The 72,089-nt window shown below is 29.3% G+C and overlaps 2 protein-coding genes across 5 annotated transcripts in view; one reads left to right on the forward strand and one right to left on the reverse strand.

Annotated features, from left to right (window-relative positions):
* The window catches only part of Snx1 (sorting nexin 1), a 5,018-nt gene extending 1,465 nt beyond the window's left edge, over positions 1-3,553 (reverse strand). The window contains exons 1-6 of the mRNA XM_029299048.2: positions 3,404-3,553; positions 2,658-2,906; positions 2,334-2,580; positions 2,092-2,256; positions 1,873-1,994; positions 150-449 (exon numbers count right to left, since the gene is read on the reverse strand). Coding sequence (XP_029154881.1) covers positions 150-449; positions 1,873-1,994; positions 2,092-2,256; positions 2,334-2,580; positions 2,658-2,906; positions 3,404-3,505 — 1,185 coding nt within the window. The 5' untranslated portion in view covers positions 3,506-3,553. The remainder of the gene's footprint in view (positions 1-149; positions 450-1,872; positions 1,995-2,091; positions 2,257-2,333; positions 2,581-2,657; positions 2,907-3,403) is intronic.
* Positions 3,554-5,322: 1,769 nt separating this feature from the next.
* Positions 5,323-38,599, forward strand: LOC114927970 (phospholipid phosphatase 3). Of its 4 annotated transcripts, none has more exons than XM_029299051.2 (6): positions 5,323-5,518; positions 20,869-21,037; positions 32,493-32,647; positions 34,019-34,248; positions 34,907-35,030; positions 35,515-38,599. In XM_029299051.2, the coding sequence occupies exons 1-6, from the start codon at positions 5,513-5,515 to the stop codon at positions 35,902-35,904; spliced, it is 1,074 nt and encodes a 357-aa protein (XP_029154884.1). In that variant the 5' UTR covers positions 5,323-5,512; the 3' UTR covers positions 35,905-38,599. The 4 variants fall into 4 exon arrangements, with proteins under 4 accessions (XP_029154884.1, XP_085344132.1, XP_029154883.1 ...); XM_085488006.1 differs by lacking the exon at positions 5,323-5,518 and adding an exon at positions 15,313-15,643; XM_029299050.2 differs by lacking the exon at positions 5,323-5,518 and adding an exon at positions 18,071-19,627.
* The last annotated feature ends 33,490 nt before the right edge of the window (positions 38,600-72,089 follow it).

Consider the following 72,089-nt stretch of genomic DNA (forward strand, 5'->3'; position numbering starts at 1 on the left):
GGAATATATTTTAAATAAATAATTATTGTATCGCTGAATATTGCTGACAAATTTGTTTACAAACTTTTAACTTAGCTCAATTAATTTAAAATGAGTTTCAGCAATTTCCTATGGAACACCCTGTACAATAATAGATAGTAAACACCAACTTTAATTGCACCAATCAGTGCCACATAATCCCTCAACATTTCTCCAAATTGATAGAGATCGCTGTTGCTCTGCGTCTTCCTGATGACCTCGACCTTTTCTAGAGTTTCGGCCAACTGTGCCAACGCTCTGCCGAGAGACGCTCCAGGTTCACCATGACCGAGGACGGCGACCGATTTTGCCGTAGCACCAGTGCAATTTGCTAATTCTCTTCTTTGACTCGTTAAGCAGTCGACCGCGGAGTGCAACGCGCGCAACTGAATATCTAGGGAATCTATTTGAGATGTTTTCTCCTCGAACCACTGCAAAGAAATCGATTTTTCTTTACTCAGTTTTTTTTTCAAACAGTTTTGGAATATATTTTTAATAATGAATAATTACTGTATCGCGTTGAATATTGCTGACACATTTTTTTAAATTTTATATTTTGCAATATGTAATTTATTACAATATAATTATTATAAATGTGTGCAAATTAGACTAAAATGCAAGGTTGGGTAGTGACTAGTTAATTAGTTAAAAGATAAATAAAAAAAGTTAATAACTTTTAACTCAGTTCAGTTAATTTAATTTTAACTAATTATTTATAGATTATAAACTTGAAATTAACTTTTTTTCCTAAGATAAATTTTTTTTATCTTTGAATGCAATTATTTTTTCTATAAAATCTTAAATATTTGGACAATTAAATTTTTAATAACGATTAAATTTTAATAAGAGCATTATTTTATGATGTATATCATTCTTACAATTATTCTGAAATAAATAAAGGTTTTATATTTAATTTTTATTTTTTTCATAATTGTAATTACAAAGAAAAAAATGTATTCCAATACAGGGTGTCCCATTTTAATGTCCCACCCCAAATAAGTTTTTTATTTTTGATTGTAGAAAAAAATGTTTTAAACAAAAGTTGTATGGTTTCGAGGACATAAGGTGGTGCCATTAGTTTGACCTTGAATAGTTGCTTGAGGGTCATGTGAAGGTCACCTTTAATTTCTTAAATGGAACCACCTACTTTTCATTACATATTCTTGTAGCTGACATCTTTCCAAAGCTGACAGCTTTCCAAAATACTATAATGAAACATTTTTATCTCAAGTACTTTTTAAGTTATAAGACGAGATCTCCTCACCTCAAGGTGACCTTTACGTGACCTTCAAGCAACTATTCAAGGTCAAACTAATGGCACCACCTTATGTCCTCCTCGAAATCATAAAATTTTTGTCTGAAACATTTTTTTCTACAATCAAAAATAAAAAACTTATTTGGGGTGGGACATTAAAACGGGACACCCTGTATAAAAAACGAAATTGTTATTATTTCGTTGTTATTTTGTATAAATTTATAATAAATTAACAAATAAAATATTAAATTAAGAAATTTTTTAACTATATTTGAATTTAATAAATATTCAATAAATTAAATTAAAAATTAACTTTTGATGTAACTTAATCTTAACTCAACTTTTACTTTTTTGTTCATACTACTTTTAACATAACTAAATTAATTTTATAAGGCATTAACTTTTAACTAAACTTGTTAGTTCAAAAAAATAATTACCCAACTTTGCTAAAACGCTATTGAAACAATATATGAATGGATGAGTTGATTTGAAATGAACGTACCTTACTCTCCTAATGCAAGCAACAAAAAGTCATTTCACGATACTTTGTAGGAAATACATGCAAGAAGAAATATGTGTTTGTATTGAACAAATCTCACCGTATCACTTTCATCCATTTTGTACGTTATCTTGTTAACAGTTTCTCCAACTTTATTGAAAAGTCGCATCACTCCTTTGCCACTCAATGCAGATGTATTGGTAGCCTTAGGCAATTCTATATCTATAAAAAAAATCAAATCACATTTCAATATCAAAATATTCTTTTATAAAAGAAACATGATTTCTCAAGATGTTAAGAAATATTTTTATTAACTTACTAGCTTCTAAAAATTCTCTGAAATCAGGATCAATACTCAGAACAGGATGTGTGGCTGTTCTGTTCAAGTATCTCTCGAGAGCTGCTCTACGTCGTTCAAGAAATTCAGTAGAACTCGAATTTTGCTCTTGACTCTTGTCTCCAGACATTTTAATTTTCGTCGTTCCTATCAATGTATATAATATATATGTAGTTCTTTATAATTTTCTTATAATTGTGTGCAAAATTAAATTATGATCCTACCAATGACACTTTTTTCTGGGGCTGGTGGAATTATTCTGCCATTCCTAAGATACTTTTCTGTCAATTTGTCATGGAGACCTAGAAAATCACTGAAACGTCTAATTACACTAAAGTTTCTCTTCTTAAAGATGAGCATATTCGTCCTCGTTTCAACTTTGTACGCAACATAGGCGCCCATTCCATCACCTATCTTCTGAGGAGAAGTGACGGTAATTTTCAAGAAAACTTCAGACGTGTCTGCTGGAACCTATATATTAAAAAATAATATAAATATTTAAATCATTTAATAGCAATTTGAAGTACAATTGTACAAATAAAATTTACCTCTTCTAAGGACCGAGAATGGATTATACTTGTAGACAGTGTGTCTGCATTATCATTGATAGGAACATCATGAAGATCACCGATATCTGTATTCATCGGTCCTAGTGGAGGACTCAGGGGACCCGGAGCCGGACTGGACATAGAGGAGAATGAATTCTCTTCTGCATCTCGCAAGGACAGCTTCGGCAGCTCCGCTTGAATCTTGGACACTCCATTGTAAGGCGAAGCATCCTCCAATTGACTCTGGTCCTGCAAATACATAGATATTATATGATAATATTGAGTTGTCATATTATATAAATAGATTTATAATAATTTATATAATATAAAATTTATACAATATTATGTAAATATATATTATTAATTTATATAATATTATATAAATATACATATTATACAAAATTTATATAATATAATAAATAAATTTTATAATGAAATAAATTGTCACAAAATTTTCCATTACAATCTTCATGTGTGTTAAAATGTCAAATGAAAGATGGGTCAGCAAAATAATCTATTCTCGTTCGCAGAGGGAAATATTAATAAAGTGTCGATATTTTTCATTTTTCGATGACGTTATTTATAATATATACAGGATACAAAAAAATATCTTATCACGTCTACTTCGTGGAATAAATACTCGGATCGTTCTTTCACTCTCGGGAGACACGAATTTCTCGATGATTCTCGTATGTTCCTCGTAATTTCGATTCTCCACGTCTTCGATCCGTTCTTCAGCAAAATACCTGAACGGCGGACGCGAAGATATCCTCGTCGTCGTCCTCCAGGTCGTCCAATTTGGTCTCGTTGGTATCGAATAGCGGCGGTGATTCCATCATATCGGCCATCTTAGCGGTTCTGTCAAGCGCATTTAGGATCTCTCCCTCTCCTCTCCGCGGGATTCTCGCCCAGGGATCGGCCCCTCTGGACTCTGAACCAGACGATATGTTTACGTCAATCATTCCTATCGGGGCGATATCGGCTCGATTTTAATACGGCGGGTTTTATTCTTACATTCTCAATTCTAAGAAAATCGGGAAAATTTTATTCTTTTACTTCCCAGGTAGCAAGTATATACGTGTCATTTTTTGACGTCGAATATGACGTCACTATGAGCTCAGTTCATTTAAAATGTATTATTAATTTTAAACTTAAATTATATTTTTTCAACTTAAACTTATTAATTTTTTAAAAATTAAAAAATTTTTTTTATTTCTGAAAATACTATATTATTTTTTTATATAAAATAATTACTGTTATTTTGACATTTAATGACGTCAGTTGCTGTACTTATTAAGTTGCGTGCGCGTGTTATCTTATTTTTATTTATTTATAAAGTTAGTATATATATATATATATATATATATATATATATATGTATATATTAATTATTTAAAATGTATTAATTTTTAACTTCAACTATAGTTTATTTTTTACTTTAATTATTAACTTTTTTCCTAAGTTAAATTTTTTATCTCTGAATTCCATTATATTATTTTTAAATTAAAGTATTATTAATTTTTATGTTCATTTGTCATCAATTATAACTTTAACTAAACTTAGCTATCTTAAACAATTATTATATAATTTACCCAATCCTGAAAATGTGTTAATTTTTAACTTAAATTATAGTTATTTTTTAAAACTTAAATTTATTAATTTTTTTTCTAAGTTAAAAATCTTTTTCATCTCTGAAAATATCATTATTTTTTTCTAAAATGACATTATTTTGATATTTAATAACGTGAGTTATGCATGTTTTCTAGTTATACAAAATTGAGTACAGTATCAATAATTTATCAGCAATTAGGAAGCATAAAATATAATTGGATCATGACTTTAATTGGTCTATATGCTTAAAATTCTATATAAGGAGAAACACGGCAGAAAATGAGAAATTACTGAAATGTTTTTTATTAAGAAAAACAACAACACGATTAATTTACAAAAGGACACCGATAATTTAAGTAAAATATATGACAAAATAATAAAGATAGTCTCTCTTTGTACGTTGAATGTACTTGACGTGTTGTCTATTTAATTGACACCTATTCTTTTATAACTTCTTTGAATTTAACTATTGTTTTTTTTACAAGTACGTATATATATATCTCATTTAACTTTGAATATTATCAGCGAAATGATTTATGTCACTGAATATTATTGTATGTTATGTGTAGTTATATCACTTGAGAAGGACTAAAATTATAGTCGAAACGTTATTAGTGATTTAAAGTAATAAAGAGGAATTGCCAGTTTGGTCGACAAAAAGGTGTTGGAATTTATTTATAATAATTAATGTTAAATAAAAAGTTAAAAAATTAATAACTTTTAATTTAGCTCTATTTAAAATGTTTAATTCCTTAATTTAAAACATTTTTAATATAAAATCGATTCGTGCTTTGTTTCTGAAAATAATTTAATAAATGAAAAAAAAAAATTAAAGGAAAATATGAAAGAAAGGAAAAAAGACTAAAAATATTTAAAAAAAGAAGGAATCTGTTTTACCGACCGTGCTAATCACTAAGTTTGCGAAAGCAAGAAAGGAGGGCGCGTTATTCGCTAACTTTCTCTTCGCAAATAACATCCCCTGCCTCTCCCCTTCATTTCCCCTAAGAGGCCGCGTGCCAATGGTTGAATCACTGCGACTGTGACGTTTCACGAAGCGTTCGGCTGCTCGGGGTGCGTCAGTGTGCGTCAGACGTCAGTTGTGTTGCATCGTGAGCGATGGATCGCTGTATCTTCGTGTAACTTCGTGCGCGCCAAAAGTGAAAAGGAAGAAATCCGCCGACGCATTTTCCTCCGGCACTCAAGTATATTTACCTCTACCATTCGCATATTGCATCTCGAGAAAAATGCAGGTTGGTGCATATTTTCTCTTTTTATTATATACAAATTCTGTACACAAGTTTATAGGTTTAATACATAATATATATAATATATTTATATCGACGAATAGAACCAAACGCGATGTTATTGCGAAAAATTAAGAAACTTATTAGGAATTCGTATATCTTATGGTTGGGATCTCAAAATTCCCCTTTATAGGTTTAAATTGCGCGCGAAAAGCGATCCGAAAAGCATTTTCGAAGTTTTGAATTTTTTCTTGTTTTCGCGGATGAACGCAATTAAAACTGGCGCGCGTATATTTATAGTCCTCGTCTCATGAATATGCAACAGACGTGAGAAGGTGCTTTGGAATTTCCCGTATTTCTCGTTAGTGTCCCATTTGCGCTTCGCGCGGTTACGATTACGCGAAGGAATTTTTGCTCGAAAAATGTACAATAAAAATTGAATTTCGTGAAATTATCTGAAAAAGCTTCACAAGAAACTTAAAATATGTGTTTAAAAAATAGTTTTAACTCTATTAAACAATAATGAAATTCAAATAAAATTATATTTTATCGTACACCTATAATAGCTTTAATTCTATTAAAAAGTAATTAAATTCAAATATTATATTTTATCGTACACCTCCTATATTTTATTATATTTTATTATGTTATAATAATTATATTTTACAATATTAAATGGCTAATTTTCAACTTTTTGAAATTTGTTCTGAAATTTTTTCTTCTACATATCTTTCTTTTAAAAATTAATTAGATTATTCTTACTTTTGATACATTTAAAAGATTTTGAAAAATGATTCATAATTTCAACATTCATAGTTTCACAATCTTAATTTCTACGAACACATTTTTTATCGATTTCTTTTAAATGATTTTATTACATAAAGGACTGTGTGTGTGTGTGTGATTACTTCTGTTTCAGTTGAATTAATAGAAAAAATAAACATTAATATATTATCTTATAAATATTTTTTTACGAATAAAAATAAGGAAAAAAGCAATACTTTTGTTAATCAAAGTTATTTGCAGAGATTTCAACTTGTTTTCACTTTTTTAAATATTTTTACATCGATCGACTAATGTTCCAAAAATATTTATTTGAATATTTTTTCAGACGATTATTAATTATTTGTCTTGCAATAATTAATTAGTATATAATTGTTTTGCAAAAATATTAATTAGTGACTACGTTATCTGATATAGTTAGATTAATAATTAGTCACTGAAAAAAAAATTATTAAATTAATAAATATTTATTTCAATGCTATGCCTAATAAATCATTTATTTAAAACAAATATTTATTATTGACATAAATATTTATCTGTTTTGAAAAGAATTTTCTTATATCAAATAAATATTTTTTACATCAAATCAACATTATTGGTTTCAAATATATGATTTATTAGGCAGTATTGAAATAAATATTTATGCGAATTCAATAAATTTTTTTTCAGTGTTAACAACAAATAAGAACTAAACGCGAATGAAGTGCGTCAGTTTCAAGGGAAAAAATAGTTTTCATTGAAACTGATTATTCGGTATTTTATACATTAGTTTCAATGAAAGACTAATCAATTTCAACGAAAATTATTTCTTCCTCTTAAAACTAATGCGCTATTATTTGACTCTTATTTGCCATTTAAATTTAAAATATGCGTTTTTTATTTAATTTTGAATAGATTTTAACAAATCTGTAATTTGAAAGAAATTTTACCAATTTTTTGTATCTTAAAAATTGGAAAATTTTGATGGATGATGAAATTTCCCAGAGTTCGTTGACATCCGTCGATGTGTTCAGACGTGTTTCGTCTGAAAGAATTTTTTCCTTTTGGCCCATTGTGGACCCAATTAGAACTTATGGCTGGAAAGGAAAAACCAAGGTTTATATAGGCCCCTAAACCGTAAAGAAGAAGAAGAAGGAATTTCCCGACAACTTTTATTTAAAAAATGGAGCTTGAGTAAACAACTCAACGTATTAAAAACTCTTTTATTAAATAATGATAAAATTAATGAAGTCGCCAGTGATGAATAAAACCATACGAATTTATTGAAATTTCGACCTAACTGGCCAGTACAATTTAATTAGAAACACTATGTTTCGACCCTTAGGTACGAGTCCTTTTCAAGTGTAACTGCACAATAAAAATATACAATGATTAAGATATGAAACAATAATTTACAAAGTTGTTAACGAAGAAATTTAAAATAATATAAAAATAATGTAATGTACCTTTCAAGATGTTGATTCGACAGCAGTAAAATTACTAATGTTAAACCGGAGAGACAAGTAAATCAATTTAAGTTAAACGTTACAAACACACTAATATCAAAGTTCGACAATACAACGAAATAAATAAATAAATAAATAGACAATCATATACTGTGGATCAACTTATCATAAATCGGATTTAGATTTTTTGTGTCCTCTTGCAAATTAATGTTATTCTTATATTTTTTAATAAAAAAACATCTCCGCTAATTCTCTCTTTCTTCTATGTTTTTCGCAATGCAAAATCCTAGGTTCCATCCACTTCAAATCATGGTCATATTTTTTTCGATGTTTGCTAATTACGTTAAAATTGCTATGATGTTGTTTAATATTTCTACAATGTTCGTTTACGCGTGTAGCTAATTGTTTTTTTGTTTGCCCTGTATATGTTGCATTGCAATTGTTACATTCTATCAGATACACAACGTCAGTTTTTTTCATATGATTGATCTTATCTTTTCCTCTCTTGATTAATCTATTTAATTTTTTCGGGATAGTATAAACAATGTCGAGGCCATATTTTTTTAACGCAATACTCAGATTTTCGCTCAAGTTTTTTATATAAGGTATCGGTAACAATGATCTCGTATTAAACTTTTTACATCCATTGTCATTAACCATCAAATATTCTCTACGGTGTTTTAGAGTTTTCATTCTCTTCGCAATATGTAGTTCAATGAAAGGTTTCGGGAAGCGATTGTTGACCAAAATATCCGTAATAATTCTGATGTTATCAGTGTGAAAGCATTCATTTGAGAGTAATAAAGCTCTGTCGACTAAACTTCTAATCGTGTTGATTTTATACTGAAGGGGATGGTTAGAAAGGAAATTTAGATATCTGCCAGAAAAAGTGGGTTTTCTATACCAATATCTTTTATTAAAAATGTTCGATACAATAGAAATAACTATTATTTACTAATATTCAAATAATTTGAGATGTTTTATTGGCTCTCACACATCATATTTATAAAGAATTATATTATTAATATGACTCACAAAGACTTCTAAATTTTAAATAGGCACAACAAGAGTCACGCGAATCTTATTGTTAGTACGTCAATTTCAATGAAACTTAATTTTTCATCGAAACTCAATAGTGTTCTCAAGGCACAAATCAATTTCATGAAAAAATTAATTTCATTGATATGCACTAATATTCACATTTGGCTCTTGCGTTTATTTAAATTTAATAATTATATTATTCTTTTAGTCTTTTGAATAATATTCTTTTATTCTTTTGATCTTTTTTATGTTGCAAATGAAAATAAAATTATAATTGTTCTTGCGTTTATTTAATAATTATATTATTTTTTTTTTATTTTTTTATGTTGCAATAAACAGAAAAATTATAATTGCTATTTGTTAGTGGATTTAGAATCAAAATAAAATTACTATTAGTGTATTAAATAAATAAATTATAAAAATTATTATGTTATAATATAGAATAGTATAAATAGAATTATTTGATTCGCAAGATTGAATTAAATTGGATAGCTCATTTTATAGACAATAAACGAATTCAATCAGTGACTATTATATGCACAATTGTATACTTGGTATGTACAATATATTATGATAATATGATGGTACTTATGTCGATGTATATAGTTTTACTAAATAATTCAGATACATAGACAAGTAATTTTCTTAAGAAAAAGTGACTTTAAATATTAAATAATATAATAATAATTATAATATTATAAGATTTAACCAGTTTGACGGTCGGTCTTCTACTATCAAATTCGCAAAAAGTCACAATATAAAATAATAGTCTGTGTAAATATAGAGAAATGCTAATGATCTTTAAAATATGTACAAAAATAATGTTGAAAAATATCTAACAAGAATTAAATTAACGGTAGTCTGTCAATAGTATTAATATAAGTGTCATGTAAACATTCTGTATCCGGCTGCAAATTTTTAAACTATGTACCTGTCTATTTATTATTTCAGAAATAAGTCGTTTATTAAAATTAGATTCTCTATCAAGGACTTTAACATTGTTGAATGAAAGTCATGATCGAGAGAGCTTAGTAAGAGTTATAGATTCTTGTTTTTAGAATCTAATTTTAATAAATAAAAATGATAAATACATATACTATAAAACAATAGTATAAATATACTTAAATATACTTAAATTTTTTGCAGACGGATACAGAATGCTTACATGATACTTATATTAATATTATTGATAGACTATTATTAATTTAATTCTTAGATATTTTTCAACATCATTTTTGTATATATTAAAAGTCATTTTTACATCGAATTACGTCATTTTGACGTTTAATGACGTCAGTTTGCTACTATTTTATATTACGATTTTTGTTGCGAATTTGATAGTTTAAGACCGACCGTCAACCTGGTTACATCTTGGGACAGCGAGCGAAATATTATCTGCTGTAAGTTTTCTTATATTTGTTAACGCTAGCGGATATTTTCATTTATATATTTTTATAATTGTTTGTCTATTGTCATATACATCCTTTTGATTTCTGTGCTCTTTGATATATTATATAAAAAAAGAACGGAAACGTACGATTTCTTTATAAAATGAAATGAAGCTCTTTATAGCCTATTTTTAATTACTGTTTGATTAATTTACGAGAACTGTTATAGTGTATTTTGATTTTAAAATACAGAGCTATTTTTTATATTTTATCTTAAAATATACATTCTTACATATCTCTTACATTAAAAATACATACATATATATGTTACCATTAATAGAAGCAAATAAAAATATTGTTTACCAGTATTATTTTCTGATATGACATAGTCTCCTAATTTATTTAATATAATTATTTCATTTCTTTTATTTAATATTAATTTTTTAATAAATTATTAATGTTTATTTTTTTCAATTTTTTTGAACTATATAATAAATATTAAATCTCTTCACAACAATTGTCTGTTGAAGAAACGAACACATTGACGAATAATTTTATAACATAATTTCACACATAAAAAATCTCGAAGTAAAATAAAAAAGACAAACATTCAAATTTTTCTTTTGTAAAGAATAGATCGAAATTAATTACTTGATAAGTATTGTATACACATATTCCCAATTACTTTAGATTATTCCATATTAAATCTCTAACATACAAAAATAAAAGTGATACAAATTAATAATAAATTAATAAAATATATATAATAAATATCAATAATATATAAATATTATAATTTAAATCTACTATATAATCTTATATATACAATACAATAAATATATAATACAATAAATAATGTATATATATATATATATATATATATATATATATTATATATTATAATAAATATTTATATAATATAATACATAATATATTATTAGATAATATTAGAAAACTAGAATAATATAATTATTAAATTTAAATAGGCAATGCGTCAATATTGATGAAATTAATTTTTCCATGAAATTAATTTGTGTCTTGAGAACGCTATTGAGTTTCAATGAAATATTAATTTTCGTTGAAATTGACATACTAACGTCTGCATTGACTCTTGCGCCTATTTATTCAGAAGCTCAAGTCATATTAATATTGTAATTGTTTGTGAGCCAAAATAATATCTCAAATTGTTTAAATATTATATTAAATACTAATTATTTCTATTTTATTGAACATTATTTTAAATAAAAGTTTTTAGAGTTGTTTACTCAAACTCAATTTTTTAAATAAAAATTGTTGGAAAATGTTTTCATATCTGTCAAAGGATTTTCCAATTTTTAGGATAAAAAAATTTGTAAAATTAATAAATAATAAATTTCACTAACTTGTTGAAATTTAAATATAACTTTCACATTGAGAGCCCGAAATTTTGGTTAATAAATTAATGCATCGATTTCGATGTAATAGATTACATAAAATAGGAATTAATTTCTCTTTTTATTCGCGATATAAAAGAAGATCCCTTCCTTTACTTCCCGAAAAGGTCGAAAGGTTCAGGAGTGCATCTGCGTGGCATGGCACATTTTTGTAACCGACCAAATCGACCTCGTTTACCCTGGGGTCCAGAGAAATTCAATGGGGAAGGAGAGGAAGAAGGGGAGGGGTGAATCAGAGAGGGTGCGGAGGGCCTGATAGAGAGAGTCTTACTTAGTGCAACTAAATTGTGACACAGAAAGAGAGAGAAAGAGAGGGGGACGTTCCGCGACGACGTTAGTAGTGATGTTGACGATATGGTGGTGACGATATGGTGGGGTGGGGAAGCAGGGTGGGTAGAGAGAACATTTAATTTGAGCTTGCGAGGAAGTAGTTGATTGTAGGAGATGTGGAGGTATAGGCTCTCTCTCTATCTCGTCGGACGAGCAGTAGCAGGCCGGCTGTTGGTTGGTGTCGTTGGACCCTTCTCTTATAGGAATAGGGATTTTTCTCGCGAACACCCGGTATAAGCTCGCGATTTTCGCAGAGACTTTGTAGCAGATTCGTCCACCCGGCGATGTGTCTTATACCGATTTTAGCCGGTTGCATAATCGCGAGTTCTTCCAATAAATTGCGTGTCCAAATGTCCAGCAGCCACGTGAGAAGTTAAGTTTCCCGGGCTAAGTTCAGTCGATCATCACTGCCAAAACTCGAGACTGAAGTAGTTTGGATACTCCACAGGTATTTGCGTGTTCGATATCGATCCAAGGATCGAGAATTATTGATATACATTTATGTTTAAACTTTCTGTCAGTGCGTAATTTGATTCCTTTTCATTAGTGTTTGGGTATTTGGATACCAATCGTGGATTTTGCACTGCGACAATTTCTTTATAAGTAAATGCTGATCGAACATTCTTTCTCGTTATGTTTTAGAAGACTTTTTCGAGACAATTCTTCGATATAAAGACTCTATTCGAAAAAGTTCTGAAACATTATTATACATTTTTAACATTTGTTTGGAAATTATTTTGGGTTAGTTGTTACCCGTTCATTGACAGAAGGGTTAATACGTTTATTCACTTAATTTAAACTTGACAGATTTCACAAGATGTAAATCTTGAAATTTTTTAAGTAAAAAATTATTTTCTCGATTTATTCTTTTGTTGTTATCTTATATTTTATTTTGTAAACAACCACTTTCGAGAAATTAAAAGTTACAAACTTTTGTCACAAGCTTGTTGTAATGTTTATAGTTTATTAGTATTCTAGAATATATTTTTAATTTACTTCTTCGATTTTATCACATTTGGAATTACAAAGTTGGAAAGAATAGTAAAACAGTACATCATTTTTATATTTATTAATAAAATTATACCCAGGTAGAAATCTGCCTCGATTTGATCAAGATTAAATACAGAGCCTAGGTAAAAAAATCCAGTTTGAAATATCTGTCCAAGTCCAGAATACACCCTAGAAATTTACCTTTATTTTAACGAGGAAAAAAATAATCGGAAAAATCTGCATGGGTTCCAGATTGCCACTGACATATTTTTTCCAAATTAGAATAAATATGAAACTATGGTATATATGGGACCAGGATTGAATAATCTAGCTTATAGAAATAATTATAATACAAATCAAGCAAATATTTCAAAAAATTATAGATCCTAGTTAGACTCTAAATAATTTTTTACAAATTCTGGGCGTAATTTTGAGCCCACCCGGATTATACGATAGGGCCTGTGTAGATTTAAGTGTCCCAAACTTTGCACAGGTTCTAGTTAGATTTTTTAGCTGGATTCCAGAAATATTTTTAAAAGAATATATGGAGCCCTGATTATTTCCAGACAAAATTTCTACCTGGATAAGATAAATATTATAATCGTAAATATGCAAATATTGTATAATTTATATATCACACATATTTCTGGATATATATGTAATTTATTGAAATTCTTTATTTTTATTTTTAATTTAAAATTTTTAATTATTTTTATATTTAATTTTATTCAAAAAATTTTAATTATTCTTATTTCTATTATTTTATATAGACAACACAAGCGCGCGCTTATAATTTCTAATAACTTTACAAAAAATAAAACTATACATACTTATTTTTATGTGTCTGCACTTATTGCAAACAATAGAAAAGTAAAAAGTTATAATTAAAAAAATTAATAATTATTAATTTTTACCAACATATTTTTAAAACATTTAATAATCTCATATCATAAAATTTTATTTTTTTTAAATCAATCAAAATTAATATTGGACGCTAATGGTGAAAATAAACTTGGCAAAATTGATTTCGACGTAACTAGCAATTTTATTCAATACTTTTACTGTGAAAGTATTGAATAAAATTGCTAGTTACGTCAAAATCAATTTTGCCAAGTTTATTTTTTTAAATTACTTGTACCAAGTGTGATTTTTTTAGTAGTTTTTTTACTTACAGATGATTAACAGACTCATTAAACTATTTTTTTTCGAATCAGAATGTGTATAAATTTATGTAAGAAAAAATCTACATCTATCATTAAAAATGAGAAGTTTAATTTTCAATTTAAAATTGCCAACCATTGTGAAGCATATTAATTAATTATACATTCGTAATCATCACCAAGCGCTTGTAAGTAAAAAAGATTTAAAAAAATTTAGAAGCATTATGCAACGATAGTTATATTCATAATTAGATCGTTGCAATATCAGCTGACACTTTAATTGTCGTAACATCAAAAATACAAATTAAAAAAAAAAAAAAAAATTTGCAAGCATGTTAATCATTCTATTCTCATTTTGTGATTATCAATTTTAAATTGTCATTATTTATATTTTAATCTTATATTTTTGTGATACAATCTTCTATTGAAATAAAAAAAAATCTTTAATTTATACATTACAATTTTCTCAGAAAAAATGCTGAAGATATTTCTGTTTTTTTTTAATTATTAGACAACACAAGTATGGCTTTTTTAGAAAGGAGTATATATAATTAAATTTCATGCTAATGAATATAATACAATACAAATGTCGGGATTTTTCAGAAGTTTTAATTATCAACTATAATTAAAATCATATCTGTCTGCTGTGAATGTGATATCTTCCTTTCTTCTTTTTATTTTACATCAGTGCATCATGCAATGCACGATACTTTTCTTACTGGTATCTTAATGGACATTAATCGTACACAAGACGAGAGTGTTTTATCTTTTAATTACTTTCAGCGTCAAATTAAAAATAATTATAGATTCTCGAAAGAATAAGAAGTACATATAAAATAATTTTAAAAATAGTACTAACTTTTATATAAAAAATATAATTATATATCATAATATTAATTATATAATTAATGTTTTATAATTATTAATAATTTATTATATAATTAATATTTTAAATTTATATTGTTAATAATATAATTTTGCAACTATTATATATGCATATATTACATGTAAAATTTGTGCCATGTTGAATAGATTTTCCCGACGTGGACAATTAATTCTATTTTTATCAGTAATCATCGATGTGTAAAATACCACAAAATACCGAAAATACCAAAAACCTAAATCGATAATGTTGTTTGTACTGTGATAGACAATTTTTATTTGTCAATAGATAGGAAGTTTGTTATCTATCGTATCTTGGATCGTATGGCTTTATAAAGATGCTCATTCCCTAACATCCTCCATCACGTTACTTATTATTTCGTTGTGCTGTCGTTTTTGTGCGAATAAAGTTTATCTCTCGGGGACATTATATAATCTATCAATAAGCATACATATGTCATTTGAAAGCTACTTGGAACTTGCCAATTTGTATACTCTTCAATCAAATTGTGAGAACCGTCTTCCGCTGAGATTTGACCGAAATTAATTGTGCTATTGTACAGCAATATCGTGTCGAAAACGATTTAACTACGCTACGTTTGAAGTCCTTCCTTTGCCGCCATCATTATACGCAGGAGGGAATCTATATGGAACGTTTCGTACAAATAATTCGTAACCAGTTAAGTGCAGAACCATTTCGTTTGTAACACAATTCCCAGGGTTGGGTAATAACTGGTTAAAGAGTTAAAAAAAATTAAAAAGTTAATAACTTTTAATTTAGCTTAGTTAATTTAAAAAGTATTCATTTTTAACTTTAAGTAATTATTTTTGACTTTAAGAAGTTATTTTTGACCTTAAATTTATTAACCTTTTTCCCAAGTTAAATTTTTTAAAGCTCTGAATACCATTGTTGTTTTTTTTTTCATAAATTATAAACGTATTATTTTTAAATTAAAGTAAGTATTATTAATTTTTATGTTCATTTGTTATCAATTGTAATTATAAAGAAAATATATTTCTATATAAAAATCAAAATTTCTTTGTTATTATAAATTTTAACAGAATAAAATTAACAAACAAAATTCTAATTTAATATAAATAATGTTTTTAAAAATTAACTCAAGAGACACTCGTGGTTTTTTCTTTAAATTAAATTCTGTCCTAGTAGAAGTTCGCTTGTTGCTCATTATTTGGGGAATTTTAACAATCTCAGCTTCTTGATAAAAATCATTTATATGTAATTTGCTCAAAAGTTTCTATCGATAATCATTTCATTAAAGAATGTAATAAATAAATAATAAATAACAATTAGTAAATAATAAATAGTATATACATAAATCAATAATAAATAATAAATATAAAATAAATAATAATTATATAATAAAAAATAAAATTATATAAAAATTATATAATAAAAAATAATAAATATTATAATAAAAAACAATAAATATATATAATAAAAAGTGATAGGCATGAGTTTCTCGAGTTAACGCAAGTGATCGAGGAAAATGAGGCGCAGAAAGTCACGTATACACAAGATAATTTCTCGTTCGTTTTATATACGAACCCTCCAGCCTTCTCCTCCCCCTTGATGTTGTTCTCGTTGAAGCCCCCGCGACCGCTTTTCTCCCTAATTATTTCATAGTGGATGACCGAGTTGGACGCGCGTCCCCTCCGCGAAACGCGGATATTGTCGCGTTTTAGAACGCAAGTGTGTCGTTTAATCGATGCCCTCCCCCGCAATCTACGACGCTGTCCGATTAATCGCCGGATTTTCCGCCAGGGGCGCGCTTGATTGTTGTCGTCTCTATTTGATATGGGCGAAAGATTCTGTGGATTTACACGATAAAATTTATACAACACATATTACAGGATATACATTTTTTTTGTAGAATATATACAGAAGAAAGAATTTGCTTTATTTTGATTTTTTTAATATTATTTTTTATGAGTATTTTATTTGAAATCCTAGAAAATAAAACTTGATTATCGGATTTGACTCAGATTTTTAAATATACATATTGAACTTGATATCATCTCTGATTTCAGTAACGTTGGAATAAAATTGAAAAGAGATATTTAAATAAATCTATCTCAAGTAGCAAAATGAGGTCATTAGACGTCAAAATGACGTCCTTCGACGCTTAATTGCTATCTAGGATATTTTTTTAAAAAACAAAATTTTACAGACAGATTTGTTAAACATAGATTTGAAAAATTTCGAACAAATGTTTAAATTACAAAATCTGACTCTTATATCATTTTTCAAGATTTGAAATTTTGAAAAAATATCGATGAAACTTATCTCATATAAGAGAAAAAATTTTCGAGATATTCTGTATTTTAAGCGAGATTGTACAACTTTTTGCTCTAATTAAAAATTAGCGCGTATTATTTTTTCGGTTTTATTCATCAAATGTCGTTTTGCCTGTTTTAAGATGTTAAGAAAAAAGAAAGGATTCCGATGATTTAGAGCTGCATCCGCATTCGAGATAGGCCGTGAAAGAATCAAGCCGCGGATCCAACAGGTGGTCGAAATAATTTCTCGCGACACACACTAGCGGGAAAAAATTCAAAGGACAATAAAAATGTTCTTTGTTTTTTAAGCCGATAATGACACATATGATCAGCGTTCGCTGTTATCTAAATAAAATTATATAGATGATCATCTAGATAAAACTTTGGCGCCATCTTACCTTTATATAAATAATAAAAATATGTATTATTTATATTTGTCTTTACTAAATCTAGAATAATTTTCAGATGATTTTAGTTTAGAATCATAGCACATAAAGTACTTAAGGGGTTATACTTACCTTTAAGGTCGAAAAAACATGTATTTTTAGGAATTTTTTTTAAACTAAAAGATTTTGTAAAATATAAATCGTTATAACCCCTTAAATAGTAGAATTTAAGTAGTAATATAGAAATTTATAAATAAAAATATGAATACATATATTTTTACATCTTTTTTATAATTAAAATTTTTTTGTAACTGTGTTTACATAAGCAGTCTTAAAAATTATTATCTAGAATCTAGAAAATTATCTAGATGAATCGCCTTTTATTTTTTCTTTTATCTAAATATATTTAAAACAAAATATGAATTTACATATATATATTTTATAAATTAAACTTCGGCTCGTATACAATTAAAATATGTGATATAATAAAAGGCCAACTTAACGAGCTTATATGCTATTAATTGATCACAGATATCGAATTGTTTTTTAAAAAAGTACACATTGTGATTATGTTAAGTAAAAAGAAATAATTTTTTTAAAAAAAGTGTTATGTTCGTGACAAAAAATGTCGTTACATAATATAACAGCATCTGACGCTCTAACTCATGCCAACAAACATGAATTTTGTACTGCGTTCGTCATATAATCTCATAAATGTTGTATTTATAATAAGGTCGATATGACTAAATTAATTTTTTGACACATTATTAGGATATTGTAAAGACTGTCGTACAGTCGAAACATTTATCTTAACTTTTGTATATTATGACGTAAATTAATAAATGAATTTACATATTTTTATCTCATTTTTATCCAGTTAATTTTTAAATCATCTAAGCACAACATTTCATATGAGCGCGGCGATGTAATGTGAGTGCGTGTTCCATTTCGAAAATATATTACATTTGTCATTTCTCAGTATTTCTCGAGAATTAAAAGCCTAAGAGTCATATACGTAATTACGTCATTTACGTAAATTTGCTAAAGCTAAATGCTAAACAGTTCAATAAAGATAGCGTCTGTCAATGTTCAAACGTGACTAAACGTGACGTTTCTACATCTCTTCGCAATATAAGCGACATTGACGGTTATATAGAACTGATACAAATCTCACGTCTTTCCCATTTTGCAATCTCAAAAATTGCTGATATTTTGTCTCTAGACTTTTAATTAATATTTTCGAAAAATTTGAAATTTTTTTAGATAATTACACTATTTTATAAAAGAAAACATTTTTTCATTATTTTTAATTAGACAAATTTCTTATAGATTTTTGGATGCTGAAAACGATGCTGCAAACCAATTTTGAGCACATCAGGTTTCCGAAATAATTGAAGTTTAATATGCAAAGAATAGTTTTTTGCAATATTTAAGATTTTTTCATAAAAAAATTAACGTTATCTGGAAAGTCTAATTAAATATCATAAATGTATTGTTCATATTATAAAACACATTTTTTTATTTTAGTAGCTTACTTTACACATTAAACCTCAATTATTTTAGAAATCTGACATGTTTGTGAAATTTGATTTGCGACATCATATTTGGCGGCACTCAATAATTTATCTAAGAAACACTTTGTCTGGTTTAATATAATTTTTGGCTGTAAACTAGTGTCATTTTTATGCGATAGAAAATTTTTTGATATTTGCATTAAAACGCGTAAAAAAATAATACGGCGGAACCATCATTTTTCGATATCATTTACATATAATAAAGCTTAATGTTTCGAAAGGGGAGGAGGGAAGATCAAGTGTGCCAAGGGCAGCCAGATGCCATTAAGAGGTCGGTTCCTGTTGGAAATTCAAACGGCGTTTGAGCGCGTTAGCGCGATAGGAATCCCGACACATTTCCAATCAACTAATATTAATCACCGTTATATTTGTGACGAAAAAAACAGCTGTCTCTGCATCATAAAGGTGCGTCATTCAATATGCGCGAATTATACGATAAAAAAAGTTACCTGATAACGTATCCGGCGATAAAATTGCACCCGACAAAACAAGCTTAATGTTTACCGACGAAGCGTAATTTGATTAAGTCTCCGTGTTCTCGAAACGTAACGATCCGCAGAACGCTCTGATATCATTTTACGAGAAAAATACACTAAAAAAAAATAATAAGATTTGCGTCTCTCGTGACTTGCGGTGGAAAACCAATATCGCGGATAGCAAAACGTGCGAGAGAAGTCACGTATTGCAGTACGTTGCTCCCTGTCTTTTTTTGGACTTTGCTGATCGGCGAAATTAGGTCAGATAGGTACATAATAATTTATTACGGCATTAAACGGTCCAATATGATGTGTGCGATCGTGGCACAGAAGTTTGAATGTTCACCCAAGTAGAAAAATCAAAATGATGTCAATTTGATGTTATACTGAATATATTTGGAGCCCATTAATATCTGTTCTTTTTAGCTGAACTGACTGCAGTAGTCCAGAATTTATCTTTTTTCCCTCTAATGTAAAGTGCAGTATAGTTAAAAAGAGCAGATCTATAGAAAGCACTCAAGTAGAATTATTAATCAAATTTGGAGTCCAAATTTGGATACCAAATTGACATTATTTTGACTTTTCTGTTCTACTTGGGCGCTTTCTATTTCTAGGTCTATTCTTTTTAAACTGAACTAGCTGTACTTTATTTCACATTAGAAGGGAAAAGATAAATTCTGGACTACTGTAGCCAGTTCAGCTAAAAAGAACAGATCATATATTCGAAGATTTGGGTTCAATTCCCGGGTTCAGAAATCCACTTTTGTTCCAATTTTAGTAGGTTTCAATCAAGAGGTCTGTTCTTTTCAGCTGAACTGGCTGCACTAGTTCAGAGTTTATACTCCTCTTACTGGAAGGAAAAAGATAAACTCTGAACTAGTGCAGCCAGTTCAGCTGAAAAAAACAGACCCAAGTATAGAAGAAACCCTCTTTTGTTGGAACTATTTGATTGTCACCTCTCGGTAGGCAAATGCAAGTTACTTAGAAGAATATTTTATCATAAGAACTAATAGACTGTTTGAAACCATAAAATGCAAACCCCATATACGTAATCCAGCAGTGAATTAGATCCCATCTCCATAAAATGAAAAGAAACCTATAAAACCTATTCGCGTTATATCTATCTATTATACAACTCTGATGATTTTTCTTGAATCTTCTTTTTCCCAGAGGTCCACGGAACAGCTGACAAGGTGCAGCACGATAACCCTGTCGGAGGAGGCTACGCAAAACACCGGTGACGTAACGACTACTCGTACTGTGTCCGAGCAGATCATGGGTGTTTGTCGAAAAGCCATACGCTGGATTTATATGTTGGATCTGATCTTGATGTTATCAGGTAAATGGCTAAAATTGCACAATTTCAAATTTTATTGACACAAATGAAATATGGTTTATTTCTTACGTCGCTCGCTCTCATTTTCACTTTGCGATAAATTACATTAGTTTACAGTCAAACATTATTTTACACCAGGTAAAGTGTTTCTTACAGATTTTTTATTGAAAACAAAATTAAAATTAGCACGTCAGATTTCCAAAATAATTGAGGTTTAATGTGTAAAAAATGCTTTTTTGCGATATTTGAGATTTCTTGTAAAAAAAGTTAACATTATCTAGAAAGTCATCAGATCAAATATCAAAAATGTATTTCCATATCTTATTTTTAGCTATGTTATGAAAGATTAAGCTAGGAATTACTTTTCATATGAAGATGCTCCTAAGAAAAAAAGATTTTTCGGAAAAAAATTATTTTCCAAAATTGATTTTATCAATTTTTTAGCCTCTTTTTAGAATATTCAACTTTTATCCATATACATTTTTTTAAAGTAAGATATCGAAATAAAAAAAGTTTATTTTATAGGGGATGAACAATACATTCATGCCATCAGAATTTCCATATAATGTGCAATATAATGTAATCTTTTTCGCAAAAAATCTCAAATATCGCAAAAAAGCCATTTTTTGCATATTAAACTTTAATTATTTTGAAAACCTGATGTACTGATTAAAATTGGTTTGCAACATCGTTTTCAGCATTCAAAAATCTATAAAAAATTATTTGATTTAAAATAATGAAAAATTTTTTTGTAAACTAGTATTATCATCGTCCGCATTTCAGATTACAGGATCAACAAAGCGAAAAAATTCTTGTTTATTATTTATTGCGCTATCTTGCGAAAGTTTCAATCAATTTCTTGGCAAAAATTCGCAAAATCGCTTCTCGATATTTTGTTAAACGAGATATTTCAGTTGCGCCAATAATAATGACGCATTTTACTCGAAATTTGCAAATTAAAGTTTGTGGAAATAATCATTTCATTGCGTATAATTCCCGCAAATTGAATTTTGAAGTTTCGTTTATTGTACTCCCCTTGATATATCGTGAATGTAATTTCACGTTACACGGCGAAATTCCGTAAAACGAGTTCGAGGATTATTCATATTCAACATACATAGGATATTTAATGTTTTTTCAGGTCATGCACATATGTGCATATACAAGTGTATATACACTTGTATCAATTTCGATTGCGTGATTAGCAAATTTCTTTTCGACACTCTCTCGCTCTGGCTTTTATCTCCCTTATCTACTCAATTTTATTTTCTTTATTTTCATTAAACTTTTTTTTCTTCATTTAAAAAAAATGTTGTTAATAATTCTTTATTTTATTTTCTTTTGTCAAAAAATTGTATATATTCTTAAAAATATGAGGTATAACATATATTTTATCCAAAAATAGAAAAATTTTATTTTCTCAACAATTCAATTTTAATTATATTTACATGTTCATTTTTCTTATAAAAATGTAGAATATTCGTATATTTGAATTTTCTCAGAATATTGTTATATATCTTAAGATTTTGTCATTATATTTATAAAAAATTATTGTGAACTTTATTTTTTTATAATATAATATTAGATAATAATTATTAATTTTATTATGTATTAATATACTAACAATAAATAATTTTTATTATACATATATATACATATATATTATTTAATATAACATTATTATATATCATAATATACTTTATTATATATAATTTAATATATTAAAAATATGACTTAATATTAATATAAATATAAATAAAAAATAAAATAAAGGAATGAAATTTCAAGAAAGTTCGAATTTTACGGTCACTTGCACACTTCGGCTGAGCATTTGCGGGATGCAAATCACCCTGTTTCTATTTGAGTAACGCGGATAATAATGGCTGAGACTTACCGAATCTCGTACTTGAAGTCCATTCCACTAATTAGGCGCATAGCGCGGGCTTTTATTAGCCCCTATAAATATTCACCGCGAAGCCGGTGAATGCGCGCATGTGTCTCTTTACGCCAGACAGGAGGAAGTGTTAGCTTGTTAACCGACGCTTATTGCATTAGCAAGCAAACCGCGAATAGGCGGAACTGACATGCCGCGCATTCTTTCCGAACAGTACACGTCCGCGAAGAGCGCGAAATCTTGCGGCAATTCACGCCCTGTTATGGTTAATTTAATTGTAAAAAAAAACACAAAATAAAATTATTCTTTATTATGTATTTAGCAAAATAATCCATTAATTTGAAAAAATTAGGTGGTATAACATCTATTTTATGCAAGAATAGAAAAATATTATTTTCTCATAAAAATTCAATTTTAATTATATTTATATATATATTTTTTTTTTTATCAAAAACGTAGAATATTCGAATATTCCAATTTTCTCTTCAGAATATATTGTTGTTATACATATATATTAAGATTTTATTATTATATTTATAAAAAATTTATTGTGAACTTAATTTTTTTATTATGTATATTAATTAATAGATATAACATTATTATATATCATAATATATATATATAATATACTTATTATATATTATGTAATATGATACCTATTAAATGACTTAATATTAATATAAATATATTATAAATTAAAAAATTAAATATAAAGAAATAAATATAATAAATGTAACAAATAATAGAAATATAAATAAAAAAAATAAATACACATTTTATGTAATCATATTATTTTATCAACAAAAAAGAGACAGAAAAATGCATCCTATACATTTTTCCGCACTTCTAATCAATTATTTTGGTGTTAAACCAAGGAGGTAGAAAAAAATGCAAGAATTGAAATCGACCGAGAGGGACTTTTTTTCTCTCGCTTATGAGAACGCAGTCTTTTGCATGGAAGCACATTTACGGGGATGAAACGACGCGTGTAATGAAGCCTGACAGGGAAACCGCGAAACTGTGTAACGCAATATTACGAACGACTGTTTGACTAGAATTTTTACGTATGCGGGCGTGTCACACTCTCTTTGTATAATGCAATATATATTACGGATGGCTGTTTTTAACTAGAATTTTTACGTACGGAGGCGTGTTGCTTTAAATATCTCTGTGCAATTGTTGCGTAATGATGGCGATGAGTATCTGCACGTATAGTAATTGTAAGAAAACAATCGTAAGCGAATGTTATTTGAAAGATCTCTTAGAACTTGGAAAGAGCACAAAACAATCCATTAATTCGAAAAAAATTATGTGTATTTATAAATTAGGAGAAATAAAAAATAAAGTATAACATAGTATATTTTATGCAAGAATAGAAAAATATTTTCTCATAAAAATTCAATTTTAATTATATTTACGTGCTTTTTTTATCAAAAATGTAGAATATTCTGATTTTAAAAGTATATAATGTATTTAAAAGTAATGTATACGATAAAATTAATATTTATATATATAATATAGTATATATAATTTATATTATATATATATATATATATATATATATATATATATATAATTAATATAAATAAATATTCTACTTTTTTATGTCGGTTGGTAAAATCCTCTAAACTCATAGCAAGAGAGGAAAAATGCATTTGAGGTATCCAACGGGCTTTAACCTCATCTTAACTGATTATATCGTCGTTGCATTAGTATGAGTATGTTGTACTCTCCCCCGCAACGTTCACGACATTTACACATGTGTTCCACTCATTGTCCGTTTCGTCTCTTCAGATTCTCACATATGCAACGAGTGTATATATGACATGGTTAGTCAGTCTCGGATTAAGGAGGACTCGAGGCTCATTTCGGTTTAGGGATTCTCCTAATCGCGTAAATATGCACGTGTAAATGTACATGCGGAAATGTCCGAGATTTTGACCAATTTTTCTACTGATAGTATATATATACATATATGCATATATAATTTTATATTACCATAATAAAATATTACCAGCTTATCCATATACATATTTATATTTAAAAAATTTTTTTTAAATTTAAATAAGTTTTATTTTAATTTATACACACATATATGTTATAAATTAAATATATAAATTTTATATATATAATAAATATATTATGTGTATTAAAAATATAAAATATATTTATATATAGTTATTTATTAATAATCAAGACCATATAAGAAATAGTAAAATATAATTTTTTTCGCACAAATTTCGGTTATTAATAATATTAATAATTATTAATAATAATTATATACCTATATTTTACATTTTGACAAATTATAATCGTCGTATTTTTTACGCTAATTTATAAATACATACATATGTATGTGTGCATAAAACTAATATAAGAGAAATACGATATCTTTAATTATATGATTATTTATTATTTCATATAAAAATATGCGTATATATTAATAGTAATTAATTTGAACAATTTCGACGACGACGTCGAGTTGTCATGATTTACATAGTTACGCGTTGAAATAGGAATGAATCACGATGTTGCATTTTCAGTCTATTTGTTTTTTTCTCTACGTCATGATGAGACATCTCTTATTGCTGCGAAAATATGACAGAGTACTTAATCTTTCTAATTTGTCTTCATTACATGTATATATTACAGTAATTTGCGAAAGACCAAAGTTATCGCAAAAATGTAGCATTTTATTGTTGATGAAATAAATAAATTAATAAATATATATATATATATATATATATATATATTATATATATATTATATATATACTTAAAAAAATTTGTTAACTTGACTAAACCTTTCAAATAAATATTATTTTGTTAATTGGACATATAAAAATATTTAAATTAAACATAACATTAAATATAACACAAAAAGGCTACGATAAAATCAATTTTCTTGAGTTGTAAATTGTTTTCACAAACCCTTTCTAAAAGGTTTCTAAACTTTCACTCTCACCACCCTCTTGCTCACAAATGAGGCGTTGTTTTTGGCTTGATTGACAGGGCTTTAACAATTTTGGACACTCGGTTCCAGAAAAAAATGTAAATTTTATAATTAAAATCCTCCTTGAGAATCTTAATCCTTTACCTTTAATTTTTTCGACATTTAATAATAGAATTAATTAAATTTAATAGAATTAATTAAATTAATTTAAGAAAATTTATATATTTTCTCATAATTTTCTAGTATGTATATATACCTATTTGGTTGTCACATACTTGTTTTTTGCTTATTTCATGACAGAAATTTTTAATTTTATAGCACAATGAACTTTAATGGATTCTATTGTATTTTATGTATAACGACTTCCTAATATTAGTTTGTTAACTTATTACAATTTGCGACTCATATGCGTTTACTCATTTTATGTAAACTGTCACCGAAGGTATTTATTATTTTTTTTGTATCTGATTTGTCACTAAAGATGGTATAAAATAGATCGAAACATTTGTTATATTTTATATTATATTTTGGAATTATTAAACGGATTTTATATGTGTTTACTAATTTTTTAATTTTGGAGTCTTTATATCGATATAAATATAACATATTAAATATAACAATATATTAAAATATAACAAAACATATATTTGTCTTGAATATTAATATATGTTTAATTAACAAAATAGTAATTTAGTTAAAAGATTTAGTCAAATTAACACTTTTTTTCAGTGTATATACAATATATATCAAATTAGAATTATTATTAAACTGTCTGAAAATCTTTGCTTTTAATAAAAATCAAATAAAAACGATTTATTCGATTTAATGGGTTATATGAATTTTACGAAATTGTTTTGAATGAAAATTTTAATGTCTCATGATGACACGAATATTTGCCATGAATTGATAAGATTAGTCAGCTGTAATCATAGTTACACTTGTATAATCAAATAAGGAAATAATCGTAAATTTTAGTTTAAATAATGATGTAGTTTTATAGCCTGTTACGAACGCGAATTATAAAATATTCTATTTATAATTTTATGTTTCATATACATAAAGTAGTTAGCGTGATATTTTGTGCATTTTTTTATATACACTTCTGTCTTTTTTATTTCTTCTATAAATAGAATTATGTCCTAAATTCTGTGTCGCGAATTATAAATTATTATCGTTTAAAGTAGACTGAACAAATATTTTCTAACAAAGTATTTTCTATGTCTTTACAATATTGTTTTTTGCACTTTTTTATACAAAGCTACCCCCTAATAATATCACAAATCTTTTATGCTATATAATAATTTACACAATTTTTTGTTTTTACATAATCGTTATAATTATCTATTGATATCAGAGAGAATATTATTGTTTTGATAATAATCTCTTATGCACGAGATTTTTAGTATCTGTTTTGGGGGAATTTTTTAAATAAAGTTGTTATATAAAAAACGCAAGCAACAAATTTATAGGTGCATGATGTAGCATTAATAATACGGCTTAATAAAATTATAGATGCATATGTAGAGACATAATAATGCATAATTTACCTACAGAATTATCATTTAGATAATAAACTAAACCATTGTTTCATCGACTGACTATGTTATTATTAATATTATCCGTGCAAATTCAATATTCCCGAATGTAATACAATATTTATGATCAGTTGCATTAAAATTTGATCAAATTTGGTTTCACATTCTGTATACTTTCGTATAATGTACATATACATATTCTAATAATGTGAAAAAAATAGCTGCATAATTCTAAGAATCAAAGATTCGTGAATTTGAAAAGAATTCTAATGACAAAGATTTCTAATGACAAATATTTTGCGATTAAATATCGCTAAATTTTTCTTGATACTGATTTTTTTAAATTAAATCGCAAAAATTTACATTGAAAATTATAGTGTGGATTCAATATGTTGAGAAAAAAGCAGTTTTTTGAACTTTGACTTTCAGATTGTGATCTATTTCTTTAGCAATTTTTGTTTTCAATATATCGAATTCGTGATTTAAAGATTACGATAATTTAAAAAATTTAATAACAAATATTTTGCGATTTAATTTAAAAGAGCTTTTTTTGTCGAGAAAAATTTAATGATACACAATTAGAAAATTTGTTTTTTTGTTAAAAAAGACTCTTATTAAATTTTTTTGTTAAATATTTAACACATTTGTTAATTTAACATATTGCTGCTGTGCTAATTGAACTCAAATGTAAATTATTAAAACAATTGAAAAAAAATAAAAATAACACAATAATGTGCATCTATATTTAATTTTACATAATAAATATGTTCTGTATGATCATCTAGATGAAACTTTAGCGTCATCTTATCTTTATATAGACAATAAAAATATGTATTATTTATATCTGCATTATAGATGAAAAAAGCATTATCTTTACTACATTATCGAGAATAATTTTCAGATAATTTTGATTTAGAATTATAGCATATATAAATATTTAAATAGTAGAATTTAAGCACGAAGCGATAAAAATTTATAAATATAAAAATATGAATATATATATTTTTATATCTTTTATAATTTAAAATTTCCGTTTTTTACAATTTTTTAATACTCTAATTATATAAGCAGGCTTAAAAATTATTATCTAGATGAGTCGCCATATAATTTTATCTTTTATCTAAATATATTTAAAATAAAATCATCTTTATGTTATTTAACAAGGGAACGGTTGGAAGTGTCCTTCACCGATTTTAATGAGCCTTGAATATGTTGTAGAGCATTGAAAAATATTAGACCCGTATTTTTTTTAGCGGCGTATTTCGACGTTTAGGGGGTAAACACCCTCTTGAAAAAAAAACGGCTTTTTAATTTTTGAACTAATATCGTCGAAACGGTAAAAGATATTAAAAAATGTTTCAAGTAAAAGTTTTATGGTTTTTAATGTTCTTTAAAACAGTGCAAAAGAATTTTTCAAAAATTTCAAATTTTCTGAAATTTCCCTCTCTCTCCATAATTTTTAAAAATTAAAAAAAATTTTTTATAAAAAAATTTTCCAAATTCAACCATATATAAGAAAGTTTTATTCCGACAACGCACTTTTGAGAAATAAACTAGAAATATCACTATACTATATCGCTACTCGTGCGATGACCGTCTTTCCTTCGTAATCTCATAGAAAGAATGAAATATCGATACAAAATTTGTATATGGTATTGTATTTAATAATTAAATTTATAACAATTTATATATTTATAAATATAAAAATTTATAAAAAGTAATTTAAATTTATATATTAAAATCTTTTATATATTAACATATTATATTATAGAATTCTGTGACAATAAATAATTTACATATATGTAAATTGAAAATGAGGAAATATATTTCAAGTAAAATAAAAGTAGAGCCAATTGAGGAAAATTAACAGGAAACACTTCTTTAATTCGATGTTTAAAGTTGAGAAATTTAAAGTCACAGAGAATAAATAAACAGTTTACGCATATTTATGATTTATCTATGATTTTTATGATATTGGCGCATTAACATTAGTTTATTTATACATAGCTTATATATATATATATATAGGATATATATATTGTATTTATATATATATATATATATATTGTATGGAATATATATATATAGGAAACAATATATATATATATATATATATATGTATGTATGTATGTATGTATTTATTTGTGTATTAATATTGTTTCCTTAATGCGATTTTTATAACATCGTGATAAAGATAAGTACCAAACGTAGCTAGTATATAAGCATCCGTCATATGGAAAACTGCCATTTTATCTTGTGAAGTCATAATATCAAGAATTGTGTGTTGTACATCAGAAAGAGAGAGTTTTAATAAAGTTTGAATAAAGTAAAAATAGTAAATTTAAAATTACATGATTTTTACATAAAAATAGTAATTTTATCTATATTTTACATATATTTCTTCAATATGTATTTTTACTTTTAAAAATATGGAAAAAATTACAGTGATAATCAAGTAATTTTTCCAGTTTTGAACAAGTAATCTCCATGTAAAAGTACAACACTGATTATTTATTAATAATATTTATTTGTTGAAATTTACAGAAAAAATATGGATTTTATTCTATAAGTAGGGATGATGAAATGGAAAATTAACAAACATTTTTTTAAAATTAATTTTGACATTAAAGCTGTATTATTCTAAGAAAAAAGGCGCTCTATTCAAATTCTTTTCTCCACTCACGTGTCATCGTGATGCGTCGCGCTTGCGCATGCGCGCTAAATCACTGCTGATAAAGCTATAACGTGTAGTGTGTGACGTATTGCATCTACGTTCAGAGTGCTCGTGTTAATGAGCGAGTGACGACGACGAATCTCGCTCTCTTCGTCGAAGCATCTTTATCTTTCCTGCGGAAGAGAGTTTACAGTGCGGTAATTCCGGTCATTTCCGTTCGAGAGGAGACGCGTCGAAAATTTTCCGAGATGAACGAGCAGCGGCCGGACAGAAAAGCCGATAGCCGGAAAATGACGTCACGTTTGCGTGTCAAGTGGTCTCGTCGCAATCAGTATGCCGTCAGTACGTACGAGAGAAGAATCTTAGAAAATCTCCGATTCATCCTCCGATGAGTCTTTTATACGCGGAACGATTCGCGAGGAGAACAAATGCGAATATTTTTGGAGCTGACGATTTTCGCTCGAATTGTGAAAAGCGATGTTTATTCACGAACACGTAGACGTTCGGCTCGAATAATCGAGATAGAGCTGTTTGACAATACAAATACAAAAAATACAAAAAATGCAAAAAATAGAAATAATAATAATAATAATAAAGAGATAGTATAATAAGGGAAGAAAAATTACTTATTGCTTTTAATGCTTTTGTATTGCATGCTTAATGACAAATAAGTAATTAATAAAATAATTAATTAATATTTAAAAAATCCGATGTTATCTAGACATTTTCCTCTAATCTTTCGGATCAATTTTTATTTGTAAAAGCTATCACAATCAAATAATGATTGTTTAAATTGCTTTATATAGGTATATATACATTCGACTGCACGTCAAAGTATATGAGAAATATGAGAAGAAAGACAGAGATAAATTCATATAAATAGCTCTATCCCGGAAATGATTTAAAATTGTAAATATGAATTTTGGAACAATACGACCAGCTCTATCATCTCCAAAAATTATCATTATATCGAATTATCATTAAAATATCATTAATATCAATAATTAAATATATTTAATATTTAATATATGTAATATTAATATAACATGTAATATTAATATATATAATATTAATATAATTTGTGTGTGATATTAAATATATATTTTTAATATTAATATCAAATATCAAAATTATCATTTAGATCGAACATGTTTTGTTTCCTGTCTTACCAAGAACTCATCGTGCTTTAAATTGATTACTCATCTCTAAGAATTCATGACGTTTTAGTGGCATTTATTGGCATACAATATATAACACAATTCAACGAAAAAAATATTTACAACATAACTTCAATTTCTTAAAATTTTGACATGATGGAATTATTTGGAAATTGAAATTATATTTATTATAAAAAAAATTATGAGAAGTCTTGTTCTTATATTTGAAAAAAAAATTGTTTTTATTTAACTTTGTATAATCAACTGTATCAATATATATATATATATATACACGTAATGTATGAAAACGTATCTAAAGTGTCGAAATTTTTACATGAGAAAAAATAATAAAAAACGTGTTAACGTGTAATGACCTTATTTCAATTAACAGATTCTTTTAGAAAACTAGTTTATCGATGCAAAATTTCTATTGTTTCTATAATTATAATTCTAAATACATATATTGATTTTGAAAAACTTGATCTATTTTCATAATTTTATATACAAATAGGTAAAAATAATAATTTAGCGTTATTATAGATATATAAATTAGGAATAAATAAAAGAAAGGGAATTTACATTCAGAAATATTTAAAAATACATACAATTTTTGCAAACACATACAAAAACTTAATGTATGCATAAGGAAATAAAAAATGCAAAAATTATACTAATCAAATAGTGATAATGAAACAAAAATGTGATTTGGCATTAATAAAAAGATCCATAAATCACACTCTCTTATTTATCTTTTATTCCAGTAAGACAGTTTAATTTTCGATTTTAATGTAAAAAAAATAAACAATATAAAATTCTATAAATTTTCTTGCTTTACAAACTAATCAATTAATTAATTAATTTTTAAAATATAATTCGCATAAATATAATTCGTAAGACAAAAAATAAGATTTATATAATTTTTCACTTTGATGTTTTACATTTAAATATTTTTAAGGAAGGAAAACAAGGAAATATAATTTATAGAGAATTTATAATTTTTTAATTTTCTTATATTAAAAAATTGGACTGTCTTGCTGAAAAAAAGCTAATGTGAGAATGCATTTTTTATTATCATCACGTCACAACTTTTCCGCATCCTATTGCTATTTTATAAGAAAGCGCAATTTTTTACATTTTTAATCCGCCCTAATATACATGTTAAATTTTTTGTTATCGATATATAAGATTTATTAAGAAATTGATGTATAAAATTAATTTTAATTCGTGCTAATATTTTCTGTTTTAGTAACTCTACTTTTGGGGATCCTGGAATTCAATGTAGTGCCAAATCAGCAGATCGGCTTCTTTTGCAATGATCCAAAGATCTCGTTCAAGTTCACGGGCGACACGATCTCTATGAGTTTATTGATAATCCTCAGCGTCAGTCTGCCATTGATAGTCGTAAGTATCGCGCTCTCGTTTCTGTTTCCTCTCTTATTATTGTATGTGGTTGTACGATCGTGCGAGTCAATGGTTAAATTCTATATTTACATTCCTATTTTGATGTAAAACTAGCATTGGAAATGCAAATCGATCACGATAAGATCAACGACTAGATGCAAGTCAATATGCTAATCTCTTTTTTTTTAAACATTACTCGGCAAATATTACGCATTTAAATTTATTTTTTATCGATCTAATGAATTTATTATTATGAATCGCGAGCAAAACTATAATTTCTATGATTTTGAATAATAAAATTTGTATAAAAATTAGCTTTCAGATTATATTGACTTATATTGTATAAACTCTTCATAAAGTAATTCAATTGAAAATATTAATTTTTCGAATAAAAATAAATGATGTATATATAAACAAAATAAGTTGAATAATAATATATTTTTAATTTAGTGATATTAATGTATAATCTAAACTAAACGTCTATAATAAATTAATTATTTACAGAATTTGTAAATAGCGCAATAAAATTTTGCATAAAATCATTTTGAATACTTTTTTTTAATTGGAATAACGTTCAATCTATTTATATATAACGATTGTGACAAATTTTTTTATCACTTTTAAATGCAATATAAAATAATTAATATTTTTTTACATTTTTTGACAAATATATAATGATCCGTTTTATCAATAAAACAAAATAGCGTTAAGATCTCCTTAACAATCAGCGTTTGCTGGTATCTAAATAAAATTATATAGATAATCATCTAGATGAAACTTTGGCATCATCTTATCTTTATATAGATAATAAAATATGTATTATCTACATCTTAGATGAAAACAAGTATTATCTTTACTAAATTATCTAGAATAATTTTCAGATAATTTTGGTTGAGAATCTTAGCACATAAAAATACTTAAATAGTAGAACTTAAGCAGTAAGCGATAAAAATTTATAAATAAAAATATGAATACATATATATTTATATCTCTTTTATAATTTACAATTTTTTAATAAAAATTAAAAAATGTGTTTACATAAGCAGGCTTTAAAATTATTATCTAGATGAATCGCCATATAATTTTATCTTTTATCTAGATATATTTAAAACAAAATCAAATTCATCTTATCTAAGATGAATTTACATATTTTTATCTTATTTTTATCTAGCTAATTTTCTAAAATTATCTAAGCACAACACTGTTAACAATGAATTCACTTGGTTCGTTATTTAGATATATTTAAAACAAAATCAAATTTATCTTATCTAAGATGAATTTACATATTTTTATCTTATTTTTATCTACCTAATTTTCTAAAATTATCTAAGCACAACACTGTTAACAATAAATCCACATGGTTGGTTTCAGATGTGGGCCACGGAATACGTTTGTTATCCTGCCGACAGTTATAGGAACGCGTCGAGTCGCCACGTCGAGTTAACCAGGATCAAGCAGATCTGGTATTGGTATAGTCATTATTCCATCGGACTCGTTACGCTCACGCTCGTCTGCGAGGTCATGAAAACCCTAATCGGCGAGCCGCGGCCGCACTTTCTCGACACGTGTAAACCGCGCGAGGCAGCCAACTGCACCGATGAGTAAGCACAATCTTTTTCTACCCATTTCTCCCTTTGTCCCGACTACCTCTATTATCCAGATGCAATTGTCGACCTTTTTTTCACGCCATGGATAGGGCGTGGGCGGCGGAACACGAATAAGCGTTCGTGGGCATTAATGGATTCTAATAAGGAAATCAGGAATTATATAATGTATTCTGAGCATCTACGAGATGCAATAATCATGTGGTAAACAGGAAATTATTAACGATGAGGCATTCCGAAAGATGATAAATGTCGAGAGTGGACTTTAATATTACAGTCTCTATGAAGCTTAGAAAAATAGAGTTCGTTTTTTTTTTATAAATGTTTATTTATATTTATCGAGTTTTTTTTATAAATGTATATTTACCGATTGCAAGCGAGGTAGATTTGTTACTTACGTGCAATCGGTTATGTGATGTTCTACAACGTTTTGTTGTGTTTATTTCATATCGGGTTATCTAGTTTTTTATTTTATTTAAATAATTTAGTAAAATTAAAATATAAAAACCTATATTATATACATTATTAATGAGGTGTGACAGTAAAAATCCTACCATCAGATTCTCTCTCCACTGTATTGAACGGAATTTTTCAACACTAAGTTATATTTTGTTTGCCTATTTCATAAACTGTATATGTTTCAATGTTTTTTCAGATCTTACATCAGTTCTTATACATGCACAAGTACAGAGTTTTCCGACTGGTTCATCAAAGATTCCAGCAAGTCTTTTCCTTCCGGTCATGCGGGTATCTCTCTCTATACGAGCATCTTTTTAGTGGTAAGAAATTATTATTACTATTTGAAAAAAAATATTTTTCTTTTATTAATAAGAAAAGAAGAGATTACGTGTTTTTATTCGTAAACTTGTTTCACGACTTATTGGCAATACAGAGAACTAAGATACCAGCATCTAGTACTTTTCTCGTTATCGATAGCCGGTATCTAAGCAATGAGAGAATTAAAGAATTCACAAAAAAATCTATTAACGGAATATCGATTTTCGCGGGACGCACGAGATGGAGTAGACGAAGATATAGATAACGCGAGAGTCTCGTCAAGTATAAATTTCCGGAAATAAACAGATTCGTTTCGCTTTAAAAAAAAGTAAAAGGAATCGAATATATTTCGGCCAAGTGTGGCTAGGGATGTTTTTCGCGTTAAATATAGATAATAAAAAATACGCGAATATCGATTTTTATATCTAAAAAAAAACCAAAAATACACGCGAAACTTTATCGCTTCACGCACGCATGCACGCACAGTGGTACCTGCAGAACCGTCTGCCGACGCGGACGTTGTTTCTGAAACCGTGGCTGCAGTGCCTGACCGCCATGTGGGCCGTGACGTGTTCGATGACCAGAGTGGGCGACAACCGACACCACTGGTGGGACGTTCTCGCCGGCAACGCTATCGGCTTTCTCTTCGGCCTGTTCACCGTCCTGGTGCCCTGCCGTCACTTCTGTCTCGGGCGTCCCGACGACGACGCCGTCGCCGCCGTCGTCCCGGAGACGGCGTCGCGCGCTCTTAACGAACCCCTGGAGAACGGCCAGATCGGGTACGACAAGCAGCGCAGCGTCAAGAAGCTGCTGGATCCAATCGTAGTCGATATCTCGGAGATGAAGGACATCCCGACCAGGAATTGGCAGGAATGAGCGACTTATTGGGGAACAGAGAGGGAGAATAGGGGATAGATGCGAACACACAAAGTTTTGGAGCGTCTCGACGAATCTCTCGTTTTCGAGAAAAGAAAAAGAGAGATTCTGTTTAAAAAAAAAAAACTATTTCCAAAATAGAGATTTTTTCCGCTGTACCTGGTTTTTTTTTTTTTTTTTTTTTTTAAGTAGACTTGTACGATAGAAAACGTGCCATCAGAAATGACGATAATGAAATGGAATGATGATGGAAAGAGGGTATTTCTTGTATAGCATTGTATATTGTATATATACATATGGAACATTCCATATCAAGTGAGTCACTTTTATAGTAAAAAAATTGACTTTTTAAATTCTTAATAGCTTAACATCCCTATATTAAAACTTAGGAGTTACAGAATGTTGTTTAATCCTATTAATAAGAAAAGTCATTAGATTTACTAAGTAATACAATTGTAACGAAATTCTGCCATTTTGGCTCCACGCTATTCGAGCTCAGATATTCAAAATTCAAAATGGCAGATCCATTTTGTGCGATTATAGTTTCGCCATATTATTAAACATATACCGGGTGTCCCAAATCATTCGTACACCCCTTTTCTTTCAAAATCTAAGCATTTCGGAGAAAAACGTTTTAGACAAAAATTGTATGGTTTTGAGGGGAACATAAGATGGTGCCATTGATTTGACATTGAAAAGTCATTTGAAGGTTACGTGAAGATCAACTTCAATTTCTTAAAAGGAACTTTTTGTCTAAAACGTTTTTCTCTAAAATGCTTAATTTTTGAAATAAAAAGGGTGCATGAAGAATAACTCAGGCAGCAAGCATACGTCATTTTGACATCGAATGACGTCATTTTGACGTCGATTTGCTACTTGGTAAAGGTGCCATTTTTAAACTGTAAGAGATAACATTTTCTATAACTCTTAAAAGTTTTAGTGTAGGGATGTTAAGAATAAAATTTAGTTGTTATACAAATGAAAAAAGAAAAAGGTCAGTTTTTTGGAATAATAAAAGTAGCTCACTCAAATCGAGATGCTCTATATTATTTAAATATATAAACTATATATGCTATTTAAATCTATTCACGATTTTCTAAAAGACGAGATTTTGGAAAATTCTGACAAATTGATTCGATCAAAGTGTGTATATAGGGTTTTTTTTTAACTCAAGAAAACCTACATTGTATTGGCGTGAAAAAAATATCGCACAAGATTTAATTTACTTTTCTATTTTTAAACTAAAAAAAATTGCTCAGTAAAGAAATGGATCGAGGTATTTTTGCATTTTGCCGAAGAAATGTACATATCACGGAGTCGCGGACGCAGTTCTGGCAGATTGCAAAAATTGACATTGAAAAAAATCGAAAAAACCTGTATATAATTGTCCAACTTGAGTTGAGTCAATTTATTTCTCGCAATAATCCTGACGGAAGAGATAAGTTAATAATCAGTGCATCCGCGATATTTCATCTCTCCCGATGCCTGGAGACTTCTCTCTTAATGCCACAAATGCTCCGCTCGTTCTTATCAGTAATTTACACTTACACTCCCGCAGCGATTACATTATTTAAGTATTCTCTCGCTTCTGATGCAGGTCTTCGAATGTCCAGAAGTAGAGGTAAGCCGCGACATATTAGTAAAAAAAGATTTAATCGTTTTAATTTATATTATTTTAAATTATTATTTTATATTCTTTTAAATTGTATTTTATGTCGCACGTAATTTTTAGAAATTTTAATATAGATTAAAAGATCAGGGGCATCAGAAAGTTATTTATATATGTCAAAAGAGAGGATAGCTGAAAAATGTGAATTTTTTGTTCCAAACGGAAATTAATTTATATCGTCTATACTTAAGGATATTTTTATATAGGTATGTATTAAACAACAATTTTTTATTCACATTCCAAAATGCAACTTCCCTATTTTTACATATATTACGATGCGAGATATATAATTCTTAATTTATTTACAATAGAATTATATGGGTGACAATAAGATTCATATATTGTTATATAAAAGCAGCTTTTTTGTTGTTATATATTGAAAGAGAGAGAGAGAGAGAGAGAGAGAAAAGTATTATAAATATGAATGCATATTTGGAAAAGAACGAACGCGAAAAATGTCTATATTATAAATAATATAGTATTATTATAGCTATACAAAAATATTATTATTGTCGTGTTTTATTATTATTAAAGTCTCTCAGAAAATCCATCGATAGAGCGATTAAAAATTTTTTTATAATATAATTTTTTTTATAATTTAAAGAGAGGCTACATGTGCTATTATTTGATATATCTGCCAATTTTTCTGTCATTCCGTCATTAATAATCTTACGGATGCACGAGATTATTATGTGTACATATTGTAAAAAGTATTTTATTTAAAGTAGACAGGCGCCCTGTAGGACGCTTCGGAGAGAGAACTGTAATTAGTAATTTAATTAGTCTACGCAATGTGATTCGTCTCACGATTTATTATATATATATAAGCGCGCGTGTTGCAGCAAATATACGTGCTTATTTTTATCCCGAGATTTTTTCCCTCTCGAAACAGTATCTTAAAACAGTGCCTTCTTTATCTCAGCGATTATGAAACGTTGGAATGATTTGAGAAGTTCCAGCGATATCGAAAATTATAATTTTGAAAAATCTTAGCGTGAGACTAAAATAAAAAATATAAAAATATAACATATGTTTTATGTATTTTCCTTATAATTTTTAAAAAAATTTTTAATGTGTTTTTGTCATACATACAGAAATTTACTTCCATTAGTGGGGATTTTTCATGAATTAACGTGTATTTATATTTAAGTTTCATTACGATACATTTTTTGTATAAATAATATAAATTATATAAATTTTTATCAAAATTTTACCCGGAGAGAAAAATATATATAAATTTTATATTTTGAGATATGTATATAATATATTGCAATATTTGTATGTGTAAAAATAAACGCTTTCGAATCTGCCATTTTTGCGAAATCTTAAGATACATCTTTCTCGTATAAAAAATTAGCATCTCTCTTTGTCCGACGTAAGAGAATAAAAAATGCAAAAGTAAAAAGTGAAATGTTTTTTTCTTCAGTCTCGAAAATTCTCCCCTCCTTGTGTGACCTTAACGTCGAATGAAGGATCGCGCTCCCTTTGTCCCCTCGATCTCGTGTCGTATTCCACCCTCATGTGTCGTCGAATAAATCTTATAGGACAGCGATCGGTCCTTCGACATTGGTGGAAGAGCGATTTTACTGGACTCGAAAATGCTGAATCTAGCTCTGCCTAGAATGTTTTAATTCGATAACACTTACACGTTTTATTGTGAATTTTTGATTGCCAATAAAATGCATTGTCAGTGTTGTGCTTATTGTTAGATGATTTTTAAATTAGCTGGATAAAGATGAGATAAAAATACGCAAATTCCATCTTTTGTTTGAAATATATCTAGATAAAAGATAAAATTATATGGCGATTCATCTAAATAATTTTTAAAACTGCTTATGAATAATAAACGCAGTTATACAAAAAATGTAAATTATAAAAGGGATATAAAAATATATATGTATTCACATTTTTATTTATAAATTTTTATCGCTTGCAGCTTAAGTTTTTATTATTTAAATATTTCTATGTGCTATGATTCTAAACTAAAATTATCTGAAAATTATACTAGATAATTTAGTAAAGATAATACTTGTTTTCATCTAAGTTGCAGATATAAATAATACTTATTTTTGTTATCTATATAATTTTATTTAGATAACACCAAACACTGCATTGTATAGGACAGCCCTGATATTTTAATATTAACGATAGATTCTCATACTAATTTGCAGATAATTTTTTCTCAAATTCGAAACAATTTTTGATATTAAAATATATAGTAAAATTTTATTATTAGATTATTTTTCAGAAATCTTCAGAGAATCTTTAGAATTTTTCCACATCTCTTAATTTTCAATAATAATGTATAATTTTATAATTACAATTTACGTATTTTCTATAATAATAACTTTTTATTTATATATTTTTTATAATAATTTTATAACTGAATAAGAGATTAAAACTGAATTTCGTGCTAAAGAAAATGTAAAATTCAATAGAAAATACTGTGACTTTTTTTCTTCTTTTATAATCCTATATAATATTCTTTTGTAGTAATTTTATAGTATTCTCCTATATCGAAAAATCGACACTATTAAGTTGAAAGAGTACGAGCTAAAAATATATATTTTTTGTCTTTGTTTTAATTTATTTTATCTTTAGATCATAGAATCTTTTTTTTTATTATAACAGAGAATAATTATTATAATATAGAGTCTTTAATTGCATGCATATACATATATGTAAATTGTCACGTATAGAATCAGAAGTTTAAACACGATCTAAACAAATTAAATTATAAGTATCCTGTGTAATTTTAAGAAAAATATTTTTCTGAATAATTTATTATCCCTGTCAACACTGATTTTATTGTCAATTATATGTATTAGATCGATTTTAGGGTGACTTTGTGTGATTATATATCTATGAAAAACAGAAAAAATGCAAAAAACGATCAGATGTAACCTGTCATATCAAATCGTATGGAAACTGTCACACCATATAAAAATATACATATATGAAATATCTAATAGCGTTATATTCAATAAAATAACTAAATAAATAAAAGATAATCACAATTAATGCATAAAAAATGATGTTTGTACAATTTTCTTGGAGATAAAAACAATGTTAAGAATAAAAAAGACAAATGAAATCTTGTTGACAGTACAGATCGTATTTTGAGGATAAAATCATAATTTGAGTATCCATTAGCAAAAATCAGTGTTGTGATTAGATGATTTTAAAATTAGCTAGATAAAGATTAGATAAAAAAATATGTAAATTCATCTTTTGTTTTAAATATATTTAGATAAAAGATAAAATTACATGGCGATTTATCTAAGATAACTTCCAGATAATATTATTTTTAAGATCGTTTATGTAAACGCAGTTATTAAAAAAATGCAATTTTTAAAAGGGATATATAAAAAATATATTCATACTTGTAAGTTTGTATCGTTTACTGCTTAAATTCTACTAATTAAGTATCTCTATGTGCTATGATTCTAAACCAAAATTATCTGAAAATTATTCTAGATAATTTAGATAAAGATAATACTTTTTTGTCATCTAAAGATGGAGATACAGATAATACATATTTTTATCATCTATATAAAAATAAGATGACGCCAAAATTTTATCTAGATGATTATCTATATAATTTTATTTAGATAATATCAAACACTGGAAAATACTAGAACCAATTTGGCAAAACTGTTGTCACTTAAGGATTCAGCATCCCCTAAAATTCGCTCAAACATCCTTGGCGATTAAATAAAAAAAGTGTTGTTTTGTTGATCAGTGCTATTATTTCATGAAAATGAAGAAAAAGATATATATAATATATATTAGGAGTACAAATAAGTTTCCGCCGTTTTAAGGAAGGTGTCGCGGCGCGCGGTTTTCGTTAGAATTCGCAGATGATAACCGGCTTAAAAATTAGTCTGTTCGTTCTAAAATAACATAACCTTACTATATTAGTGACTCCGTGTTAGTAAAATATAATTTTCTAAGTTAGTAAAATAAAATATAATTTGTTAGTAAAATATATATGTATATTACAAGTAAAATTATTTATAAAATTTAAGATTAGAGAAATCGCGAAAAAACCTGTGGCGTTTTTTCCGTATATGAAAACGTTCCGGCCCAAAGATATCACCGTGCGAACTGCACATATACATCCCCTCCTTCTCACCTGTGCGCTCATCTTTTTTTTTCTTTTTTATTTTTCTTCCCTCGCACGCGGATGGATGTGCGACCGAAACAACAACGAGCGATTTAATTTGGTGGCCACGCGCGCGACGGACGGGCCGAAGCATTTTTTCGTCGAGTTTTTTTTTCATTCCACTCCGTTCTCTTTTTTTTCTTTCCTTTTTTTCGCTCCCTCGACGAAACAATTGGTTAGAGGGTGCGCGCGGAAGGGAGGAGGAGGAGGAGGAGGAGGAGGGGGTTTGGTACAGAGCGCGGAGGCTGGATGAGAGAGATGAAGTGGCAGATTAACGTCAACCGACGTAGGCCATTCATAACTGGGCTCCGCAAGAGAGAGAGGGAGTACATACGCGTGCACACATATATATATATATATATATATATATATATGTATATATACATATATATATATATGTATGTACTCTCTGTATGTATGTAGGTGCGCGCGGGACGATTTATAGAATTGGAAAAACGATATCGGAAAAATAGTAAACTTTATTGATGAATCCCTTCCCGAGACCTCTAAGCGATATCACAACGAGAGCGCGAGTCGACCGCATTCCCGCGGTGCTACAGGTGGCATGTAAGCCAATCGACGATTCCCTCCTCTTTCTCTCTCCTCCTTCTCCCCTTCCCCCCCCCCCCTCCTCTCTAACCTCCCCCCTTTGCCCCTTCCTATATTCGCGTATACTCTTTGACTGACGCTTCCCATCCTTCGTAAAAATACCTTTGAAATTTGTCGAAATTAAAATCGACGCGAGAAGGAGGGAGAAACGATGAGTGTCCCTGCGCGAGGGTTTGCTTAAGAAAATTCTTTGTCTGTACCTGGAAAGAAAGGTTACTCCGAAATTTACACTAATTTACAGCGAAAAATTGTTTGAGGGAATATGCTGGATGTCTGTTTTATCGATCGGATGATTATCGATCGGATTATCGATCTGTTTTATCGATCGGATAGATCTTTCTGCACCGAAAACTTTTTATTAGTTTAATAAAATAATAAATGCTTTTCCACGATTAAAGTACGTACAGAAACAAAGTGGGAACCTATTGATTTTATGTCAAAGACAAGAAAAAATTTTAAACTAAAATTTCTTTATCGACTTCTGTCGTCAGTTCAAAAAAATAATTGTTTAATATAAAAGTTCTGCTGTTTGTACGTACAAAATGAGATAGGTTCCGACTAGAAATTGAATGAAGAAGTATTAGTAAACTTTTAGATATAAGTTTAGAAACCTAAATAAATAAAAAAACGATGCAGAAACGATGCATGTGTGGTGCTAACCTATCGGAGTTCGGTCGTCACTCCAGCATTCCCTTAAACCCGACAAAGTGTTTTTCTGAGATTTTTCCAAAATAATTGAGGTTTAATGTGCAAAAAGTGATTTTTTTACGATATTTGAGATTTTTTTTGTAAAACATCCCCTACAAAATACATTTTTTTATTTTAATATTTTATTTTTTAGCCAAGTTATGAAAAATTAAAGTTGAGAACTACTTATAAGATATTCCAACAGAGAAAAAATTTTTATTTTTTCCAAAATTGATTTCACCATTATTTACCCCTTTTTAGATTATGCAACTTATATTTGAAACATTTTGTTGGAAATGAAGTTGTTTTAAAAAATTCAAGGCAGACAATTAAAATGAGACACCCTATATATGTATAGGGTGTCTCATAGGAAATTGCTGAAACTAATCAGCTGTTATTTTTTAATGCATGCAGTTATTGAAAAAAGAGAAAAGTCTGCAGCTTTTAATGGATATGAATAAAATGTTTGTATACTAGTTCATTTTATTGATAAAAAAAAGTAACGAAAAGAAAGTTCTAATAATCACATAAACTAATCAATGATAAATATTTTCAACGGTGTCAGATTTAAGCTATTATCAGCTATGAAAAGGATCGCAAAACTTTGTATTTAAAATATTCGTCCTAACATGATTAAAGAGCAAAATATCGAAATAAAAAAATGCATTTTATTCAGAGATGAACAATACACATTCACGACATTTTGATTAAAATTTCCAGATAACGTTAATCGTTTAACAAAAAATCTCAAATATCGCAAAAAAGTCATTTTTATAAATCTAAAAAATATCTTGTCTAGTTTATTTAAAATAATAAAAAAAAATTTTTTGTAAACTAATGTTATCAGTTTTAATCATAAAAGAAAGAGAGAGAGAGAGAGAGAGAGAGAGAGAGAGCGTTTTTCAGAAACAAAACTTAAAAATTTGTGAATATTGGGAAATCTTGCACACAGAAATAATACATTATAGAAATAATTTATATGTAAAACGATAAAATAATGACGAAAAACAAATATACAATGTAATAACAAAAAAAAAACCATCAAAGTTCATAAAATTTCAAAGAAAAAAAATCAATCCGATGCGCCAAAAACAAGAAATTACTGCTGTATTTTTTACGATATCTTATACGTATGAAAAAAAGTTAGTAACAGTCAGAAAAAATTCGTGTAAGAATTTCGTTTACAACGAGACACTCTTATATAAGTTTAAATATACGTTTAAAAGTTTTGGTGGCTGTTCTCTTTTACATTTTCTTTACGTGTTAGCAAAAGTATTTGTTAGAGAATTGTATTTCGCATTTATGAAAAAAGCAAGAATTTATTTAACTAAATATGTGTATTTCCTATATAATATATCGTTTTTTTAACAAAATAAATAAATAATATCTTTAATTCTTATATGAAAATTATGTATATATAATTTCATTTTTTTTACACACAGTATGTCAAAATATTACACTTCTATATTTATAAATATAAAGACTACTATATTATGAAATATAAGTGTGAATATAAATATATGTATTAGAATTAAAGATAAATATTCGTAGAATAAATTTTATTTTTCTTTTGCTGTATATACATAAATATTCAACAATATATCGTCGCTTTTCCAACTATTCTCTCGTGTGATCAATAAATCAGATATCAATAAATCATATCGAATAAATCACATAATACTTGTTTTGAGACAAATTATTAAATGCCAAATTTTTACCACATGTGTTAAATGTATAATAATTAAAATACAATTTTACTTATTAATTATTTTGTCATTTGGAAATAATAAAAATAAAATTTTTTTTATCTTTCGATACCATTAAGTTACAAAACATTATTTTTTAATTAAAGCAGTATTAATTTTTGTGTTCATTTGTCATCAATTTTAATAACCAAAAAATATATTTCTATAAAAAAATCAAAATTTCTTTGTTATTTGTTATTATAATTTCAAAGAATTAACAAACTAAATTCTAATTTAATATAAATAATATTTTAGAAAATTAACTTTTAATTTAATTTGAGTTAATTTATTAGCTTAACTTATAATCATTAAGCAAAAAATTATTAGCGCGGGTTAATAATTGTCAATTTTTTCTCAGTACTTTAATCACGTTCAATTAAAAAATATTCGTAAAACTACATCTAAATCGATAAAAAGTTCAAGTTCAAAGTGTGAAAGACCGAATATATTTAAATTTATTGAAAGAAATAATCATATCTATATATATGAAACAATAATGTATTATTTTCATTTTGGATTTATTTCGATACTTCAAATATATGTATATACATATACATATTGTGAGAATAAATAATTATCGTCTCGCTTACGAATCGTCAATCGTAAGAGTTAATTAATCGCGCGGACTGATAAAATCTTCTATTGCAATATTAACGGATAATAATTATTTTTTATGTATACATATGCAGTGGAAAATTATATTCGGCTTTGACTTTTTCGTCGAGTCAGATGTAATTTACTAATCTCATTTTTGTACGGGTTACAAGCGCGCGATATAATAAATGATACCCGAATTGATTTAATCGAGTGATTAAAATATCGAAAAAAGCCGTAATATATTAATTATTCATATATAACATTAATGTAAATTAATAATATTAATTTGAAATTCAAGAAGTAAAATATTTTGTGCGAATTTATCCCAAAGTGTGTTAAATAATATTTCATGATGTCGGTATATGAAAATTAACTGTCACTTTTCGATGATGCGTTATTGTTTATATGCCATATGCTAAAATTAAATAAATTTATTCCAAATACTCTATATACATGATAATTCTTTATCTATATATAATAATACTTTATAATATTATTATAATGGATAACATTATATAAAATTAGCAAAACTACGATATATTTTTAAACTTACGATACGGATCTACAATTATAGTGATTATTAATTAATTTTTTATTATCGTATTCTGTAATGATGATGAGAAAAGGATTTTTAACTGTCACATAGTATTCAATGGCTTATGGCATCCATTACATTATTGTTTATAATAATTTTATAATAATAATAAATCAACCAAGTCATACTTTTTTATTTCGACAAGATGTCAAATTTTTTCGATCATACTTTATTATTATTTTAAGTAACAATTATTATTAATTACCTGCGCAGTTAATAAGTTTTTTATTATTGATTAACCAATGATTCACTTATTGTTAGTATCGAATAGCAAGATAAAATGTTACATGTTTTTGAATTTTTTAATATAAACCACGTGTGTAAAAAATAAATCGGCTTCTAGTCAAACGTCGAATTGAATTAATAATTAAAATTTTAATTATTATATGACATGTGGTAAAAATTCGGCATTTAATAATTTGTCTGAAAACGCGTATTACGTGATTTATCCGATATGATTTATTAATATCTATTGTGCGATGAGAGAGTAATCGGAAAAACGACGATTTATTGTTGAATATTTATGTAGATATGCGAAAGAAAAATAAAATTTATTCTACGAATATTTATCTTCAATTTTAATTCATAAATTTATATTTACACATTATGTTACATATGTTTCCTTAAACAAAAAGAAAAAAAATACTATTTATTGACAATTATTAACAAAATTCAGAATTATGCATTTTCAAGATGAATTAAATAATTAGATATATGCAGTCAAATTGAAATTCAACAAAAAGTAACATATCTTTTACTTATCAATTTTATATTATTTTTAATTTTTAAAAGATTCAATAAAATTTTAAAGTTATAAATTTTTTACAGTTTTTTAACAAATTTATTCATATTTCCTAATTAAATAGAAAACGAATTTCTAAGTTTGGAGCATTTTTATTTTAAATTAAAATTTGCTGATATTTATAGAAAAAAATCATTATTAAAAATTTATTATTGCAAAAATGATTATATATATTTATGTAAGATGGGCCAAATAAAGTATTACAAGCTGTTTCCTCCGAAATCACTGAAGATCAACTTGGTTTTACAATTTATTAACAAAAACAACACAGTATCGCGCGAATCATAATTTCCCTCGTGCGCGCAAAGTTTTTTCTCGTGTCGTTTTCCTCTCGCAATTTAATAAAGTGTGCGTCGCGTGCGATTAACATCGAGAGTGTCTATATAAAATCGCGCTATCGTTATATTCTGGCGATTTGCGCTAGCGCGATCGCAATTAACCGAGTTTTCGCGAGTGTCATAAAGGAACATTAAAGAACCAGAGAAGAGGAGATGGAAACATCAGGGACATCTGGCGACGACGGAACTAAACGCATGAGATAAATCATTTATAATTTATTTAATTTATTATTTGCTAATTTTGTGATATTAATTACTCATTTATTGACACGCTGCGGCGATTCATATATTTTATTATACATGATTATCGTTGCATGTATAGAATGTATTTTAACTTTTACTCTTTGGAAAATTCTTATAAAAAATTTGAAATTGAAATATATAGAGATACACAGTAATAGCAAAGTTGTATTGTCTATTTTTACAAATTTCATAATGTTTAAATTTATTGTTTTTTACTGTTATAATTATTAGTATTATTATTTAAACTATTAATTATTATTATTTAAACTTAAAAAAATTTTAAGATCGCGATGTTTTTCAATTTTTTATTTTATTTTTCAAAATTTTGTATTTATCTCAAATTTGTTTTTTTTTTAAATAATAATTTTATTATTTTACATACAAGGTCAAATAAAGTGTTACTATTTTATTCCGAAAAACCATCAGAGATAGCGACTTGAATTTCGTTTTTATATTAAATAGGATGCTATTTGACGTATAAATAGATTTTTGTGGAAATTTTTAAAGAAACAAGTTGATATCTGCAGTTACTTTATTTGATCCACCTTATATAAATATATAATTATTTTTTCAATAATACCTTTTTAGTGATTTTTTTTGTAAATATCGACAAATTTTAATTTTTTCCAAAATGCTCCAAATTTAGAAATCCTTTCTTTATACTGTCATATTTAATTAAGAAATATGAATAAATTGATTAAAAAACACTATATAAAAGATTTATATAACTTTAAAATTTTACTTAATATTTTAAAAATTAAAAATATTATAAAATTAATAAGTATAAAAGGTATGTTACTTTTCGTTAAAGAACCCCGCACTAATCATAGAGTAAAATTTGTTCCGGTCAAATCAATTGGTTTTTTTCATACGTTGTAGCTTATGACCTACTGAACAAAAAATGTAATAGGCACAAAGCTCAATAATGGGCAGTTATAACCAGTCAAATATGAAAAAATCGAGCTGTCGAATAGCCAAATCTCGGAAAGTATTGATTTTTTGGAAAAATGTTTGAAACAAAAATCGTAAGGTTTTACAAAATCTGTTAGTTGGTGACATTATTTTTGAATTTTGGATAATCTTGATGACAGCTCTAGCTGTATAGAGCACTAGAGTCATGTGTAAAGTGTTTTATACAGCTAGAGCCGTCATCAAGGTCATTCAAAATTCAAAAATAATGTCACCAGCTAACAGATTTTGTAAAACCCTACTGTTTTTGTTTCGAAACATTTTTCCAAAAAATCAATACTTTACGAGATTTGACTATTCGGTAGCCCGAATTGTTCATATTTGATATTATATAATATTAATTATATATATATATATATATATATATATATAATATAGATATAAATATTAAAATTATAAAATTATTTGAAAATACGTGTGACTCTGTGATATTAAATACAATAATTGCTTTCCACATTTCCACTGTTCCTGATTATAATCATACATTTTGTTTGCAATCTTTTTTTCTTACTCGTTGCAAGAAGATTAATTAATATGCACTGCGAAGTCGGTATTTGTACCGGGTTTCCATTGGACGGTAGCACAATGTCCGAGCTACAGAATCGAGTAATCGAGTTCGATACGGTAACCCCACCTCCCGATTTTCTCCCTCCTCTTCACGCGGGTGATTTTATTGTTATCGTATTTTGGCGTAAACCTCGTAACCCCGTAACAACGTATTATCGACGACATCAAATATCGTTACTACACATTTGCCGATAAATAGCCTCTATCGCGTTTTCACCATTTTTATTTTTTCTGCTTACGTTGTTTTCCAGATTTGTAAAAAAAAAATTCCGCGTGTCAGTGTGACATGCAAGCGGAATATTTCATATAGATATATAGGGTACAGACCGATTCCTTGTAAAAAAAAAAATAAGTTTTTTCAGCAAAGTTTCAGAAAATGGGTCGTTTTCGAGATATCTTTTCATGTCATTTTTTGACAAAAATGTGTAATCACTGATAATATAAAAAATATCTTCTTCTCTCTTACTTCCTTAAATTTGTGATTAAATATTTAAATATTTGATTATAAATATTATTATTAAAATTAATTAATTATTATTATTAAACTGATTATAATTATTTAAATTTTTTGAATATTTTTGTTACAAATTTGCAACATTGAATAATTTAATAAAATAGAAAGAATCTTTGCTAGAAATTTTGTTAATTCTTTGCCTTAAAACACTTTGCTATACCATAAAGGAATTTATTTTATGTCAATCAAATCGAATAAAATTTCTTTGAGCCTTTCAATAAAAGTATATAATAAATATTATATTTAATTATAACAAAATGATTAAAATTTTTGTACAAAAATGTAACAGAGTGAATTGTAGCATGTTAAAAAATAATTATCAAAGAAAGAACTTCTGACGAATAGTATTATTTATATCTTTTATCTATAACCATCTAATATATTTATAACAAAAATTATTTGAAATAATAAATCGCGGAGTTAAAAGTTGCTTTTAAAAAGGCTTTTTTTGCCGAATTACTTTTTCGAAGATTTATAAATAGTAAATCATATTGATTTTAGTTGAACTTTATTAATTCGCGAATTCGGCGCTTACAATTAGAGAACATCAAAAATTCAAAACTTGCACAAAAAGGTGCACAAGACCTGGTAAAAAATGCAGAAAAATTTTATTTCGCTTTTGAAAAATTGCCTTCACAAATTTATGACAAAAATCGCGCGGATACTGAGAAACGTTATATGTATAATACGTTTTACGTCCGATGCGACTGTACTGGAACTCTCAAAAACATTTCGCTCATATATAATGCGACGTATTTTCGCCCTGTATCAATGATGCGGAACGAGAAGGAGAAAGAGAGAGAGAGAGAGAAAGAGAAACAGACAAATGGCGTGCAGCCCCGGGCGTAATACCAGGAGGAGCGTGACGCAGAATATAACGAAATAATATCTTCATCCCTGGGCCATATTCGCGTTATCAGTCGGAGCCATTTTTCAGAGGAGCAACAAAAACCGGAGAAACTTTCGCGGAGATGTATTGCCAAAATTACTTTTCGCGGCGATAGCGCGCATGCGCCTTACTTAGTCTCGAAATTGACACTTTGTGACCCCCTCTTTATATAGAGGCGAGGAATATCAAAATATGCAGGGTTGAGTAAGTTAATGATTTTTTTAAATTAAGTTAAGTTCAAGTTAGTTGCTTATAAAATTAATTTAGTTGAGAGAATGCTGGAGTGACGGTCGAACTCCGATAGGTTAGCACCACACATGCACGTATATAACATACATATGGATAAAAATTTTCTGCACCGTTTTCTTATTTATTTAGACTTCTAAACTTATATCTAAAAGTTTACTAATACTTCTTCATTCAATTTCTAGTCGGAACCCATCTTATTTTGTACGTACAAACAGCAGAACTTTTATATTAAACAATTATTTTTTTGAACTGACGACAGAAGTCGATAAAGAAACTTTAGTTTTAAATTTTTTCTTGTTTTTAACATAAAATCGGTAGGTTCCCACTTTGTTTCTGTATGTACTTTAATCGTGGAAAAGCATTTATTATTTTATTAAACTAATAAAAAGTTTTCGGTGTAAGAAGATCTATAATCGTCCGATCGATAAAACAGACAGCCAGCATTCCCTTAGATTAAAAATTGCATGAACAAAAAATTAATTCAATTCAAGTTAAGTTAAGATAGTAAATTAACTGAAGTCAAATTATAAGTCCATTTTTAAAATCATTTATATGAAATTAGAACGTTGTTTGTGAATTCTTTGAAAATTTATAATAACAAATAACAAAGAAATTTTTATTTTTATATAGAAATATATTTTTTGGTAATTACAATTAATGACAGATAAACGTAAAAATAATAATACTTTAATGTAAAAACAATACATTTATGACTTATAAAAAAACAATAATGGTATTAAAAGATAAACAAATTTAACTTAGGAAAAAAAGTTAATAAATTTAAAGTAAAGAATAACTAATTGAAGTTAAAAATTAATACATTTTGAATTAACTAAGCTAAGTTAAAAGTTACCCAACCCTGAAAATATGTAGAATGGAAATCAGAAGAGATACAAAAATGTATAATAATACAATTGATCATCTGTAAATACATATAATGTAAATAGTGAGAAAAATCTGATTGGAAGAAAAGAAACCGAAAAGAAAAAATTACAATCGAGAAATGAATAAATAAAAATAAAGAAAAAAATCTAATAAAAATAATAAAATTTAATCAGAATATTCAATATACAATATACAATATAATAAAATAATATTGAAAATTATAAAAATGTAATAAATGCAATAACATTTAAATTATATAAAATTTACAAAGAAAGTATCGAATGATACGAGTTCCAAAAAAGCGAAAATATTACTGGATAAAAATAATACTGCATAAATAACATATATATAGAAAAAAAAGAATTACACTAATTTACAAAAAATATTTTTTTATATTTTAAACCAGACGAAGTGTTTCTCAGATAAATTATTGCAATAAGTGCTAAAAATAATGTCGCAAATGAAATTTCACTATCATGTCAGATTTCTAAAATAATTGAGATTTAATATGCAAAAAATTTTTTTGTAATATTTGAGCTTTTTTTTTGTGAAAAAAGTTAACGTTATCTGAAAAGTCTGATCAAATATCATGAATGTATCGTTCATCCCCTATAAAATGCATTTTTTTATTTTGATATATTTTAGTTATGTTATGGAATTAAATGCAGAATTTTGTTGAGATAGTAAATATTCCACCTATGAAGAGAGAGATGATAAAGTCATATAATTATACTCATAATTTGTAGTTTAGATTTTTTTCTTAAAGAAATCTCAAATATCGCAAAAAAACTATTTTTATACCATATTAAACCTCAATTATTTTGGAAATCTGACGTGCTAGACAAAGGTTCTCAATATCCAAAAATGTATAAAAAAAACACGCTTTGTCTGATTTAAATAAAATAATGTTTGGCTGTAAATTAGAATAATAGATATATGTATATATTCGAAAAAGAAAAAAGGATGAATTTAAATTTATTTTTATTACATTTTTTTCAGTATTATTTCTCTATTGTATAATATGACATCTCTTTTCTCTTATCTTGATTTCAAAAAAATATTTTCCAATTTACATTTCTTATACGATTCATGTGTATGTGTTTCCACATATAGTTTAGAATTTTATTTATTATTATTATATTTTTTTATCTCTTTATTGATCTAATTGTACATTGCAAAGTGACTCTGGCTCGCTTCTCTTTTTCTCTTTGTTCGCCTCTAAAGTGCACGACTTTTTTGTCTGTGAACAAAAAAATATTCTAACAATCGCCGGGGAAACACCGGAAACAGCTGTAATCCGATATTTGTTTCAAAAAATGATTGAGTCCCCCGTTAAAAATTACATTTCGCGATCGTATTGTATTGTCGAGTATCGACGTTAAACAACCTGCCATTATCGATCGCTCTCCGTTCGAGAATGATCGAATATTCATGCGAATTCTAAGACAACTAAGCGGACTTTTTCTTTTTTTGCTAAATTTTGAAATGCGCGAACAATTCATGACACAGATAATTTAAAAATTAACTAGATAAAGATGAGATAAAGATGATTTTGTTATAAATATATCTAGATAAAATTATATATGGGCGATTCATCTAGATAATAATTTTCAAGACTATTTATGTAAACACAGTTATAAAAAAAATGTAAATTATAAAAGGGATAGAAAAATATATGCATTCATATTTTTATGTATAAATTTTTATCGCTTACTGCTTAAATTCTACCATTTAAGTATTTTTATGTGCTATGGTTCTAAACCAAAATTATCTGAAAATTATTCTAGATAATTTAGTAAAGACAGATATAGATAATACATATTTTTATTATCTATATAAAGATAAGATGACGCTAAAGTTTCATCTAGATGATCATCTATATAATTTTATTTAGAGAACAGCAAACATTGATCATATCTTATCAAAATTTATCACACCCGACTCGACACGTTTTTTTTCTTTCTCATATCTCGTATATTATAATAACATTTTACGAGAGAAAGAGAGATAGAGAAAGAAGAGAGAACCGTAATTATTTATGGTAGAATAAACCCGTTCTCTTCCTCCACCCCCAGCTTATACGCGTAATACGACGTGCGTATAAGTTTCTTAAGAATTTTATTACACTGTAACATTATATTAGGCGGAAACATCGTTACATTAGCGTAATTATGCTCCGCATAATACTAACGAAATTACGTTACAATTTCGCGTGTGTAACGTTACGTCACTGAAATAACCAATAAGCTACGAAAATTTGCTTACAGCGCGCTTATTTTGCGAACCTGGCCGAAGTTGAGAATCGTTCGAAAAAAATGCGGTTGAAGTAGAAGGACTGTATATGTTGTAAAATCTCTCTTAATATTTTTTAACGTTTCTAGAATATTTTCTGAAATTAAAAATATATGCTTTATCGACAGTGTTGTGCTTAGATAATTTTAAAATTATCTAGATAAGGATAAGATGGAAAATATGTAAATTTATCTTAGACAAGATGAAACTGATTTTGAATTTAAATATGTCTGGATAAGAGATAAAATAATTAGCGATTCATCTAGATAACTTCCAGATAATATTATTTTTAAAATCGCTTATGTATAAACATATATTATAAAAAAATTTAATTATTTATGTGTATTTACTATACGGTTCTAAAGCAAATTATCTGAATTTTATATATATTCTAGATTTAATAAAAATAACTCTTTTTCATCTAAGATACAGAATAATTTTTATTATCTATAAAGATATAAGATGACGTCAAAATTTCATCTAGATGACTATATAATTTGTTTAGATAACAGCAAACACTGTTTATTGATAACAAACGATCGTATTTTTTATGCGAACCCTTCATTTGACGTTATATCGCTATTATTTGTTGCAGCAATGTATATAACTATGTGGCTTTTAAATAACAAGTATTTTCTCTTTTGCAAGTATATATTATGGAAAATTGAATTAAAAAAGAGTTTGCTTTTATTCGCGAATGTTTTATTTTCATTTAAGGTTGTTATGTTGAGGGTTACGGGTTTAGAGTCATTTTTAAGGTAAACCATCAATTAAAGGTTAACCATGAATTAACTATTATTTGAAGATTAGTTTTTAATTGACAGTCTGAAATAAACATTTAACTTGGAAAGTTTCTTTTGATATTTTTTTCATTAAATTTGAATGTATTTTTCCGAAAAGGTATCATTTTATTACAACGTTTGTCATTAAATGGTTTAGTTTATTAGAAGAATGAATAAAGTTAATAAATGACTGGAAGAGAATGATTAAGAAGCAACACATAAAACTTAATTTAATCATTGAGGACTTAAATCTCATATTTAATTTATATGTATATTGTGTCTTATGCTTTCTTTCTCTGTCTGTGTAAAATAATATAAATAATATTTTTTGTTAATGCAAAAATCCCAGTATATCGCCTACATTTCTCAAAATTAGGATATCTAATGCAAGATACTAAGCTTTAGGGGATTTCCCTCTTTAGATAAGAGGGATAGGTAAATTAATTTTTTTTGGCGCCTTATTTTAAAACTAAGTAGGAAATTCTTCAAATAAGAATACATTTTTTTCTCGATGCAAACGTTGATTTACAATCATATATTCGCATACGAATGTGGGAAATTCACGTTTACGCATCGTACGTAAAATTAACCTCTCATACGAATCAATCTCGACAGTATATATAACATATATGTATATTAATATTTTTTTTATTCGAATATTTTTTTATTTGAAATCTGATATATAAAATTCGGATCGATGATGTATTTTTTTAATCGTACAAAAACGGATGCAAATATAATATATATTAAATATCTATATCTCGTAATCGGCGTCAGTATCTATTAATATACGCGGGAATAAATTAATAATTAATTAATTCGCCCATTAGTAACCTATGACCCCCAACGTAATATAGTACCGATGTATTTATGATATACTGATGGCCGCTGCTGTGTTTCGCTCGGAGCTTACCGGGGTGCGCTTACTTGGCCGTCTGGGAGTTAGACTACATCCCGAATGAAGCTTAACTTTTTGACGTACATACACACAGGCCCTATATAATCAACCAACGTCACGTTCATTATCCTTTCTCCAGAATCATGCGGGTATATATGGCGAACCAACCACCTTTTTAGAGAATCATAAATATGTTTGCTATGTGGAAATAAAATATTAACAAAATCAGATTCTTCGGTTAATTTCAGGTGGAGTTTACTTTAATAGAATTTTCATTTAAGGCTTACAAAGATACGTAATGGCGAAAATTGGGAAAAATGATGACTTCCTTCAACATGATAGTTTTGGGTCACCCTGTATATTATCGATTTTCAATTCCGCCGCTATTTCTATTTATTATAATTTTGTCAGTTTTTAAATAATAACGCTGCGAAATGTTAATTGATAAATGCGTCACGGACATAATATTTCCTGAAACATACATATATATCGACAAGTATTTGGAAATATTTTTCGCTCAAGAGAGCGATCGTTGGCGGACGACGTTTCGGCCGCCGTGTCTTCGCCGGACGTTTTTTTCAACCCTTTAGCGGTGGGTGGGATTTTCGCGGGCTAGGAGGGGGATCTCCCGTTCGAGGCTTTTCGGGGGGGGGGGGGGCACCCGGCGGGACACCGTCGCCGTAGTTCTCCTCCCGTCTCACCGTCGGGCTTTAATATCGTGACATTCCCTTTATTCCGGGAACGGAGCGCAACGCGAGATCCACTTTAATCCTAATATACCATACGTATAACGCCGGCCGCGAAGATATTGTCGTGGCGCGCGAACCGCGAGCGCCGCCGTAGGACGCGCGGCGAGTCGCGGCAAACAGCTGACGCGTTTGACAGCTGTCAAACGCGGCGGGCGAACGCGCGAGTGACGTCACGCGCGGCGACTCGGGCTCGCGCGCCGCGAGACGCGCGCTAACGCGCCGCCCGCGCCCGGACAAAACATTCGCCGGCGGCGATGTTTGTCCGAGCGGGCGGCGAAAGTCTCGTCGCGGGCGTCCCGCCTCGCGTGTCGTCTGGCGGCTCGGCGGACGCGCAAAAATTAGAAATTTCTCTCTGGAAAGACGCGCGCGATCGTGGCGCCGAAGTCGGGCGAAGGCGCGGCGAATTTTGGAAAAGTGGGTAATTATGGAAAAATATCGTAGGTCGCGCGCCGCGACAATAGCATTCCGGCTTGACCCGGGGGAGAGCCCGAACCAGCGCCAAGCCCAGAAGGACGTCCTGTGACGCATTCAATTGAAAATCTCAAGGCACCCTCGTGCAACGTCGCAGGATAATATATAGGGTTACATTACGTGCAAAATCGATCGGTTATTTCGGCCGACGAGAGACACGGAATTCTCTCTCGCTCTTTCTCTCTATCTCTATCTCTGTCTCTTAATGAGACCGTCGTGGCTTGTTGGATGTTAATTCGCGAGATTTTGCCTTTGCAGATTTTTGCGAAATTTTTTTAGCCCGTCGAAAAAATAGGCTGCATTATATATTTCGCGCGAGGAAAATTCTTAGAAAATTCTGTACGAAATTTTATTGGATTTTTGCGAAAACTATTCATTTACATTTTTACTCTCTCTCTCTCTCTCTGATGTCCCTCTCTCTCCTTGATCATCGCTTTATACTTCGATGTATTTGGATGATGTAAAAGCAAAGGGACATTTTTCAATATTTTTTTGTACAATATTGAGTTAAGAAAGAGAAGAAATGGAAAATCTTTTTATTCTGTATTTTATACTCTTCTCTTGCTCTCTCTTGTGCATCGTTTCTAGATAAAAGTATATAATAAAATTAACCTGCAGCTTTTTTAATGTAATTTTGAAATGAAAGAAAATATATATATATATATATATACATATATATATATGTGCATATATACATATATATCTGGCAAATTTATTTAAACTTGCATACTCGTGAGAAATTTTTTTAATCTAATCTTTACTAAATCTCGTCAAGTGGAGAAATAAACGTCGTAATAAACATTGTTTTTACATATTTATTTTTATTAAAGAAAGAGAAAAAGAGTGAAAAAATGATAGAAACTCCAAAAATCCCTCGCAGCACCGATTGATTCTCGTTATCGCGTATTTCGACATTTTTCGAATCTGCTTTACGGTAGTGACGTAATATACAATATTTCCCCGTCAACAGTATAATTTTCCGAGAATTGAAAAATTCAACGCGCGCAAATATGGCGCGCATTTGTCTAGCCTACTCTAATAAATTTCTCCTCTCTTTCCTTTAAATTTTGGATTATCCGTGACGCGAATTCGCGCACATACACACACACACACACACACACACATATATATATATATATGTATATTTATATGTGCTCACCGTGGCATTGTTATTGCTGTTGCTGTAGTGAACGAGCGGTCGTGTAAATAGGAACGCGCGCACGCTCTAATGGAAATAATATCCCGGCTCGCGTAATGAAATTAAATTATGTTTTCCTATAATCGATCAGGTGTACGCGAGCAACGGCGTTGCTCGAGTGACGATTGCGTTGTCGCCGGGAGAAGTCTATCCAAAAGGGTCCGAAAGAGCGCAAATCATTTCCCATATATATATATATATATATATATATATATACATATATATATATATATATATATATATATTTATATATATGTATATATATGTATATAGAAAGAGAGAGAGAGGGAGGAAACATATATATACAGGGATGTACAAAAAGTGTCAATTGGAGTAAAAAAATGCATAATTTTTAAGAAAAAGGATGCAGTTGCATGTTGGAAATTGTATACTTTTTTTAAAAAATAGTTGTACGTTTTCCTTACACCAATTGATTCGTCTAATTATTCTATGATAACAGTATTAAGGAAATATTTTATGAAATATTCTGTATTTTATACAGTGTTTGCTGTTATTTAAATGATCAGCTTTCTAGATGAAGTTTTGACGTCATCTTATCTTTATATAGATAATAAAAAAATATATTATCTATGTCTGTATTTTAGATAAAAAAAGTGTTATCTTTATTAAATTATCTAGAATAATGTTCAGATAATTTGGTTTAAAGAGTCATAGCACATAAATTATATTCCTGTTATAATTATCATTTTTTTATATAACTGTGTTTATATAAGACTTAAGTATTATCTAAAAGTTATCTTTATGAATTGCCATATAATTTTATCTACATATATTTAAAATCTTATCTAAGATAAATTCACATATTTTTATCTCATCTTTATCTAGTTAATTTTTAAATCACAACACGGATTTTATATCAAAATATGTCAAATTAAAATATATAAAAATCTCATAAACCCTTCAATATTTTATTATTTTACTCTTACGATTTTTATGCAGAATGTTACACGAATTTACATAAAATATTTAGGGTAGTTTTATTTTAAAAAATTGAAGACCTTTTTTAACACTATAACTTTTGTATGAAACATTTTTTTTTCGAAAATGCGGTGTTCGTAAAATTTAGCTTTAAAAATCGTCAAAAAATAAGTCGGTGAAAATTTTCAGAATTACGTTGATTTAAGATGATTTTTAAGATGAAAAAGTTAAAGCCACGATGCATGATTACTTTTTGCAAAATTTCGAATCCACTCTTGTCGGCAAAAATAATTAAATAAAATAAAAAATAATTTTAATAATTTTCGACACATATCTCTTTCTCTCTTCTTTCACATACATATTCTATAAATGTACGTATATATATGTACATGTATACATTATATATTATACATTATACGAATATTAATGTATTATAAACAAAATATCGACTTTTGTGCAAATTCTTCCTCTTTTTCTCTCTTTTTCTCCGTTGCTTTTTCTTCCTTTTATTCCTCTCTATCCTTTCCTACAAACCCACACGGGACTAAATTATAAACAGGAGAATTCAACGGGGAAGGATGCGAAGCGACGTCGCATTTGAATATTCCCTTGCCGAGTTGAGGGAGGAAAAGGCCGGGTCTTGCCAACCCCTTCGTTCCGCGTGGCTGCGGAATCAGTAACGAAAACGTCACGAACGACGACAATCGAAGACCCGACTCGGAAAGAGCACTAAATGCCATATTTTAAGAAAATTATTTCTCGTCGTAAAAATGGCTCTCTCTCTGCGCGATCGGAGAAACCTCGTACAATTTTAATATCAAAATTGTTTTTCCAATTTTTATCAAAATTCACGTTAAATAATTTATTTATAAGCGAAAAACCTCTCTGGAATTATATATAGAAAATCACGTAAAAAATATCGGCAGACTCATAAAAAAATATGAAAATATAATTAAAATAATTAATTTAATTATATGATACAATTAGATAATTAAGATAATTAATATAATTCATAATACCAGTGATATTAATAGAACATGTATATAATAATGTTATTCTATCTGCAGAAAATAGAGAATAGAGATATACAAAAGAATGCTACAAATGACATCATTTTTGTATTATACATTTTGGGGAAAATTAAAATTTGCAACAAACAAAGATTAAGCTCACTATGAAAAAAAAAGCTTGGAATATCTGTTGTAATAAAAAAAGTCGTACAGCGTCGTCCTTAAAATTCGTCATACTTGGAAATTCGATTTACGCCACTTTTACAACAAAAACGACACGTACGTAAATTGTAAAAAGAACCAAATGTGCGTTAATGCGTATGGATGCGAGACGAATAATTTGAGTTGCGCGAAATTCACGACTGCGGGTTAATGCGTTTTGTAACGCGAAGTAATTTCGCGGCTTTCAGATTTCAATTTTTCCGCCGCGGAATTAGCGAAAGGAAGGAGGAGAGGAACAGAGAATCTTTCTTTCTCTCGATGTCTTGATATCTAAACTAAATACATTCTTATCTTTTCCTTTTACAAAACGCTACATCTCTCCCCTTTCTTCTTTACCATAAGATTATATTATAAGCAGTGTTTGCTGTTATCTAAATAAAATTATATATATAGATAATCATCTAGATAAAATTTTGGCCTCATATTATCTTTATATAGATAATAAAAAGATGTATTATCTATGTCTACATCTTTGATGAAAAAAAGTATTATCTTTTGATTTAAAATCATCTCAAGTAGCAAACTAACGTCATTAAACGTCAAAATGACGTCATTCTGACATTTAATGACGTCGTTTAACGTTGAAATGACGTATGGTTGGGGGAGTGCATAAAAATATTTAAATAGTAGAATTTAAGCAGTAAAATTTATAAATAAAAATATGAATACATATATTTTTAGAACCCTTTTATAATTTACATTTTTTTGTAACTATGTTTACATAAACAGTCTTAAAAATTATTATAATAATTGATAATAATACTTGATATAATATTTTTTTAGAAAATTTAATTTTATAGAAAATTATCTAGATGAACCGCCATATAACTTTATTTAGATATATTTAAAACAAAATCGTCTTTATTTTATTTAAGATAAATTTACATATTTTCATCTCATCTTTATCTAATTAATTTTAAAATTATCTAAGCACAACACTGATTATAAGCCAAAAACTTATTGGAGAAAAAGATGGAAAAGATGTTCGATTATAAATATTTTGTTTTATTCCCCCTCCTTCCCCTCTCAGAGATACTAGATATTTAAAATGGAATAAAATCTGAGAGAATAAAATCTTTTTTTTTTTTCAAGTTACACCAGAGTATGCAAGATTTTACGACCCCTTAAACTATCCTCCCCTCCCTGAAATTCGGCGAAATCATTTGTCCTGACGCGGAGGAGAGGTAATCGTGTTTCCCCTTTTTCGAAGCGAATATAAATGAAAGAGAGAGAGAGGGAAAAAAAGAAAAGGCACGTATAACGGAGAAAATAAAAACTCGCTTTAAAGGGGATGGAATCTCGCGCAAGTTCCCTCTCCGAAAGATCAAAGAAAAAAAAAGAAGTGCGCGGTTTTGTGTACCTTTTTAAAGTTAATCCAGTGCGTGGGTCGCCGGCCTTCCGTTTCGAACTGCGGATGGAAGGGGGCGCGCGTGGAGAATCGCGAAAATCGGTTTCGGTGTTAAATACGCGCTCTTCTTTTTTTTCCTTTTTTTATTATTTTTTTCGTTGCGTGACCGACAGACGGACAGCCGGCCGGTGCGGCTGTGTGACGTTTTCGCAACAAAGCCCCGGTTTTGTTCGCGTCCCGCCCTAATGAAATATCATTTATTCACGGAATTTAGATCCGGTGTGTACATATGTGTGCGCGCTTCTATCTCTCTCTTTCTCCCTCCCTCTGTACGCACAGATTATTTCGAGATGTGTGTTTGCGCAACGACGAACACAACTCGCGTATATTTTCCCGTCGACGATATATTAAATATACATATTCTGCGATATTTCGTGTAAAACAATTATAATATTGAAAAATGTCGGTGACGTTCTCTAGAAAAAAAATAGAACGTATTTGTCACGTGAGAATCGACTGAAAATTATTATACTTTTTTCTTGCGAAAAGTAATCTTCGTGGCATTTTATTATACACAAAAGAACATGCGTGACGGAAAAATTCTAGATAGATGACGCGAGATAAATACGTTGCTTTAGCAACAGCGATGCCTTTAACTCGCTTGGACGAAGCAGAGGGGTTGCGAAATTTTTTTTCAAGCATTTTTTTTTAATGGAATATCTAAAACGTGCAGAAACAACAAAACATCTCTCTTTCGCAAATGGAAAATAATTCGTTAGAGAAAAAAAATTGGAACGCGACGTTTACATCCCTAATAGCGCAACATATCCGAAAGATATTCAGAGGATATCCAGAGGACATTCGAACATCCTCAGGATGTTCTCAGAATGTCTTCAGGATATGTGTGCTGTTAGGAATGTTTAGATACTCTTTTCGGAGAACACTTTAAGAGTTTTCTAAGAGAACTCGGAGAGCACTTTAAGAGTTGGGAGAGCACTACGAGAGTTCGGAGAGCAGCAAGAAATTTTGGAGAGTTCTCTCTTTCGTAAATGGAAAATAATTTATTAGAGAAAAAATTGAAACACGATGTTCACATCCCAGTAGCACAACATATCCAAAAGATATTCAGAAAATATTCAAAGGATATCCAGAGGACATTCAAACATTCTAAGGATGTTCTCTGAACATCTTCATTATATGTGTGCTGTTAGGGATGTTTAGATACTCTTCGGAGAGCACTTTAAGAGTTTTGGGAGAGCACTCAGAGAGCAGCAAGAGATTTTGGAGAGCAAAATCATCCGATATGCAGAGAGAAAAATGCATGCGTGTGTGTGATACGTATTTCTAGGTCTTCGTGTATTCCCGAACGATTGCACAACGTTTGCACGCCGGTGATAAATATAGCCGCGTTGCTTTCTTGCTCTCTTTATCAAACTACACGTCAACTTGCATAATATGCGACGCAATGAAATAAATTCCGGGCGACCTTATTACACATACTCACTCGACCGCTCGATAATTTTAATTTCGATCGTGAAAAAAAAAAATAAAATATATCCGCGCGCATTTCTCGCGCGAAAAACGCTTCGCTCTCGAAGCGAAAAATTGGCTGAAATTCTACTTTATATTTTTTATAATACGTGTTGATCAAAGGCCAACGTTGCCACAATCTCCGGAATAAATCGTTTTTACGGATGAAATTCCACGTGTCTGATATTATCATTTCTTATATAAATCGAACGTTCGAAGAACGTAAGAGTGGAAAAAAATTGTAGCACTGTTTTTTAATAATTACGCCATCGGCTCTCTCTTACACTATTAAAAAAAAATCTCACAAAAATGTTATTTTTATACAATGATAATTTTTGTTGACATGTAAAACTCTAAGATTGATAAATAGCATCTTTCGACAATAATATATAAAATTTATTTTCAAATCGTATAATTTGAGCGCCATTATTTAGTCGCGCGAATTTATTTGTGCGAAAAATTTTAAAATTTTATAAAAAATAGGCCGCATTAAAAAAACATCCAACGCGCGGCGCGTTTCGCATTATGAAAATACTTGGCATTATTTTAATACTCTTATATTTTATACATAAAAATATTATTTCAGCGAGAAAGAGAGTGGCGATAGGGTTTCTATTCTTCTCTGGAAAAAAGCTGGGGCTGCGAATTAATAGAATACATTTAATAGAACCTCTTTCCCTCTTTCTTCTCTCTCTCTTTCTCTCTCTCTCCCTCTCTCTCTCTCTATATATATATATATATATATATAATAGAACGCATATTATATTCTTTTAAAAAGGCACCGACTCTCGAATTTTCCTATTTTCTTAACTTTAAAGTTTCATTTCCCGAAGCGGAGGAAGATGGAATCGCGCGCCGCTGTTAAAATAGCGCCCGGTACCCTCTCTCTTCCCATTTATAATGCGAACTCGCGCCATTCGCAGAGAGAAAGAGAGAGAAAAAAAACACAGCGTAATGGAGGGAAGAAGAGGGAAATAAAAACGCACGACGAGCTGAATTTTTTTGCGTCCCGGCGACCGATCGGAATTAGAAATGCCGGCCACGTATCGGAAGTTTGCGACGAAGATTAAAGCGCGCGTTTTGCCGAATTTAGGTTGCTTTTTAGTGAGTAAAAATCTCACACGAACCCCGGTACCTCGCGAGGTACCGGGGGTTCTTTTTGAAGGATTTTCTTCATCAAAAAGGAAAATGATAAAATTATGTTAGGTTAGATTAGATTCGATCATATTAAGTTAGGTTAGGTTAGGTGCATATATTAGTTATATTTTATACTTTTATACTTGACAAACGAGAAAGAAACAAAGGTTGGTTTTTAACAATGTTGGGCTTAGATCATTTTAAAATTAACTGATTGTGAATAAAGATATGAGATCCCAGGTAGCAAGCATACATCATTTTTGATGTCGAATGACGTCATTATAGACGCCAAAACGACGTCATATTGGTGTTTAATGACGTCAGTTTGGTACTTGGATGACAATATGTAAATGCACATAGAAAAAAAGTTTGGTTGTATTTCGACGAAACAGAGTTTTACTGGTTAAATTGACCAGAATTCCTTTTAATGCAAATAACTGATTTATTGGGTACAAACAAGATTCTTATTGCATTAAAAAGAATTCTGGTCGATTTAACTAGTAAAATTCTGTTTCATTGATATACAACCAAACTTTTTTTTAGTGCATCTTAGATAAGATGAAGATGATTTTGTTTTAAATATATCTAAATAAAAGATAAAATTAATATAGCGATTCATTAGAAAAGAAAATGGTTAGAATTATTCTAAATTTCTTGGAGTAAAATTTCACTCCAAAAAGTGATCTCTCTCTCTCTCTCTCTCTCTCTTCTGGAATGAGATTCTACTCTTTTTGAGTGAGATTCCATTCTTTTGGAGTAAGATTTTAAGAAATTTAGAGATTAGGTTAAATTAGATTAAATTAAGATAAGTATAAACATTAGTTATCTTATACTTGACGAATAACAAGAGAGAAACTAAGATTAGTTCTTATAGTGAGTATATAAAAATTTCACATCATCTTGCGAGGTTCTCTTTGAAAATTCTTCTTCGTTCACAAAGAGAATGGTCAGACTAGAGGTCTGTTCTTTTTGGCTGAACTCGTTGCACTAGTTCAGGAAGTGTGCACTGAAGCGTTCTTTTCGACACCGGTGCTCGGTAGTGACACCGTACAAGCCCGTTCTTTTCATCAGTGCAATCAAACTTAGTACAACAGTTCACTGTACTGCCTGCCCCAGGTCTTGAGCAAGGGCAACCAGTGCAGTGCAGAGACAGCAACATGCTGTTCCAGTCTGCACTACTCCTGAACTAGTACATTAACTAGTGCAACGAGTTTAGCCAAAAAGAACAGACCTTAGATTAGATCAAGTTATGTTAGGTTCGTCACGTTAGGTTAGAAACCAGCCTACTAACACCATGAGATTCGAGCTTGAGACTTTGTTTCGCAAGCGGATAAAATTTGCGAGGAATAACGCAGGAACCGCATTACGTCGTCGGGTTTGCTTGCGCAATCAAGCATTCCCGGCGCGAAGCGTCAAATTCCGACATGTTTACGTGTCGATGTTGCGCGCGAAAGTAAACGTTACGGGGAGCAACGCAACGCGACTCGCTAACCTTCGTGCCACATGTTCCCGATCGTTCGCCCCGAAAAAAGAGGGGCGCGAGAAAGAGCGACGTCCGGTCGTGTTCGGTGAATAGAAGGGGACAGGCGGGAATATATACATATACATATATAGAGGGAGACCGAGAGAGGAAGAAAGAAAGAGACAGTCTCGCATGCCCGCCGATGGGGTACTTTCACCTGCCGGCCCTTAAGGGTCCCGGCCACGCGGCGAGATACGAGAATATCGAGGTGACTCGGCGAAACTCTGAACGTGAACCCTTTCGCCCAAGGGTGCCGTGTCGTCGCGACGTGCGTATATATACTCGTTACAGATAGCTGCAGCCGAATGCTCTGTGCGAATGGTGCCGAGCAAATTTAAACGTAGCTTGCATCTGTTTTTTCAGAGATCGTTAAATTGCGAGTCTTATCGAGAACATTGTTAAGCATTGCTGTCTCAAAAAAAAAAAATTTAAACAACACTGAAAATCTTTTTATCATATGTAATTTGGAATGGTTAATTTGTATTGAAGATAAAATTGATGAAAAAAATCCTTCATTTTCTCTCGATTGTGTGCTGCTATCTAAATAAAACTATATGGATGATTATCTAGATGAAACTTTGGCGTCATCTTATCTTTATATAGATATTAAAAATATATATTATTAATATATGTAGCTTAGATAAAAAAAAGTGTCGTCTTTTTACTAAATTATCTAGAATAATTTTCAGATAATTTTAGTTTAGAATCATAGCATATAAAAATACTTAAATAGTAGAAGTTTTAAGCAGTAAGTGATAAAAACTATTTTTAGATTCCTTTTATGATTTACATTCTTTTTAATAATTGTGTTTACTTAAGCAGACTTAAAAATTATTATCTAGCAAATTATCTACATGCGAATCGCCATATAATTTTATTTTTCATCTAGATATATTTAAAACAAAATCATCTTCGGCTTATCTAAATTTATACTTTTGTCTTATCTTTATCTAGCTAATTTTGAAATCATCTAAGCACGACACTAAGAGTAATATTATATTAATTTTGAAACTTAAATATATATAAAAAGATTAATGCTTTTTTAAAAATACACCAATGTTCCTTCATTTTGTGAAATATCTGATTATGTCACTAGCATCGTAACATTAGTATTTTATTGTTGCTCTAACGTGTAAACATGATGTAGATCATATATTATTATATACTATGATAATAAAAATTATATAAAATATTATACAAGAAAGCTAATAAACAATTACAGTTTTTTTATTAGTCTTTTGCATTAAATCAACCTAATCTAAACGATAAGAAATCTATAGTTATTTTAACCTTCTTGGTTTCTTTTTATATACACATATAATAACCCAGATTTGTTATTATGAATACTTTAATTCTAGTAAAAGATTTTTCATTTTGTATAGCCAATAAATAGTTAAATGAAAATAATATTTATCGATAAAACAATAAACTAATCAACATTCCCTTAAATATAAAAAAATTTGTTAAAATTATTATCGATTAAAACACTTCATATATATATATATTTGTATATATACCTATATAGTTTCATTTAAAAAATCAGAATGACCTCAAAAATGACTTTTAAAATAAAAAATCAAAATTATCAACTTTTTCTTTCTATATACACATTATATATATATATATGTATAAATTTGTATACATATTATATGTGTATACATAGATTAAAAATACTTGTACGAGGCCAAGTGGAAAACAACTGCAGTGCGCTCGATACTTCGATCACGCTTTGGCCGAAACCGAGCGTATACGTAGCGGTTCGCGAAAGGGTGGCTTTCGGTGTAATTACTTACGCCACACGTGGAGAGAAACGTCAATCTTACATATCCCGACAGTCGGCCGGCGTATTCGCGCCCTCGTGTCTTAACCCTCGACGGGTTGGTGCGCGATGTTCCAGGTCCTTTCTGACGCGTCCTGTCAAATCGACGAGACTCGCAATTATCAACGACAGAAAAAAACACATCGCGGAAAAGCTTCATCCTCTCGCAAAAGAGGAAAAGAGAGAGAGAGAGAGATATCGTCAAAGGCGCGCGCGCGCGCTTTAATTTGGCGTCATCCGCTTTAACGGAAAGGAGGTTGATACGTCCCCTTTAATATATACAACATAAAAAGTTTCACGACGAATAAAGCGACCGGGAGAGTGGGAGGGAGCGAGCGAGCGGGCGCGCGGGAAGAGCGCGAGTGCGGCGGCGACAGAAGCGGGAGAGAAAGAGAGAGAAGGAGAGAAAACGCGCGCGCGCGAGAGAGACGCCGCGCGGCCGGAAAGGTTATGTCCGCGCGAGATCGGGCTCGCGCGCCCTCTCGTTCGCCCCGAAGGACGCTTCCAAGGGACACGTCGTCGTGCCCCGACGACACGGCCAGGATCCCGTCGACGAGGGTTCCTCGGAACCGCGGGTTCCCTCGCGGAAAGAAACGCCGCGGCCGTTCCGCGGCAGGCCCGGTCAATAGTTGCGCGCGCTAACGTCGGGAGGAGAATGGGAGGGGGCGGCCGCCGCCGCCGCGGGAAGCCCCGAGAGAAGGGAAGCGAGAGGGAGAGGGCAGAGACGATGGCTCCGGGCGACGGCGGCGTTCGTATTGTCCGCGCGCCGCCGCGGGCACGCGACGCCCGGAATTTCGGGGGCGCGGGCGAAAAGAAAATTTCTCTCTGGTTAGTCGCGGCCGGCCGCTCGCGACATTCTCAGAGAGAAGTTTCATTTTTCCCGCGGCCCGGCATAATTCTGCGAAAATCCGGCCGCGGCGCGCGACGGTCAATTCCTTCGCCGGCCGGCCGGGTCTCGTTTATTTTTGCATTTTAAGGCATTGAAGAAAAGAAAATGTTAAAAAATAGGAAAAAGCGAGCGCTCGGGCATAGGGTGAGGGGCCGGTGAGAGGGCGGTCCGGAGGTAGATGGGGGCGGCGGACCGGCGATATATATATATAGGGAAAGAGAGAGAGAGAGGCCGGGGAAGATGTGCACAAAAACGTACCGACGAACGTACAATGAAGCAAAAAGGGGTATCCAACCTACCGGAGCGGAGTTGAAGTCCGTAGGCCCAGAAAAGAGTAGTCGGAGATAGAAGGAGAGAGAGAGAGAGAGAGAGAGAGAGAAAGGGAGGGAAAAAGTTCTCCGACAGAATACGGGGCGGTAGCCGGTGCAGGAGGGTTCTGGAGAATTCTTCAAAATGTAACTGCCAATCGTGGGACGCGCACACAGTGACGTAAGAACGTGTACGTGTATTTCGTGGACCGCCGCAATTTCGAAAAGTATACATCGCGTAGATGGTATTGTGCTTTCCGAGCGGACTCCGGAAATTCGCGCGAGCGAAGGAACACGGCCTTTCTATACAGGGTGTGCTCGCGAATGAAATCTTAACCATCTTGCCCTTTCCTGGATCTTTCTCTTTCCAAAGAGGAAGAGAAAAAATCGCGTCTTGTTCTCGCAAAGAATATATATATATATATATATATATATTTATTTATTTATTCAGTCTTATTAGATATGTAACACGCATCGCCCGCGAGGGATTTTTTTATTTGCGTTAAACGGATTTCTGGAGAATTTTTTAGAATTTCTAGAAAATTTCTACACAATCGCGGCTGCTATATGTTATAGAGCCAATTTCACTATCTTCGATTAAATTTAAGAATTGTCAACTGCAAAGCACAAGCATTGTAAACTTGGTTACCCAAGTAGCAAACTGACGTTATTAGACGTCAAGATGACGTCACTTTCAAGGGAATTTTCTAGAATTTTTAGAAAATGTCTCTACACAATCGCGGTTGCCATGTGTTATATAGGGCTAGTTTCATTATTTCCGATTAAATTTAAGAATTGTCAACTGCATTGTAAAGTTGGTTACCCAAGTAGCAAATTGACGTCATTAGACATCCAATGACGTCACTTTGACGTCATTCAACGTCTAATGACGTACGCTTGCTACCTGGATAGTTTGAAGCTTTGCAGTTTACAATTCTTAAATTTAATCGGCCGATTAAACCGAATTAATCGAAGATAATAAAACTGGTTCATAGAAAAGAAGGGTTTCGCAAATTTAAATATCTATTTTTTGACAGATTAAACGACGTCAGAAGACATACTTGAGAAATATATATTTTATACACACACACACATTAGAGTATAATACTTTACACATACACATATATTTATACACAGTGTGCTGTTATCTAAATAAAATTATATAGATGCTCACCTAGATGAAATTTTGGCGTAATTTTAGGATCATTATCTAGAATAATATTCAGATAATTTGGTTTAGAATTATAGCACTATAAAAAGAAATTAAAGTATAAATATATTTTTATATCTCTTTTATAATTTACATTTTTTATAACTGTGTTTACATATAAGCGGTCTTAAAAATAACTTAAAAATAAAAGTATCTGAAAGTTATCTAGACGAATCGCCATATAATTTTATCTTTTGTCTAGATATATTTAAAACAAAATCATCTTCATTTTATCTAAGATGAATTTATATATTTTCATCTCATCTTTAGCCAGCTAATTTTTAAATCATCGAAGCACAACAGTTTATACATATATATATATATGTATGTATGTCATACTTTTATCTTGTATTTTTGTTTTTATGACCGCTAGAGGGCGGGATCAGGCGTCCTTCTCTCTTGTGTTGCGAAAAAAGTTCTTGTACCAGGGTAAGCAAATCTTCGCTGCTTCCGGCGTGTCCCCAGTGTATTTCCGGTCTCGCCAAGTGTATTTCGGTGTATCTCTCCTTCGCAGCCTTATTACGTACGATTAGGGTCGACGGGATCTTTCCCGCTCTTTCTTCGCGCGCAGTTCTTGCGATACAGTTTTCACGTACTCATATACATATGGTATATTACATATATACGTATGTATATGTGCTGTCGAAACGCTATTCTCTCTCTTTCTCTCTCATGCTTTAGCGTCTTCCTCGCCGAGCAATAAGTACGTGTATATTAACGCCGCGTGGAGTTAATGGAAACGAGAGATGGGAAGAGAGAGAAAGACGGAGAGTAGGGAGAGAATTCCACGAAATGTATCCGTCGATGTCGGGAGCTGCGTGACGTAAGATCCATAACGGACGAGCCCGGCATGCATGCTACGTTGAAATCGAATCGCTCATTTCTCTCTCTTTCTCTCTATCTCTCTCTTTCTCTCTTTACAAAAGGCTTTACTCCGAAAACGTCGAAAATGAGTTTTCCCTGTACGTGCTATATATCCCTCTATTCAGACACATTTATTCGATCGTTAGAGAAGCCTCTGTGCTGCGGCCGTATAGCCTAGGGAATTTGATAGATAGAAATTGTGAAGGGGCAAATTAACCTGTCCGCGTTCTAGGGTAATTTTCTCTCTAAAGCTTGGATTTTGAAATTGAAAATAAGTACGCGTAAATATATATTAAAAAATTTTAAATATTATTTTTTAAAAATTGTTGAAAAAGTATTAAGTGTAAAATTCCTTATAGGGTGTCTTTCACGAAAGATTCTGAGAGCGAGAAATAGTAACAAAATGTTTTATTTTTAGCAATATTTTTTTATAATACTTTTATATATTATTGTATATATATTAATATTTTTTCTGTATTTTTATAATTAAGTTTTTATATTTTTTTCTCAAATTTTAGGTAAATTGAAAAAATGAAACTTGGATGATATTTTCCACTAATATAAGGATATTTATTATTATTTTTAAAAAAATGTAAAAACTTAAATTTTACTTCCCTTTTTAGAAAAGTGCAACTCCTCAGGGAGGGATATGAGAGTATATGTTTATATAAGAAACTCTCTTTAATTTTTGACAAAGAATCATCTCTTAAAATTTTTTGCACTTATTTGTATATACATATAATTATATACTAATATTTTTTGATACTTTTTAAAACAAAAATTTAAGACAAAATTTTGCGAAAATTCTACAAAGAAGATAAAAATAAAAAAATAATCTTAAAAAATGTGACAATTAAAAAAAATAATAGGTTGGTTTTACAATAGATAAAGATAAAAAAATAATCTTAAGAAATGTGACAATTAAAAAAAAATAATAGGTTGGTTTTACAATAGACTTGCATATATGCACGGATATATTTTTCATATATACAACTGCATCGAGTATTGTTTAGCAATAAAGGAAATGTTGTACAAAAAAATGGCATAGATTTTATTTACATTCAATCTAAATCACTTGTTCCCTAAAGGGATATTCTTGTATTTTTACATACATACGCACTTTTTTTCACCGCGCGTATATGCGCAATATTGTTAATATTGTTCTCCATTACATTTGCGTGGAAATGATTTTCGCGGGTCTATTTGGTTATCCGAGGAAAAATCGGACAGAAATTGCAGAATGTGTTAACTCCCACTATATCTGAAAAATTATCAGTTTTTTACTATGTGATAGTAAATAAAAATCATGTTAAAGAATACGCACATTCCGCTACATGCTCTCTCTGTATCGAGTTTACTCGCTCAATCAAGCTTACATTTACGTTACAATTTATAGAGAATATATATACATAAGCTAGTTATCTTTATATATATCTACAAATAAATTTACTATTGATGTTACAATCAAATCGAT

Source organism: Nylanderia fulva, unplaced genomic scaffold, assembly GCF_048542155.1.
Source record: "Nylanderia fulva isolate GAGA-0341 unplaced genomic scaffold, ASM4854215v1 Scaffold60, whole genome shotgun sequence".
NCBI lineage: Eukaryota > Metazoa > Arthropoda > Insecta > Hymenoptera > Formicidae > Nylanderia > Nylanderia fulva.

Excerpts from the sequence above, each read along its gene's own strand:
- LOC114927970 (XM_029299050.2), top strand. The coding sequence starts at position 19,481 with ATGCCATTAAGAGGTCGGTTCCTGTTGGAAATTCAAACGGCGTTTGAG. Across the intron at positions 19,628-20,868 it reads GCTGTCTCTGCATCATAAAG|AGGTCCACGGAACAGCTGAC; the intron begins GTGCGTCATTCA and ends TCTTTTTCCCAG. Across the intron at positions 34,249-34,906 it reads GCAGCCAACTGCACCGATGA|ATCTTACATCAGTTCTTATA; the intron begins GTAAGCACAATC and ends ATGTTTTTTCAG.